Genomic DNA, 72089 nt, shown 5'->3' on the forward strand with positions numbered 1-72089 from the left:
GTCACAGGGCAGTACAACCTTGACTTTATACAGCACTCTTACTGCTGTATTTCTGAATTTTCTACAGTGGAAAGACAACAGTATCATGGAGGACGAGGTCATATATTCTCACAAGAGCAGGAGACTGCAATTGTGAATATGGTGTTGGCAAATAATGCCATTAGAATCCATGAGATTCAAAATCACATTTTGGAAGACGTCACCATATTCAACAACATTGATGCTGTTAGTCTATCTACGATTCACTGGGTCCTCCAGAGGAATCAGTTACGGATGAAGCAGCTGTACAGGGTCCCATTTGAAAGGAATTGTGACAGAGTCAAGAACCTGCGGCGTGACTATGTGGAGGTATGTACATGGCACTGCCAGGACATCAGAATTTCACCTGCTGAGACAGACTACTTGCTTTGTTTTTTCTTGTATGCTGTACAATACTGCATTCACAACAGCAGCCAATTTATTCAGAAAATAAAGTATTTATGGTTCCAATATTGCTTATGTTGACTTATAATATATATATATATATATATATATATATATATATATATATATATATATATATATATATATATATATATATATATATATATATATATATAAAAGCCCCAAAACAAAAGACCTTTAGATTTAGAGCTATAGTGTGTAAATGATATACACAAGTATGTGATACTATGGTAAATGTGTTTATGATGTGAGACAAATGCTTGCTTTTGAGGTGTGTTTAGAATATTTTGAATACTGTGTTTTATTTCACTGGAGATAGGGTGCTTTTTGCATTTCATGTGAGCTATAGTTGGACTTGTGTGTAAAGTTTTGAGAAAACGACACAGAGCTTTGAAAATGTGTGTAAGCAGCTGAAAAAAAAACTTTAAATAAGGTGCTGTCTCAGTGCCAAAATTTGATGTAACAATTTGCATATATTTTTTCTTTCGTTATTTCAATTTATTTATTTCATAACGCCACAAGACTTCTCTAGTTACGTAAGATGAAATCATAGTCAAGTGACAGTAAAATAACTTTTTAGAAAATCTATGCAAATTGTTACATCACTTTTTCTCATTGAGACGGCGTTTAATTTTTTAGAGTGTGGACAAAGGGTCAACTCAAACCTCAGCCACCACACATAGTACTGTCAGATGCAATATCGTTCTGATGTTACCGTACACAGTAAATTTTGCTAAGCAAACTATACTCTGCCGGGATAGCATTTGATCCCAGTCTAAATAAAGCAAAATACACTCTATTATAGAGTGAAATCAGCTCTACCATCTTGTCAAATCAACTGTATCTACTCCAATAAGAGTTGATTTTACATGGTGATAGAGTTGATTTAGCACTGTGATAGAGTATATTTAACTCTATTTGGACTGGGGCCAAATGTTATCCCAGCAGAGTAAATTTTACTCTCTGCTTTCAGCTCTCGTTTGAGAAAATGTAAATGAAAATATATTGACTTCAGTGTTTTGTGTAAAACACATCGGTGTGATGCTGTTGATTTGAAATTGTTTCAAAGTGGTGCATGTGTGTATCATTTTGTTGCTAGAATGACATTTTTAGAAGGGATTGTTAGGTTTTCATTGTAGGGTTTCATTTTGACAGAGCTGTGAGGTGTTTTACAAGTGTTGTGTCTTATCTTGCTTGTGTATAGAGTTTTGACACAGTGAGCCAAATTTTACAAAATGTGTGTTAGCAATCAGCAAAAACTGTAATTCATATTTTTAGCAATGGCACAGGGGCCTCATGTACAAAGCATACTTACACACACACAAAAAGTGGCATACGTTGTCTCCACGCCAAGTGCTCAGATGTATCAAAAGTGAAATGACAATTGAAATGTGCTTTATGTCACACAAAAATCCTGGCTGGTGTACGCACATTTCTGCAGCTATTGTTCCATTGCTGACATGTAGAGGTGATGCTGGAAACCATTAACAGTGTAAAAACTAAAGTCTTCAGAGTGACATGCACATCAGTGACACAGTGATGAGCAATTAGCACACCTATGTGTTTGCAATTATATGGATGGATATAAAACCATGTGCAAAGTGATGCATAAAATGGCACTAACAGTGGCTATGTTAGCATCAGAGGACCTTGCAAATGGTGTAATCTGATGTGAGTGTGTACTCGGGGAATACAAGGATTTTCTTGTAAATGACAAAATTTGGCTCATAAATCAATTTTGATTACCAAGGGGGTCTGTTAGTGAAGCACAGGGCTAGCTTCTGGCAACCACCTTATCAATCTCTTTGCTTCCCTGTTAATTTTCTGCTGGTGAATTAATGCCCCAGGTGCAGTTATTTCCAGCTGACTGATTTTCCTCTTTTTCTCTCTGTCTAAGGCACTAACAACACCAATGACAGATCCTGGCTGTTTGAATGTTCCATGACGCATGTTCAAATGTCCTCAGACCCTTTAATGTTACACACTGGATTTGACCTGACTGCTTTACATACAGCCATGGCACATGCCCAAATGTCATAATTTCTGTGCAGTCTAAACTGATAAAACCAAGGGCTTCATGTCATCACAAAGTTTTGATATGACACATACTGCTTGAACAAAACAACGTGATCATGTCACCCGCTTACCACGTCAAGACACCCCTATTTGCAGCCAATCACATAGCTCCACTGTTCCTCACGGCAGGGCAAGACCCTTCCACCTGGGGTTGGGCTGAGTGCAGGCTTAAGAACAACCTAACCTTAATGTCGAGCCTCTTGTTTGCAACCATGCATGAGATGTTTGATTCAACACCGCAGCACTGTCGTAGTTGACTCTGTTCATCAGTGTCTGCATCTTTTTAATATAACGTCTTTTTTAAAGTCCATCACCTGTCAGTCTTTGAGTTTGGTCACCACATAAAACTACCAGGTGCGGCTGAGCAAACAGAAAACCCCAACAAATATGGTGCCGTGACCTGGGTGTGGTTTTGAGCAAAATTCTGAGAAATCCATGGCATTTTTACCAAATCTGACAGTTGACTCTCTGAAGCTGGACTCCACGGCCATAACCTAAGGTATGCAGAAAACCTTTTCTTAAATTTCTGCCAGGCTTAGGCTCATGAAACTGAAGTCCAGTGCTAGATGAATGCACAGTTATGATTCTGGTATAAAACTGATGGATTGATGTTGGGGATTGATGAGATCCTTCCAGAAATGCTGAAGGCTATGGGTGTGGAGGAACTGCCTTGGATGAGATAGCTCTTCAACACTGCGTTGAGGTGTAGGACAGTACATAAGGAGTGGCAAACGGGACTGGTGGTCCCCATATTTAAAATAGGGCCCAGAGAGTGTGTGCCAGTTACAGGGGCATCATACTACTCTGCCTCCCTGGTAAAGGCTACTCCAGGGTGCTGGAAAGGAGGGTTTGGGTTCAATGCGGATTCCATTGTGGCCATGGAAAAAGCACCCAGCCTCACTCTCACAAGGATCCTGGAGGGGGCCTGGGAGTATGCCCACCCAGTCTACATGTGCTTTACGGGCTTGGAGAAGGCGTATGATCTGGCACTCCGGGAGATACTGTGGGAGGTGCTGGAGTGAGGGGGTCCCTTACCAGGGCCATCCAATCTCTGTACTCACAAATCAGAAGCTGTGTTCAGGTTCGTGGCAGTAAGTCGGACTCATTTCCGGTGGGGGTTGGCCTCCGCCAGGGCTGCGCCTTGTCACTAATTCTGTTTGTGATATTCATGGACAGAATATTGAGGCATAGTTGGGGGAGGAGGGTCTTCAGTTTGGTGGGCTCACAGTCTCATCACTGCTTTTTGCAGATGATGTGGTCCTGTTGGCTTCATCCGCCTGTGACCCGCAGCATTCACTGAGTCAGTGTGAAGCCGAGTGTGAAGTGGCTGGGATGAGGACCATCTGAAGCTATGGTTCTCAGCAGGAAACTGGTGGATTGCCTACTCTGGGTAGGGAGTGATTTCTTGCCCCATGTGAAGGCATTCAAGCACCTCTGGGTCTGGTTCACAAGTGAAGGGACAGTGGAGTGTGAGATTGTCCGGAAAATCAGCACAGCAGGGACAGTGTTGCATTCGTTCTGCCGTACTCTGTTGTGATGAAAAGGGAGCTCGGAGTAGAGCCGCTGCTCCTTCACATTGAAAGAAGCCAGCTGAGGTGGTTTGGGCATCTGGTAAGAATGCCCCCCTGGGTGCCTCCCTAGGGAGGTGTTCCAGGCACATCCATCTGGGAGGAGACCCTGGAGAAGACCCAGGACTAGGTGGAGAGATTATATCTCCACATTGTGCTGGGAACGCATCGGGATCCCCCACTCAGAGGTGGTTAATGTGACCCGGGAAAGGGAAGTTTGGGGTTCCCTGCAGGAGCTGTTGCACCCATGACCCGATCCCGGATAAGTGGTTGAAGATGAGTGATGAGAAATACTGTAAAAGGGTAACATGACTGGATGAAGTTCATAAAAGTTGTTCTGGATAGAGCACCTCACTACAACCACACTATCACATTAGAGCCTTATATGACTTGAAGATCATACAGATTGATGCAACCCAGTCTCACGGCAAGTCGTGATACAGCAGCACAAAATATACGTTAATTTATTGGTCTGTGATATTGTGATGAAAAGCGCCTCATTTTCGTCACGGCAGCACAAATTCATTCTAATTAATTCTGTGATGGCTGCACAAAATTAAAAGTGAAGCGGGGCGGTTGGGTGGTTATGGTTAGGGTTGGGGGAAGGAGTAGGATTAGGTTATGGTTAAGGTTAGGGTTGGGGGTAGGACTAGGGTTAGTAACAGTGAGTTAAAAAAAAACCCCGTCACGAAATTAGTCAAATTTTTGTGACGCACAAAAAAAAAAAAAAAATGAGACTGGGCTGGACTGACAGTATCACACAGCAATTGGCAAAAATAAGTTTTGAGCTAAGTTATAAATAAACTAAAACTTTTTAAAATGAATAAAAAGTATTACTAAATTCTAATGCTGTTTTGGACGCCATCAGTTTTTAACTTCCGAAAGCCTTTCTTGGAGGAAAAAAACAATCCTCAAATTCTGCTTCATCTTCTGGGCTGTGTTGAGCTCATTATTCTGTAACCTTTTTACTGATCTCTTCTTGCTTACTACCCATATACTTGCTGACTCATGAAAGGGGTGAAACATTGTTTGAGGTTCACATTCTAACCCTATTTTATGCCATTTTTTTCTCTTCACAGTACCACCTGCAGCCCATAAATTCTTGAATGTAAGGCTGTCTACAGGTTTGAACTTTTTTCTTTTTTTATTTTATAACTGGCATGGATTTCCTGAGGAATTGCTGGTAGTGTAGTTCCCCAGCATGCATCTTGGTGGAGGTTTAATCCTGGGATACAAAAGGGATTGGATGTGCTCTGCTAATGCTATTAGTAATGCAACTGATTACTGTCTCAAAAGGAAAGGGGCAAAGAGCGTGAAAAGTGAAAGATCATTATGTCATGATATGAGTGTGATGCAGATTTACATGTTTGTACATGTATTTATGAGAAAGCCAAAAGCTTCTTGATTTTTTAAAGGATTTTTCTTCTAACGACTGCACCACACAGAGAATCAGTAATGCACAGTGTTGTGTGGGCTGTCTTTTTTTTTTTTTTTTTAATTTGGCCATTACAGTCCTCATGAGTCTTTAGTTAATTAGACTATTATGCTGGGCAGCACCTCTTAGAAAAAAAGGAGTCCATTTAGAGTGATGTCATGATTACTCTTTCACCAAAAATTTAACTGTGACACAAAAGCAGATGTAAGATGCTTTTTTTCTCATATCAGAATGGCCCTAAAAGAAAAGTTATGTCATGTCATACAACCCCAATTCCAATGAAGTTGGGACATTGTGTGAAATGTAAATAAAAACAGAATACAATTATTTGCAAATCCTCTTCAACCTATATTCAATTGAATACACCACAAAGACAAGATATTTAATGTTCAAACTGATAGATTTTTTTTTTTTTTTTTTTTGTGCAAATTTTTACTCATTTTGAAATGGAGGCACCCATTTCTAAAAAGCTGGGACAGGGGCAACAGAAGACTGGGAAAGTTGATGAATGCTCAAAGAACAGATGTTTGGAACAATCCACAGGTGAACAGGTTAATTGGAAACAGGTGAATGTCATGGTTGGGTATAAAAGGAGTATCCCCAAAAGGCTCAGCTGTTCACAAGCAAAGATGGGGTGAGGATCACTACTTTGTGAACAACTGCGTAAAAAAAAAAAAAATAGTCCAGCAGTTCAAGAACAATATTTCTCAACATTCAATTGTAAGGAATTTAGGGATTCCATCATCTACAGTCCATAATATAATCAGAAGATTCAGAGAATCTGGAGAACTTTCTATACGTAAGCAGCAAGGCCAAAAACCAACATTGCATGCCCATGGCCGTCGATCCCTCAGGCAGCACTGCATTGAAAACCGACACTATTGTGTAAAGGATCTTACCATGTGGGCTCAGGAACACTTCAGAAAACCATTGTCAGTTAACACAGTTTGTTGCTACATCTACAAGTGCAAGTTAAAATTCTACCATGCAAAGTGACAGCCATACATCAACAACATCCAGAAATGCTGCCACGTTCTCTGTGCCTAAACTCATTTGAAATGGACAGATGCAAAGTGGAAATGTTTGCTGTGGTCTGATGAGTCCACATTTCAAATTGTTTTTGGAAATCATAGACATCGTGTCCTCCAGACAAAAGAGGAGAAAGATCATCCAGATTGTTAACAGCGCAAAGTTAAAAAGTCAGCATCTGTGATGGTATGGGGGTGTGTTAGTGCCCATGGCATGGGCAACTTACACATCTGAAAGGTACATCCGGGTTTTGTAGCAACACATGCTGCCATCCAAGCAATGTCTTTTTCAGGGATGTCCCTGCTTATTTCAACAAGACAATGCCAAACCACATTCTGCACATGTTACAACAGCATGGCTTTGTAGTAAAAGAGTGCGGGTACTAGACTCGCCTGCCTGCAGTCCAGGCCTGTCGGCCATTGAAAATGTGTGGCGCAGTATGAAGCGCAAAATACGATAATGGAGACCCCGGACTGTTGAACAACTGAAGTCGTACATCAAGCAAGAATGGGAAAGAATTCCACCTACAAAGCTTCAACAATTAGTGTCCTCAGTTCCCAAATGCTTATTGAGTGTTGTTGGAAGTAAAAGTGATGTAACACAGTGGTAAACATACCACTGTCCCAGGTTTCTGAAACGTGTTGCAGGCATCCATCTCAAAATGAGCAAATATTTGCACAAAAACAATGAAGTTTATCAGTTTGAGCATTAAATATCTTGTCTTTGTGGTGTATTCAATTGAATGAAGGTTGAAGAGGTTTTGCAAATCATTGTATTCTGTTTTATTTACATTTTATCAGAGGTGGGACGACGTCACCATCAAGTTACTCTCAAGTCATGAATCAGCAAGTCTTAAGTCTTAAGTCATAATGACACCAATTGTTTGCAAGCGGATTTGAGACTTGATTTGGGACTTGCAGATTGATGACTTGAGAATGACTTGACAGTGACTTCTTCCCACCTCTGCATTTTACACAATGACCCCATTTCATTGGGGTTGTATGACAAGACTTTGCTCCAGTTCCGGAAATGAAAGCAATGGGCCTCATTCATGAACTGTTCTTGAGAGCAAATTTGTTCCTAAGTCCTGCTTACGAAATTTTACAAAGATTGTGACATTCACAAATGTTTTCCTATCCAGCACTCAGGAGTACTCTTACGCACATTTCAGTGCTGACATGTTGTCATATTGGTTGCGTTGTCTGCTTATGTGAAGGCCATTAAAATATGATATTGCAGTGATATGTCCATAATATTGCTATTCATTATTATATGTTACATTATTCATTATTTTATGTTACATTTTGGTAATTTACAAAGTATTTTTTATATTAAAATTTTCCAAATATACACTGTAAAAAATGATAGCCCCCATTAAGTTAAGTGAACTTGTGTCTTCTCATTTACTACACTTGTAATGGCAAGTTTAGAATATTGGACAAAAGTTTATGTTTTCAAAATCTGAACTTATAGCTATTCATTGTCCTCACTAATTGTGAGTTGAAATGAAGTTTATATTTAAGGAGAGTTAACTGATATTCAGTTGTATTAACGCACATGTTCAAGGCAACTGGTGAACTTCAGTTTTAACAGTGTACCAACACTTTAACATTAATCAACTGGAGTAGCAGCTGCACAGGGAGGGGATGGAAGCATTGCCTCAAGGCCCAGGTCTGTATCCAGTCACTCATTTGATGGTACTCCTAAAAAGCAGGTTGGGGAAAAATTAAATATAAAATTATTTACATTTTTCCCATAGCCTACCTGAGAGTGCTGTCTCCCTGATTATCGCCCCAGTGCATGGTCCAACTCGGACAGCTTTTGGGTGTCTGCTGTTCCCCCTCCAGTCCCTTGAATCTCCGGTTGGGATTTTGAGATGGGGTTATTAGTGTCAGATTTTAAATTGAACAATTTCTTTTTCACTGATTTCCTTTAGCAGTACATCCACCTCTGAACTGCCACAGTTCTTTTTTCTCTTTGCCTGCTGTGCTGAAATTTACTTTACTTTTGCTTTTGGCATTTTGTTTCCTCTTTATGAAATCTCCATGTGCTCATGGCCATGCAGCCTCATGCCCTTTTAGGGGCATCGATGGGGTGTTACTTGTGCTAATCATATGTTAATTAGGCTCACCAGGCACGCACTTTCACTTTACGAGGGGATGGGATTCACTGGCTTAAGAACACAGCTGGGAACAATTCTGCGGTTTAAGAAAATGTTGATGAATCTGATGTAAAGTATTCTTAATAACCTTCTTAGCAACAGCTGAAGAAGGAACATAATAAGATTCTTAAGAAGATATTGGTGAATGAGGCCCAATATCCTTAGGAATAAAAATGCAACCAGGAACTTTCTTGAAGAATAAAAAAAGCTTTTTCCACGTCTTTGTTTTTTACCATAAAATTACACTGAACAAGGATTTAGACGTTTCGTTACCCATCTGAGAATTTGAATTTACTGCCTCCGAGTTGACCTACTTTTTCGCTACGACGGATGTGACGTCATGCGAGTACATGTGGCAGCGCGGCTCTGTTTACCAATACAGCAGACACAGACAGCGAAGGCATAGTGAGCGATTATAGCGAAGATTTAAGTGATATATAGATTGTTTTTGAAGAAGATGAGGAAGTTTCTGGGACACCTGCTCCAAACCTTGTATGTTCCAGCCGAACACGACAGAAAGAGGATGTGAAGCGCAGCTGTCAGCTGACAACAATAACAACGCTGTGGATGAGGATATAAGCTGCTTACAAAACACAGAATAGTTTGTTCACTCACCACCTTTTCTTATAAATGATCATTTATTCCTGGCACAGTGTGTTTGTATATGAAAAAATTATTTCAGCAGCACAGCATGCTTAAATTCAGGAGTTTGTTCTAAAATCACTGAAAATAAAGTTTCTGTACATTCTATATATATTTAATCATTTATAAGTCAGTTTCTTGTGATTGCTAATTGCTACATTGGTTATTTGTGAATCTGAAATGCAGTTTTGTGCTCAGAATGTCTCAATATTACGTAAGTGAGCAAAGTGATGAATGCATGTGATCAGTGATCCACAAATGCTGAATCACACTTCACAAACAGAATTTTCAGTTTTGCAAATGCCTTTTTTTTTTTTTACAAACGAAAAAATAACATATTTACAAATACACATTTTTTGTAAAAACACACAACACACAACTTGTATGTTCATGCTCACTCACTCACTCACTCATGTGCAACACATTGTGGGGACAGTACATATTGTGGAGACAGTCTAATTACTGTCACCACTGAACAGGTGAAAATGTCATTGCACATATCTGGTAGCATGGTGAGGGTCCCTGCAATGGTCTACATGCATGTTTACCTTACTAAATACAAAGAAAGTTTTTAAAACAACCAAATATACAGTTAGCTATTTACCTTAGCCTAGCCATCCCACCTGTCACTGCTCTCCACTGAGCAATTACAGGTCAACTGCCAATGAGGGTGTTCTGTAAGACACATTACCTCATTACTTTTTTATTTGAACTGAAGTGATGGCCCCCAAACCGCCCCACTGCTACAACTGCTAGAATCAATAACTTGCACTTATTAAGAACTTAAGACTCTTTTTAACCTGCATTTGACAGCTGCCATTTTCTTTATCACTGGGTTTCAATAAGACACTAATTTGCTGGTGCATTAGTCTGGAAATTCTGACGCCATGTTGTTAGCATTAGCATCTTCTCATTTGTGACGACATTCTCTACCTGAATCTACCTGCACTCATTGGTTGTAGATACAGTATAAACAACAGTATTGCTATTGCTAAGCCTGAGCCTGTCAATTCTCAGAAGCTAAGCAGTGCGGGGCCTGGTTAGTACTTGGATGGGAGTCCCCTTCGGAACACCAGTGGCTATGTGTTTCTCCAGGTTACACTGGAGTTGCGACAGGAAGGGCATCCGGCGTAAAACTTGTGCCAAATTCCAATGCGGATCTAGTTGTATCCGCTGTGGCGACCCCAAACAAAAAATGGGAGGAGCCGAATGGACAACAACGTAAACTGAAAGTACACTTGCTTATTTAAAGGGAGGCTTATTTATTATTTTAAAAGAGGGATAATGCTAGTAAACGTGGAAAAACTACTTTTTGGCAAGAGCAGGGAAATATGCTAACACAGCTCGACTGTGTGTTCTGAAGGGAAGGGTGTGAAACTGCACCTTATTTACATTTCCAACACAATCAGTCACTAGCTGACATTCTAAGTGATATTATTGAGCTCAGTCAAGTCTTTTGGAATGAAAACAGCAATACTGTACACTTTGTACATTTTATTGTGATCAATACACAACCCAACAGGAAATCATTCTCTGACAGCAGATTTTCAGAAGGTCAGCATCTTATTTTGTAACTGTAAAATGAGGTCTTCTGTTCTTTTTTTCTACCTGACTTGAAAGTCCTATTGAATAAAAGCATCTGCCAAGTGTTTATACAGTGCGTCCGGAAAGTATTCACAGCACTTCACTTTTTCCACATTTTGTAGTGTTATTCCAAAATGGACTAAATGTATTTTTTTCCCTCCACATTCTACTCACAACACCACATAATGACAACATGATTTTTTTTTTTTTTTTTTTTTGCAAATTTATTAAAATAAAAACTAAGAAATCACATGTAATGGGGTTAAAGAGGCAGTCAGCTGATGCTAACAATTCAAGTTGGATTTTCAGTTTGTTATTTTTCTGAGAGGAAAGACAACTCTGTTTATGAATGAATAAATGTATCACACCAAATCGCATTACATCAAATTGAATCACTGCATAATAAAAAGTACGTTTCCTGAATCATATGTAGCCCATGTATCTAGATGCGTATCATATAACTGAGAGAGCAACATCAAGTTTTCTAATGCATTTGATGCCACAATGCACAGTAACAGTGCATGCTTCCAGACTGGTAACCTAATTCAAGAGCAACCAACTGCACCTTGCTCACTCATCATAGCCAACATTTTGTAGATTATCTTGACCAAATAATAAAAGAGGAGACTGGGACTAAAATGTAATGGACATTGTGGACATAATTTTCCATGCCAAGTGTCATCAGCTGTGGTTAGAGTGTGTTTCCTGTTTTGCATGTGATAACACGCCGAGATGTGTGATGCGCATATCAAAGGGTCGCAACCCCTTTGATGTTTTCCCATCAGTACCCCTGCATGGGTAACGGGCGATGTTTGTTCCTGTTTCCATTCTGGACCCCTGTGTGGGTAATGGGCAATGTTTGTTCCTTTTTCCATTCGGGACCCCTGTGTGGGTAATGGGCAATGTTTGTTCCTTTTTCCATTCAGGACCCCAGTGTGGGTAACGGGCGATGTTTGTTCCTGTTTCCATTCGGGACCCCTGTGTGGGTAATGGGCGATGTTTGTTCCTGTTATGCATGTGACAAAACTCTGACATGTGTGACGGGCTTACCAAAGTGTCTTGGCCCAGTTGATGTTTTCCTGTCAGGACCTCTGTGTGATTAATGGGCGGGGCAGAGCTGTTCAATAAAGTCCGTGTGTTGTGTGTACCAAAGGAGAAATAAATGACATGCCATTGCGTTGTCAAAATGGGAAAATGTTGCGCCTTCTTTCATCCATTGCAATTTCCACACTCCTCCACTTTCCACTCACTCACTCATCTTCAACCGCTTACTCCAATTAAGGTTCGTGGGGGGTTGGAGACTATCCCAGCAGTCATAGGGCGTGAGGCGGAGTACAACTTGGGCAGGACGCCAGTCTGTCGCAGGGCCACATATAGACAAACAAACACATTCACACCCACACGCAAACCTACTATGGACAATTTAATGTTTCCAATCCACCTAACCTGCATGTCTTCTGATGTGGAAGGAAGCTGGAACACCCGGAGAGAACCCACGCAAACACAGGAAAAACATGCAAACTCCACACAGAAAGGCCACAGGTGGAAATCAATCCCATGACCTTCTTGCTGTGAGGCAACAGTGTTAACCGCCAAGCCAATATGTACTGCCAGTCAGTGCAAGATATGGTGTGACCGCAGGATTTGTCAGCAGTAGACAGCAATATTGTTCTTAATATAATGCTGAGTGGATCCTTGTCATTTGATTGGTGCTTGTATGTCACATGACATGGATTAATTCATCCCATTTGTGTTGCATTGCATTTAGAGTGCAGTTTGGTTCCATTTAGAGTGCAAATTTCGTTCCATACATTTGGTACCATTGCACAGCAGCTGATCTGCTGTGTCAGCCTGATCCTGTCAGATCTCAGAAGCTAAGCAGTGCGGGACCTGGTTAGTACTTCGATGGGAGACATCTGTGGAACACCAGCGGCTGCGTGTGTTTCCCCAGCTAACACTGGAGTTGCGTCAGGAAGGGCATCCGGCGTAAAAGCTGTGCCAAATATCAATGCAGATCTGGTTGTATCCGCTGTGGCGACCCTGAACACACACACAAACAAAAAAAATGGGAACAGCCGAATGGACAACCAACCACATTCGGTACCATTGCACTCTGCACGTGTGCACACACACACGCACACATGAAATATTCATACCATTGAACTCATAAGCTTTCATTATTTGTATAATGTGTAGATATAGATTAAACATTATGGTCAAGGTACTGACTATGGAACCAAGTCCTGTATCTGCCAGGGTGACAGGCCCAGGCTGCACTAGTTTTGTTCTAAGACTATGTTAGTCACCATAAGACTACATATGTGTGGTGGCAAGAAAAATAAACTGTGGAAAACCTATTGAAGAACACATATCCCATGCTGGTATGCTTTAGAAGCAGCGTGAACACTTTGAGATTGTATTTTAGTTTGAAAATCACTGTAGCATCGTGCTGTATTTGGAGGCTGCTGCATGGTTTCTGAATTATTAATTTCAACACAGACCAGCATTTGTTTGTCAGCTCGTGTCTTTTTGCTCGAGTACCGACAGTATATGTACAGAGAGGTACGATGACAAACTAAAGAGGTGTTGTCAATGGTCCATTAGCCCCTCAGTGCAAACACAACCTTCTAAGGCAGAGTTAAGACAGAGCCCACTACGAGCACACGACTCTTCCTTCCTCACAGCCGTTAACCTGCCTGTCTGCCACTCCGCTTCTTAGCTCTAGCTCCATTTCCCAGCCGTTACCTGTTGCTCACTGCGACTCGCCAACTTGAAAACAAGCTGCAGCGTGGGACGTCAACAGCTCATAAGTAATTATTCTGCTGTGCGGAGTGAGAATTGTGTGTTTTGGGGCGGAAAGGTTATGTCAGCAAATGGGAGAGAAGGATAAAAGAAAGAAGAAAAAGACAGAAGAGTCCTAAGAATGAGCTGTAATCTAATAAGTGGGGATGAAAGCTGACTGTCTGAGCTAACTCAGTTCTTTGCTCTGCTAGTCACGCTTCTTAGCATAATGATGTTTGCTCCAGACTACTGATTCCACAGCCAATATATGGGGTTGCCTTTTTTGGGTCATCTGCTTCCTGTCTGTGTCGAACCTCCGCTACACTTGGCAGTACACAAGATGACATCACCACCACCACTGTGCAGCAGACATCCGATAAAGAGATGTTTACAGTTCTTAAACCACAGGCATGCCCCCCCATAAACAGAGGCTGCGGTCGGCCATGTGCACGCTGTATGTGTGTCTGCTGTTTATACAGAAAAGATAAAAGGAAAAAAACGAGGCAGAGCAGGAGGTGCGGCAGGCATCAGTGGAGTTGTGGTTAAATGGAAAACAGAGGAAAGCAACACGGAGGTGAAGATGTTCGAGGGAGGTCTTTGTAAAGAGCTTTTGAGGTGCACGTTGTGTGGTGCACAGAGGTGAGGAGGAGGAGGTGTGATTCGGGCTCAGGAATGCTGTAAAACTGTTTGTGGAGTCAGCAGGTCAGTGAAAAACTGTAGCGTTAGAGCACTGCGAAAGACAAGAAGGAAAAAAGGAAATCATGGGGTACATCAGGACACATTTCAGACATGTTGTCTATTCAAGAGTTTTGAATGCAGTCTCAGGTAGTAAAATGTGTGAACATCTCTGTGGAATTAGACAAAAGCCCATCCTGCTGTACTGCAGCATGTCTTGCTTTTGTGTCTGTGCTGCAGATTGTATTTAACATCTCTTTCACAGTGACGATCAGCAGCACATCTGATCCTCATCAGAATTCTGTATTCATGTCTGTGAAACAGGTGTGTGAGCAACTTAGTCCAAACTCATTCCGAAAAAGATGTTTTGTCAGAGCCCCTTAGTTTAGTTTCATGATGTGCTGGCAAAATGTACAGGTGAGTGACATAAGAGAAAAGGCAAAGGAATACAGCCCTGTGCACTTTGCATACCAAGATGTAAATATACGAGGTCTATTAGATAAGAAACCAACACTTTTATTTATTTTTTTAACTATATGGATTTGAATGATGTGCGATTACTCCAATCATGCTTGAACCCTCGTGCGCATGCATGAGTTTTTTCACGCGTCGGTGACGTCATTTCCCTGTGGGCAGGCCTTGAGTGAGATGTGGTCCCGCCCTCTCGGCTGAATTCCTTTGTTTCACACGCTGCTCGAGACGGCGCGCGTAGCTTTATCAAAATTTTTTCTGGACCTGTGAGGAATATCCGAGTGGACACTATTCGAGAAATTAAGCTGGTTTTCGGTGAAAAGTTTAACAGCTGATGAGAGATTATGGAGTGTTTCTGTCGGTGTAAGGACTTCCCATGGAGCGGGACGTCGCGCAGCGCTTCCAGGCGCCGTCGTCGGCCTGTTTTGACCTGAAAACATCCTAATTTAAGGCTTAATTCACCCAGGACGTTGTGAGAGAACAGAGAAGATTCAGAAGAGGCCGGCATGAGGACTTTATGCGGACATTCCACTGTTTAAGGACATTTTTTAATGAAAGACGTGCGCGCAAATTCGCTGAGTCGTTTCCGTGACGACTAAGGTTTCCCGACATGCGACTCTGTCCGCACGTTCTTTCATTGCAACATGTCCGTTAACAATGGAATGTCCGAATAAACTCCTCATGCCGACTTCTTCTGAAAGTTCTCTGTTCTCTGACGACTTCCTGGGTCAACAGAGCCTGAAATGCGGAGGTTTTCAACTTGAAACGGCGAGATGCTGCCGCCTTGAAGCGCAGATTGCCGTCAGGCGCCGTGGACCGTCCTTACGGCGACACTACAAGACCAAAATCTCTCATCAGCTGTTAAAATTTTTACCAAAAACCAGCTGAATTTATCGAATGGTGTCCACTCAGTTGTGCCTTACAGTTTTGAAAAAATTTTGATCAAACAAAGCAGCAGTCTCTGAGCCATTCCTACCTGCCCACGAGGGTTCAAGCATGTCTGATGTAATCACACGTGATTCAAATCCATATGGTTTTTGAAAAAAATAATAAGGTCAGATACTTTTCTAATAGACCTCGTATATATATGGTTGTAATGGTATTTGACTGTGTATGACTTTCTCATGTATGACTTCTGTGTGACTTCATCTGGAAGTCATTCATACCAGTCAATTAGGGAATAACTGTTGTGTTTGATGAATCGTGGACGATCATGCTGGTTATACGATCGCAAATTGAGGTTTGTCGGCAACGGAGCTAGTAAAACGGATATTTGTGACTGTAATCCAGCATGACTGTTTACAAATCAACAGGCACAAGGGGGTTATTTCTATTCTAATCCAATTCCATGGTTTGCATGGCTTATTTTTCTGAAGCTAATTCAGTCGGTGAGGCTTACCGTGAGGCATGGTGGGCACACTTCCGATAATCCGATAACAGATAATTATCGAAGATAATGTTTTCATTGTCAGATTATCTTTTTAGATAAATTTAAAAACCATCAGTTATCTTCCGATGAATTACCATCCGATAACTTTTAGACCGATAAAAACATTTTTAAAACTATTAAGACCTATCTGTTAAAAGTTTCCTAATAAGCATGTTGTTCTACCCTCTGCAATCAGAAACCACTCTATCGTCTGTAAGCAAAGGAGAACTGGTGACCAAAAAAAAAGTCATTTCCTTTAATACCATACTAATGTAATCACAATGTCACCAAGTCATCCAAAGGCATACATGTTTAACTTATGGTTCAAATTTTAACCACTCATTTTAGACAAGTTATTTAAAATTATTGTCATGTCTGAAGTTTACAAAGTGAAAATATCAGATATATGTTTTAGTTTTAAAGTAATGTGCTAATTTTTAAGGTTTTGTGAGCACATGCTGTGCCAGGCAGCAATGCATTATGGGTAGCAGAAGGTAATCTCAGAAGTTCACGACAGGGCAAATGCATTTCAGACACTCTGTTCAGGGTCCACAGATAACAGCATTAAACTCTAGTGCCTAAATCTCTCGTGAATATATTCTCTGGGTTTATAGACGTTAGTGTATTTGCATTTGTTAAATTCCACGCATCTTAAATGTAGCAGACACGGATTATCTGGAATTCTGACATTTTTTCAAGGCCGCTACTGCCATCTACTGGCCAGGAGTGTCCATGGCAGTATTAAACATCTGGGTACATGGCTGCTCTCAAAGTGTTGGTATTGTCCATTGTCCAGGCGCTTTTTGTGTGCATATATTTGTTAACTTTGTATTCTAAAACTACGGTTAGAAGTAATTCTGACTCCTTATCGGTCCACACGAACGAGGTTGGTGCCATGTTTTTAGTTTTTGTGGAAGTGACGACAAGAGAATAAGGCTCCTGATTGGATAGAATTTTAATCAGTACTGCCATCCAAAGGTTTGGCAAACTAATTACAACACATTTATACGGTTCGATGTGGATGGATTTTTATCTTTTTTTTTTATTTATTTATTTATTTTTATTTTTATGGCTGCTCTTGGTGTGCCTCTATGGTGGGAGTGCTGTTGTAAATAAGAGCTTCCAGCAGGGGCAGAATGTTGAAAGTAAAATGATTATGATTAGTAAAGTTGACTTTTTGGTGCTTTCAGGATTTGTCTGTCCTGCTTTCTGCAGAGAGCGGCATGGTCAAACATTCTTGCTTATTCTTTAGATCTTCTACCGCTTTTGATGCTTTCAAAAGCGATCATGTTAAAAATCAATTTCAGCTCTTTAGTAACTGCAAATGTCCCATAGACAACACTGGAAGTTATCGATTATCTGTAACTTCCGATACATTTTTGGGTGGTTTATCATTTTATCTTTATCAAAGATAACTTTTCAGTTATCTTATCTGTTATCAAAGTTAATTTTTTGGTTATCTGTGCCCACCATTGCCTTGAGGCAGCGTCGCCCTAACAGCAGTCAGGGTGCTGAGTAATCCATCAAAGGTGAAAATCCATCAAATGTGAAACAGTAATTCTGTATCAGAATCCACATCAATGCTTACGTATGGTAGCATTTGGCATCATCGTCGGTACGCGACTTTCTTTTGTTGTCACCTAACAGCACCATTATTGGCATCTGCGTAGCAGTGCGTGAGGCTGCTCAAGGCATGGAGTAATAAATTAAATGTGAAACGGTCAAATATTTTGTGACCCGACACCAATATTATACGGTCTGAAATCTCACACGATTAACCGATCAAATCTGCGGGAAAAAAATGTAATTGGATTACAATCACAAATATTTTGCCTGTCAATGTATGCTTTAGATCATCCATCTGGGCATCTTGGTTGCTGAGATGCACACACACAAAAATATGTTTTTTTCAGACAAGTTTTATCTGACCTTAACCTTTGATCACTGACCAAACTACTCCAAAATCTGTTTAGCACTAGATATCTATCCATTTAATATTCCCACCAAGTTTGATCCATCTAGCTTTTTTAGTTGATAAGATATTTTTTAAAAGTTGTTTTTCCAACCACATTTTCCTTGATCTTGACCTTTGTCTGTCCAATCATCTCGAGATATCCATCCAAGTAATATTCCCACCAAGTTTGAAGGAAATCTATCCAACCATTTTTTTTTTTTTTTATTCTCTTGTCCACAGACACACTGAGACACAGACTCTCATGTAAACAATACCCTGCTCGCCACTTGCTGGTGACTAGTGTAACAAGTGGAGAAACACAGCATGTCCCCATCAATAAGGGGTCACTGAATGATTTGATGAGTGTGAAAATTATGTGAATGCCTGTTGATTAAATACATCCTAGGCTGCTTCTCCTTCAGTCATTATATAACAACTGGAACCTTTATCCAGGAGGTTGTGTCATCAGATGGTTACCAACGATTATAAAGTGTTTCGACTCTTAACCTTAACACTCTCCTGTTGGTAGGTCAGTAATGGTGGCCAGCCACTACTCACTCCCTCCTGACTGCCAGCTCAACTCCTCTCTCCTGCTCCATAACCAACAAGAGGCTCTCTCTGCTGCCTCCCATAGCCTTTGCACTGCCTTCTTACTCCCACACCCCATCAGACCCACAGCTCTCAAGAACTTCCAAGCCAACTGGGCTGGAAACCTCTCCACCCTACCTTGTCCAGGTACAACCATGCTTGCCAGTCTTTGTCCCTGCAGTCTTGCACCAGGTCTTTGTCATGCTCAGATTTCCTGTGTACTGCCTCCTCGCACCCTTCTTCCCATGGCACAGTAAGCTCCACCAGGATGATCTTCTTCCCTTCCATGGAGAACAGGACTGTCAGGTCTTAAAGTGATGTGGACGACACCTGGGAACTAGTGGTTCCTCTTCAGGTCTACCCTAAGCGTCCATGCTGGAGCTGACTGCAGGAGGCTTGCCTTGGTTTTAATGGGTGCTGGTTGCTTTGCTCCCTCCTTGATGAATGTTGCAGGTGGCAGCTTGTTCTGGCATTGATGTTTCCTGACTCTCCCCTGCTCTAGGATGTCATCGAGCATGGCCAGTACTTTGTCATGGCGCCATTTGTATCTGCCGTAGGTCTCTGCCGTTGGTAGGGTGTCATAGACAGCCCTGAACAGGAAGGAAATCCAGAATGGCTTGAGCTTCCAAAGGTCAGCCCATCACAGCTTCCTCTTGGAGACAACCCACTTTGTCCAGGCTCCCTGGAAACCTCGCTCCACAGCTCTTGCCTTCCTCCACTCTTCCTCGCCATACTTTTTTCAAATTACAATCATATGCTTTGGCCTTAACAGTCATCAGATTGCAGTCAGATTATCGCAGTCTGCCTCGTCTGTGTGCACGTGTTTTATGTGAGCAAGTTTTAATGTTGTTAATTTTAATTCTACTGATTATTATTTTTAATGTAACCATGCTGCTGCCCTCTTGGCCAGGTCTCCCCTGTAAATGAGATCTTGATATCAATGGGCCTAACAGTTAAATAAAGATAAAAATAAAATGCAACCAAACTGAACACTTATAGAAGATTTTGGACTGAGACGTTAAGGGGTATAGGAATATATTTTCAGCCTACAGGACCAGTAGCACCAATTTTGTTTATGGTCCTCCTTGTCCAAGGTAGTGGCCCCAGCTATGTGGAAGTTGAGAACCTCTGACAGTAAGCTGGCGAGCCTAATCATCACATCATGTGCATTTATTCGATCAATATTGTATTTGTAAATCTATAGCATGATAGAACGTTTTCATTTTGTGCTGCAAGTATGTAAAGTAGCAAACATTTGCTTACTTGATCCTCAGCTTTTATGTGAATGTACATATGAATGTGTAAGCTTTATCAAGCTGGGCCCGGAATGTGCGGCTTGTTGTCTCTGGCAATCACACAGTCAGTTGCTCTGTCTCACTCACACACAAAACACGTTTATCACGCTATTAGCGTGCAGTACACTGACTGTATTCAACATGGAAACAAGATTTATTTTAAACATATCTGATATTTTCAGTTCCTCTCTTGGTGTGCAGGTGCTGTATGTGAGGTTTTTCAGGATTGAAATGACATTTGGACCTGTTTCTAAGAAGAAAAAAAAAACAATCAGCCCACCCTCACCACTTTTTTCTCATGTCAAGGATGATAAACTAATGTTTTTGTTGTTGTTGTTGTTTTTTATGGGGTCCATTGTTCAAATAGCTTAATTCATGAAGTCAGTGGTGTGACTGAGTGGCACAGGATGGGTCATACACAGTTTTTTTTTGGTAGTACACGCATGCACAAGTATCTTCCCGCGCACACGCTCACACAACCAGGGGGGCGCTTAGCATAAAACAAACATGACGGAGTTTGTTTTGCTGATGGAGGACGATTTGATGCATGATTCATCATCAGAATTATTTTTGGACTCCTGTTTAATGTTTGTGTTGGATTATTGATATTAGAGCTGGAACATACCATTCAACTAGGGTTGCCAACCGTCCCTTGAAAAACGGAATCGTCCCTTATTTGGAAATAAAAGTGTGCGTTCCGTATTGACCTGAAACGGGATGCAGTTTGTCCCGTATTTCTGTGAGAATCAAAAAGTCTGTAAAATGTCAATGGAATCGACTGGCGCTTTATATGGAAACTTACGGTAAATTTGATCCCAGCCTCTCTCCTGCTCTTCACCAATGAGCTGACAGACACGAGTTGACAATACAGAATCACTCTTATCTCATTGGTCGAGGGACATCTGCTCGCAAGAAGATACAGACGTCATGAGCCGACGACGGTCGCTGGACGACAATAACAAAGCAGCATGGCTGATATCGAATCGATACAGACACCGACACTGGCACTGCAGATATGCCTACGGACAGCAATGTCTGTAACGTCGTTACTCCTCCTAAAAAAACAAACAAAAAAAAACAAAACAAAACAAAAAAGAATGCAAAAATACAGGGGTGAATGAGAAAAGGAAAATGGCTGGGTGGAAAAGGTGCGCGACAACAGCTAAGTATTGTAAGTATTGTTTACTTTTCAAACTTTATTTTTTGCACTTTTTATTACACTAAATATGTAAATGTGCACTGTTACATTGTTTTGGATGATGCAAATTTTCTGTTGTTTTGTTGTTAAGCACTACAGAGAGATTTTTATTTTATGCTTTGAAGCAGGACAGAATGCTCATATTGAAATTGTGAGTGAAAATTTATTTTGCACTAAAAATAAATTGCTAAATAATAATTTCCACGTGTTCGTATCAGAACAAATGCATGTATGCATCTACTTAAATTCAGGGTCAAGTCAACAGTCAAATGGTTAAAAATCATTTCACACAGACGCTGGGAAGGGTGAAGGCAATGGTCAGTCGGCCCTGGCGGTGAGGTGTCCCTTATTTATTTTTCAGAGTTGGCAACCCTACATTCAACTCAGCTTCGCCTCGTTGAATGGTATGTTCCAGCTTTCACATCATGAAATATTCGTACCATTGATCTCATAAACATTCATTATTTGTCTAATATCATCTCAAACTTCTACAGGTGCACAATCAAGAGCTTGCTGATGAGTTACAATATACACTGTGGTTCTCCTCTGTCTAGAGCTGGAAATCATGACAGGGAGTCACGGTGGCAGCACAGCATATCACTGGCAAGAATCTCCCTGCCATACAGGACATCTACCTCCAGTGGTGACTGTGGAAGACACACAGCATCATCAAGTACCACAGCCATCTAACACGGCAGCTGTTCTCCTTGTTAGCATCTGGCAGATAATACAGAAACATGGCTGCACAGGCAACCAGACTCAAGGACAGTTTGCAATACCTTGCCATCAGACTCCTTGATTCTGACACCTAAACATTACATTGCACTGTTTATCAATATATAGTAAACTATTTTTAGTCTCTCTCTGTACTTAAACTTGTCGCTTTCACCAATGTGCAATTATTGGAACTTACATATGTCAACTTCCCAGTGTGTGATACTAAAGCCTGCATTACAGCCCCCCCCCCACTCCAAAAAACACAAAACACACAAACACCACCATGCATGTACGGTGCGTTCTGAAAGTATTCACAGCACTTCACATTGTCCACATTTTGTTATGTTACAGCCTTATTCTGAAATGGAAATTAATTAGTAAATTCCTTTTTTTCTCCTAAAAATTCTACTCACAACACCCCATAATGACAAAAATTTTAAAAAGTTGTCTTTTTTATTTTTGCAAATGTATTATTATTATTATTATTATTATTATTATTATTATTATTATTATTATTAATAATAATAATAATAATAATAATAATAATAATAATAATAATAATAATAAATCACATGTGTCAGTATTCACACCCTTTGCTCAATACTTTGTCGATGCACCTTTGGCAACAATTACAGCCTCAAGTCTTCTTAAATATGATGCCACAAGCTTGGTGCACCTATCTTTGGACAGTTTTGCTCAATCCTCATTGCAGCACCTCTCAAGCTCCATTGGGTTTGATGGGGAGAGTCAGTGCACAGCCATTTTCAGATCTCTCCCGAGATGCAGGTCTGGGCTGTGGCTGGGCCACTCAAGGACATTGTGAGAGTTGTCCTGAAGCCACTCCTTTGATATCTTGGCTGTGTGCTTATGGTCATTGTCCTGCTGAAAGATGAACATTTGCATCATTACATCAAGCCTGACTAGTCTCCCAGTTCCTGCTGCTGAAAAACATCCCCACAGCATGATGCGGCCACATGCTTCACTGTAGGAATGGTGCCTGGTTTTCCTCCAAACATGACATTTGGCATTCACACCAAAGACGTTAATCTTTGTCTCATCAGACCACAGAATATCATTTCTCATAGTCTGAGAGTCCTTTAGGTGCCTTTTGGCAATCTCCAGGCAGGCTGCCATGTGTCTTTTACTAAGGAGTAGCTTTTGTTTTGTCACCATCTGAATGGTGGATTACTGCAGAGATGGTTGTCCTTCTGGAATATTATCCTATTTACACAGAAGAATGCTAATGCTCTGACAGAGTGACCATCAGATTCTTGGTCACCTCCCTGGCTAAGGCCCTTCTCCCCTGATCGCTCAGTTTAGACAGGCAGCCAGCTCTAGGAAGAGTCCTGTTGGATCCAAACTTCTCCAGAATTTTGCCTTGGGACAATCCTGTCTCAGAGTTCTACAGACAATTCCTTTGGCTTCATGCTTGGTTTGTGCTCTGAGATGCACTGTCAACTGGGGGGCCTTATATGTAGACAGGTGTGTGCCTTTACAAATCATGTCCAATAAACTGAATTTACCCCAGGTGGATTCCAGTTAAGCTGTAGAAACATCTCAAGGATGATCAGTGGAAACAGGATACACCTGAGCTCAATTTTGCACTTCATGACAAAGGCCGTGAATACTTAGGTACATGTGATTTCTTAGTTAGTTTTTATTATTATTATTATTATTATTATTATTATTATTATTATTATTATTATTATTATTATTACTACTACTACTAAATTTGCAAAAATCTAAAAAAAAAAAAAAAAAAAACATTTTTCACATTGCCATTATGGGGTATTGTGTGTAGAATTTTGAGGTTAAAAAAATGAATTTCATCCATTGTGGAATAAGGTTGTAATATAAAAGTGGAAAAAGTGAAGTTCTATGAATGCTTTCCAGGTGCACTGTCCATACTTTTTCCATCTGTGACTTTATTTTATTTATTTATTTTAACTTATTTTCTCACTTTATACTTATTTTCTCACTTTAGATTCTCCTCCAGTGCACTTCATTGTCAGGATGATGCTGCTTCAACATATATATAACAAATACAACGGAATTGATTTGAATACAACATTTTCTCTGGCTTGACCTTGTGCTCCTCCATCTCCTCCAGGTGATGCTTGCTGCCTTTGCACAGTGTGTCAGTTTTGTTTACTGGATTATTGTATAAACTCTAGCAGGAATAAAACTGTATGATTTAAGGGTTTACAAACATCCTTGACTGTTAACCTCATTCAAAAAATGTTCACAGTGCAGTACTTGGCAGTACATCCAAATACTATAACCTCGTAAATACAGACCATGTGTATCCATGGCAGCCCTGTACCATCACGTCCGGCTTCTTCATTTGAGAGATCATCTGAGACCAGCCACCTACAGGGTCGGACTGGGAACAAATTTCGGCCCTGGCATTTTTCCTCTGGACCAGCCCACTACTGGCCCGTTGAATCCACCCCCAAGCATGCACACCCACCCATCCATACCGAACCCCCAATGAACAAATACTATACACCTAAACACCATGAACACACACCGAAACACACACTTTGACTGTCATTTCACTTTGATCATAGTACAAAACGGAAGCAAAAGCACACAAGCGAGAAAAAGCTTTTGTGTCTCCAAAGTGTGTGTGTGTGTGTGTGTGTGTGTGTGTGTGTGTGTGTGTGTGTGTGTGTGTGTGTGTGTGTGTGTGTGTGTGAGAGTGAGAGAGAGATAATGTGTGTGTGTGTGAGAGAGAGAGAGAGAGAGAGAGAGAGAGAGAGAGAGAGAGAGAGAGAGAGAGAAATGTAATGTGTGTGTGTGTGTGTGTGTGTGTGTGTGTGTGTGTGTGTGTGTGTGTGTGTGTGTGTGTGTGTGTGTGTGTGTGTGTGTGTGTGTGTGTGTGTGTGTGTGTGTGTGTGTGTTTAGTTTAGTTTATCTTACCTTACAGCAGACAGTTTCGTGTTCGGTGTTGGGTGTTTTTCAAAAAATAAAGACAGCTCGTTTCGGTTAGAGCGGCTGAAATAATCCATAGCAGGCTCGGCCTCAGACGTAGCTGAAGGGACGTTGACAGTTGAAGCACTAGCATGATGAACTTCAGGTTCTGTCATCTCCTGTGCGTCCTTTCCCACAACCTGCTCACTGGACACGGAATCCTCCGATTCCCGACCCAACATAGACATCAATTGGCTTTGAGCCTGGACTAACCTCTCCGGTAAAGTTGTCCTCATTTTCGCCCGTTGAAGTTGCAGTAGTTGTAGTAGGGACGCCGGGAGCACTAGCAGCAACGCTAGAAGTAGTATTGGCCACAGCAAACAAATTAACTATTTTAAAACACCTGGAAGCCTCAGCTTCTAGAGCTTTCTGCTTTTTGTCCTGAATCTTCTCCGCTCCCCCCTTCCTCTTTTTTGCCACCTCTTTCCATGATTTATCTAGTGAAAATATATGCGCGACATGCGTCCGTGTTCCCATGGACCTGCGCCACTCATCACATCAGCAGGGTTACCAGATGTGACTGACTGATGATTTCCAGCCCAAAAAAATGCTCAAAAACTGCCTGGATGCACTAAATGTCACCCAATTTGAACAAAAGTCTATTGATCTCTATGGCCATAAATCTACAGAAAAACATTTTTTACCCACAGACGGCGATCCTAAACAGCCCAATTGGGAAACTGCCCAATCTGGCAACACTGCACATCAGATGGAAAACGACAGCCTTTAGATGCATACCCCCATGCACGGCAACACATTTTTTGCAAAATCTTCGGACATAAATCCGCCAAATACAAGAGGAACATCGTAGTTTTGCTTAAACAAAGTAATATTTATTATAATTTAGTTTGTTGCAAGGATTACAGTTTAAAAAAGAAAAAAAAAATTACACCATATTCCAACCATCACAAAGATGTTTACTACAAGTAAAGGGTATATAAACTGCACGTACCTCCCTATCAATTAATAGTAAAAGTTAAACCTCAATAACGTTTTTTTGAGTCGTCACTACCTACTCGCAGTTACAAAGTAGAGAACGGGGCTGGTGTGAACTTGGGAGGGCCGGCTCACGCACGTCTAAACGTGCAGCGGCCCACCGGGCAAATGCCCAAAATCACAAATTACCTGTCTGAGTGTGGCCACCTAGTCAGCACACTCACCGTTATTAGGGAATCTATTCAATTCAAGTTATTTCAATTTATTTAGTTTATATGGAGCCAAATCACAACAATGTAAATGGTAAATGGTCTGCATTTATATAGCGCTTTTCCATCTGCATCAGATGCTCAAAGCGCTTTACAAATAATGCCTCACATTCACCTTGATGTGAGCATGCTGCCATACAAGGTACTCACTACACACTGGGAGCAACTAGGGGATTAAGGACCTTGCCCAAGGGCCCTTAGTGATTTTCCAGACAGGCTGGGATTTGAACTGAGGATCCTCAGGTCTCAAGCCCAATGCTTAACCATTAGACCATCACCTCCCCAGCAAAGCTGCATCAAGGTGCTTCACACAAGTAAGGCCTAACCTTACCAACCCCTAGAGCAAGCAAACAGGCGACAGTGGTAAAGAAAAACTTCTGATGATAATGAGGAAGAAATCTCAAGCAGACCAGACTCAAAGGAATGACCCACTATTTTGGCCATTCTACCAAAAAGGTTTACAATATAGAACACAACTCAACAACAACTGACAAGAGTCCATGCAGGCATCCAGTCCGCCGTCAGGAGGTAAGGGGAGTCATCGAGCCACTCATTGGATTCTGCAAATTATCAGAAGTGCAGTCTGGTCAACCATACCAAACACTGAGTACTCATCGAAAGCCAGCGTGAATATCAGTGGGGCTTATTTGCAGCCTATGTTGATTTTTACAAAACGCTACGATGCGATTGATGGTATAAAATGCTACAATGCGGTTAATGGTTGACTTCTTGGATGTAAAGACACACTGCTCTAGTTGCTGAGCAGCAAGTAAATGGGACTGCAAACATTTTTTCAGGCACAGAAAGCAGTGTTATCCCTCTGTAGTTGTTGCAATCCGGGCAATCACTGTTTCCTTTCTAGAGTGGGACAACAAGCCTTTACTTCAGGCTGTATGGAAGATATACCATCTCCCAAATTCAAGCAAATATTGTCTGCAATGCCGAGAAAACTACTACTCCACCCGGCCAGAGGAGTTCAGCTGCAACTCTGCAGATCCGTGGAGCTTTCTCCATCCTCAACTGCTTCATGGCCTTTGCATTCTCACCAACATTTGGCTATTCCCTGTTGACAGGACAATAAGCCCTGAGATCCCTGGCACTGAAGAGGTCTAACATCTACACATATGGCACAAATATACATTTAGTCACCTTTTAATGTGGACTAATCATGCTGTTTAATTATGATCTTGATATGCTACACCCATTAGGTTGATGTACTGGCTTGACAAAGCTGAAGTGCTCATTAACAGGGATTTAACCAAATGTGTTAACATTTCAGAGAAATAAGCCTTTTATGTGCATAAAGATATCTTCGATGTTCTACTTCCATTTATGAATAAAGGAAGCAATAACAAAGTGTATTGTTGAGCGTAATTGACCATAAACCAGCAAGTTGCAGTCATGAACACAACACAAAGCCCATCAGACACTGCCCACAAACTGCCAAGATACAGTCAAGATAATGTAATAGACATTCTTCGTCTTCAGCTGCAGCAGCATACATAATTCATAAACATTGTCCATATTTTATACTTATGAAAATACAAAAATATGCCAGCACTGAAGCTGGTCTGGCAGCACATAGTGATCCAACACCCTACTAAGACACTTTTTATTTCTTTTAATCTATCACCCATGTCTGTATCCTTCACCATCTCTTTGGCAACATCGAGGGAAATGTGGTTTCAGTGTCCACAAAAATATTTTTGTCAATGCCACAAAAGTTGGCCTTAACCAAAGCAGTAATACAACTAGAAAGGTAAGAGACTAAATAGCTCATACCTCCACCAATGTCTACGTTCATGGCCTGTTGACATATTGTCCTACATAATAATTACAGATTCATAATTGCATGTGAAAATGTGTGTTGGGTCTGCGATAGATTCGTGGCCTGTCCATGGTGTATATAGTATTGCCTTTTTCCCAATGATTGTTTGGATAGGCTCCTCCCGACCTTTAACGGGTCTAAGCGGTTTCAAAAAATGAATGAATGAATGATCCAAATTACCTATATTTTGATCTTACCAATGATATTTGTTTGTTTGGCTTTTATCTGGATTAATGGAAGATTAACTCTATCCTGATTGTTGAACTAATCAGTATTTCTGCTTTCAGGATCAAAGGAATCAGAGTCAGAAATGAAAGATTTTAAGAAGAGTTCTGCGAGATTTATCAGGATCAAAAAGCAAAGGCATGATTAACTATATGACGTAAACATAAAAATGTAATCACCTTTTCTGACATCCAAAGCTTACTTTTCCACCAGACCTTTTTGAAATTTGTTCATGACCTTTGGGAAAATCCTCCTGATATACAAACTCATAGACAAACAGCAATAAATAAAAAAAAAAACTATCTGGTGGAGGTGATAAGAAATGAATTATTACTACTGATCATCACCAACCTTTTGACAGTTCCAGGACATACAGTTGGAGGATCAAACCTATGACACTATAAATTGCCTGCGGTGTTATGGGTTTGATCCTCCAACAAGACAGATCACTAAGGTGTTGTGAAAAAGGATCTTAATCCCAAAGTTGCTCATTGTGTAGAGGAAGGCGCTTCCATTTTATGGCAGTTTCAGACATCATTCCGAAGTTGAATGCAAGTCATCATTGTAAACCACTTTTAGTATCTGCCAAAGATGGAAAAGTATAGAAATGCATTCTATTTATTTTCATTACTTCATGTTTGAAGTTGATTTTAAGGCATCACGTGTGATACAACTATGATCTCAAGCATGTCATATATTAATTTTCTCATTGTTCACAGTTATGATCAGACATTTACATATACTCAATATAGACATGAATGTCATGCCAAAACTGTATAAAATTTGTTCTTTGACTTGTTCTTTTGCTGTATCAGAATGATTGTACAACATATATCTTCAGTAGAAAAAAATGTTGCACAAGTTTCAATTTGTTTCGGGGTTTCTGAAATTAACAAAAAGGTTCAAAATATATGCACCTATTTAGATTATCAATTCAGTGTTGCTGAAAGTTCCAAAATGTATTTTAAGTTGACATCTTAATTTCATATTAGTAATCATGATTAACTACAGCTGGTAGCTTCTCTGTTCCAAGATAAAGAGTTTGTTGGATGGTTCCCACTGAACTGACCAACAACTAGGACAGTGGGAAAGTCCAAGGAGCTCAATGCAGATCTGAGAAAGATGTGGCAGAGTTACACAAGTCAGTAATGTTTGTAGGAGTTCATTTCTAAACAACTCTAGCTTCCAAGAACATCAGTTCATACAGTTGTACATTAGTGGGACGTGTAGTTATGCTGTCAAGCTCTGGAAGAAAACCACATGTATCACCCTGAGGTGAGAGGAAACTGCTTTGGATTGTGCACTGGCCAACTGCTGGAAGTCCAATGTCACTGTTTACAGTCAAGGCAATTTCCATCACCATGGACACCGAGGCTGCCATCCAAAAAAGAAGCCCCTGCTCCAAAGTCAACACCTTAAAGCTGAACTAAAGTTTGAAAATGACCTCATGGATTAAGAAAAAGGAAGGTTTAGTGGTCCAAAACACACCTCAACCTCTGGTGCGAAATGAATAAAATAGGCTTGTATTAAACATTTGGAATGGCTTTCCCAAAGTCCTTACCTCATGCAAGACAAGTGGTCAAATAATCAACCAGAACTCTGCCAAAAGCTTGTTGTTGGCTGCCATATTTACCTGGTCAAGGGAAAACTTATTAAATGGGAACTCTCTGATTTTTCAATCGAGGCTCTATATTCAGATGATTTGGGGCTGTCTTTTTACTCGGGACTAACGTGAAATTAACTGATGCAACTGATATAGGATGCAACCTGTCACAGGCTAACCAGCTACATATGTTATTATGTTACACATGGTAATGTTTTATATATATATAATTATATATAATATATATATATATATATATATATATATATATGTTATGTTTCGTAGTTGTGAATCTCGCACCATCTCATGCTCCATGACTCCCCGCGAGAGGTCCGTGCTACACCTCCTCTAGATAACCGTCTTGGGAGAACATGTCATTATCATAATCGCCTGTGAACTTGCTGGATCAATGCCATCCACATCCTCGCTAGCCATTGTTTACATGCACCGTGAGACATGATAACTGCTGGCGCCATGGTGCATTCTGGGAAGTGCAGGGGGCCGCCAGGGGGATTATGGGAAAAGTTAAAGTCCGGAATATACTGTTTTTTTTTTTCAGTAAAACTACTTTAAATAAAAACATTTCTAATGTAAGAAACTGTTTTTTTGTTTGTTTGTTTGTTTGTTTGTTTTTTAACTTCAAAGTGTACAGTAATCTAATTACCGTAATCTTGAGGTTAAAAAACATAGTAAGGATTTTGTTCAGAAAAGTGCTGTGTATACACATTTCTGCACTCTGTTGTGTTTTGGCCTCTCTGTGTTTTGGCCTAATGCCACGTTTCTATTGGATGTGCAAGGCTACATCACAATGTGCAGCATTGAAAAGTTGGACTGGGGTTGAACTTTGACCGCGGTACCTTGACACAAGCGGCAATGTGCGATACTGGTGGAGTGTCTCTCTCATTGAAAATAATGGATTTTACAGCGATGCGTGACACATTTAATGCCCTGGAGGTCTTCAGTGTGAAATGTCCTTAACGCCACCTGGTAGATTATCATTCATGCTGACATGAAAAGTGAGATTTGAAAGTTATGTGTTTGCTTTTTATTTATATGTACATTTTTTTTATGTACAACGGCTGCTGAAATTTGCCTTCTACATGGATATACTAACACCAAAATGCTCTGAATAATTTTAATTTGACAAATCTGTATCCAAACATTAAAATACTCCATCTTGTAATGAAAAAAAAAAAAACATTAAAATTCATAGTAGAAAGGTTGTGAAAACTGAATCATTGGTTTTATTTTAATAATCCTGCAAACATCCCAGAACACCACCAAACAAACATAACTTCCATGGCAAGAGTAATAAACAGCTCCCTCAACACATTCTTGCGTACAATTCCATGTGCAGCCCATTAAATCATAAGTATGTTATATGCATTACATCTCAGTTTCTCAGAAAATATCACTTCTTAGTAATTCTGTACATGTCCCAGGATGATGGATGATCAACAGATAAATTCTGTTGTCAAAGCTAGTTTTTTCCCAACTTCGCCTTTTGGCTAAAATAAAGCCTTTCTCAGTAGACGTGATCTTAGACAGCCATTCATGCTTTCATCAGCTCCAGACTTGATTATTGTAATGCACTTTATTTGGCAAGGGGTGGTGGCCAAGTGATTAATGCGCTGGTTTCAGTGCAGAAGGTTCCGGTTCAAATCCACCCCTGCCACATTTCTCCATGTAAGGTGGAGTTGCGTCAGGAAGGGCATCCGGCGTAAAACCTGTGCCAAATCAACTTGCAGATCCACCTTGGATTTGCTGTGGCGACCCCGAGTGCAAACAGGGGAGCAGCCGAAGGGACTTACTTACTTTATTCGACCATTAATCAGTCGTTCTCCTGCACGTCTCCAGGTTGGTGCAGAATGCTGCTTGCTCGTCTTTTAACAAACATTTTTAGATGTGAGCATGTTACAACCCATCCTGTACTCACTCCACTGGCTTCCAGTTCGTTTTTAGAATTGATTTTAAAATTTTAATGTTTGTTTTTAAAGCTATTTATGGCCTTGCACCTCCCTACTTGTCTGAAATTTTAACTTGCGCACCTACAGTAGGACATTAGGGCGTCTGGCCAGCTTTACTTAGATGTTCCAAGGTCAAGATATAAACGCTGGGGTGATCATGCTTTTCGCGGTAGCTGGCCCCAGACTGGAATGAGCTACCTCTTGAGTTACATACTATTCCTGACCTAGCACTTTTTAAATCTAAGTTAAAGACTTATTTATTTAAACTGGCTTTTAACACTTAGTGGGGAGGTGACATGTTCTGTTATTTTTATGTTCTTTTTTTATGTTGTTTTAAAATTTTATTTTATATGTGTTTTATTTTTGTAAATTTGTGTTTTTAATGTTAAGCACTTTGGACACCAGTCAGTGCTGTAAAGCACTTTATAAATAAATGTTGATTGATTGATTGATTGATTGATTGATGGCTGCTCCCAACCGAGATGGATATACAACCTCAATTCCAATGAAGTTGGGATGGTGTGTAAAATGTAAATAAAAACATAATACAATGATTTGCAAATCCTCTTCAACCTATATTCAATTGAATACACCACAAAGACAAGATATTTAATGTTCAAACTGATAAACTTTATTGTTTTTGTGCAAATATTTGTTTAACACATTTCAAAAAAGCTGGGACAGTGGTATGTTTACCATTGTGTTACATCACCTGAGGCGGGGTACCCGGCACAGGATGCCAGTCTGTCGAAGGGCCAAAATGACTGCCACTGCTGAGATAAGTGAATGTCTCCATACACCAATGATGTGCGAGTCCAGGAAGTCATTGAACGTATGGATCTTAGTCTTTACCAAGGACAACTGCAAACCCAGAAACAGTTTAGCTTTATAAGGGCTGTAATCAGGGTATCCATTGATTCTGGAAAGACCACAGCATTGTCCACAAAGCCAAGGTCAGTCAGCCTTTATTTTAACAAATCCTAAGGTGCCTTTGTTGGTTAGAAGGTTATGCTGTATTCAGTGGAAAATGGAAGCTTGAGATTTCCAACTTAGATCTAGAAAAATACATATATAGGGTTGAAAAAAGCTATCATAAAATCATGTGCTGCCCTGCCTGATTTTGCCAAACCAAGTACACAATAGACCTGTGTGTGCTGTCTTACCCGTCCAGCAAAAAGCCAACCAAACTTTCACATGAAATATGTCCAGATTTTGTCCTGAGTTCTTTCCACCAGAATCTCTGGTCACCTACATTTATTAGGGTCCTATCTCACTGGGCTGTGACAGCCTGTGAATGGCAATTGCAAAGGAAATTACTTGATTCATTCAATGCAACTTTCACTGGGTGACACGCTAATTCTCATCTTCAGCTGCCCTCCAACATTCGTGCCCTGTGGGATAGGACCCTTAGCTGTGGCTTTGTTTCTCCTTTGATTCTTCAATTTTTTGATACATGCTTTCAGAAGGGTCAATTGCATTTCTTTGGTTTCATGTTGCTGACACTGGCAGACTATGCTGTTCAAGGATCAACCCCCCCAAATCAATACAGAAAGTGTCAGGATAGGTTGTCTTCAGTGGTGGGCACAGATAACCAAAAAATTAACTTCAATAACAGATAATCAAATAACTGAAAAGTTATATTTGATAAAGATAAAATGATAAACCACACAAAAATGTATCAGAAGTTACAGATAACCGATACATTCCAGTATTGTCTCTGGTACATTTGCAACTACTAACAAGTTGACTTTGAGTTTTAACACCATGATCACTTGGGGTAGCATCAAAGTGACAGCAGACCCAAACAATGAGCCTGCAGTTCTGTCTTTGAAAATCTTGCCCCCTGCTGGAAACTCTTGTTTACTACATGGCTTCCAGCAATGCTGAGTTATGGTTTGGTGTATAAATAAAATGAACACTGACAGAATAACTCCAGTTTTTACAGATCATGGAAGTGTCATCGCAAAATGTTTTGCATGTGGAGAGAATGTGCACACGTTTTATGATGTTGTGTGCACGTTTTATTATATTGTGCACACGTTTTATTATATTGTGCGCTCATTTTAAGCATCTTTTGAGTAAAACAAGAGCACGATCTACTTAACGTGGCCACAATTTGTAAAACATGCATTCAATATTGTCTTGACACATAAATGTTGGCTATTAGCCAACAAACCAGGAGACAGTGTAATACATTTCCCCATTAGAAATGGATGTGGTCAGAGGCTGTCTCTCCATTATTTTCAATGGGAGCTGCTGTGAGCTACGCTCGCTTCCTGATCATGTCGTTCTGGGGGAAAGTGAAGTTTGCTCTTCAACGTCTTGATTATTGTTCTTTACAACACTGTTGGTCTTCTTTGTTCTAGACTAATATATATAATATGTCTGAAATTCGGTTTGCATTTATTAAATTCAATGCAGATTAAACGTAGCAAACACGGATTATTTGTTAGAATTGTTTTAGCAAGTTTTCAGGGTATCATTCATGCAGTCTCTTATTAATGTGATGAAAAGCATAAAAAATGCATTTTTGTAGTATAATATTCATTTACAATTGTCATCATGTGGATTGTCTATGTTGTTTTGACTGCAGCGACTCTCTGGCGCGCAAGGGATTATGGGATACATCAATAGGGCGAATAGAGAACTCCAGCTGCCCAGCATGGCATCATCTGGAGTTTAAGCACATTGCAAAATGTTTTGCATGTGCAGAGAATGTGCGCTTATTTTATTATATTGTGCGCACGTTTTATTATATTGTGCGCTCGTTTTAAGCATCGTTTGAGTAAAACAAGAGCATGATCTACTTAAACGTGGCAACAATTTGTAAAACATGGACTCAATATTGTCTTGACACATAAATGTTGGCTATTAGCTATTAGCCAACAAACCAGGAGACACTGTGCATTTCTGTCGTACAGTTTGAGCTGTCACCCAGCACAAAAATAAAATTTATTAAATGCAGACACAATAACCACGTCTATAAACTCAAAAATATATTTGTGAGAGTTTTAGGCACTAGAGTTTAATGCTGTTGTCCGTAGAGCCTGATCAGAGTGTTTCAAATGCATTTCTCATGTCATGAACGTACTGAGATTACCCTATCCTACCCATAATGCACTGCTGGGCACAGCATATATCCACACTAAAACCTTAAAAATTAGCGCATTACTTTAAAACTAAAACATATATCTGATATTTTCACTTTATAACTGCTCCCCTCCACAGCATGTCTTTTTCCTGGTTCTCTCCCTCAGCCCCAACCAGTCCCAGCAGAAGACTGCCCCTCCCTGAGCCTGGTTCTGCTGGAGGTTTCTTCCTGTTAAAAGGGAGTTTTTCCTTCCCACTGTTGCCAAGTGCTTGCTCACCGGGGGTCGTTTTGACCGTTGGGGTTTTTCCGTAATTATTGTATGGCTTTGCCTTACAATATAAAGCGCCTTGGGGCAACTGTTTGTTGTGATTTGGCGCTATATAAATAAAATTGATTTGATTTGATAAAACTTCAGACATGACATTAATTCAAATAATTAGTTTGGTTAAAATTTGAACCATGTTAAAAATGTATGCCGCTGGATGGCTTGGGTGATATTGCCAGCGTATCAGTATGGGGTTAAAATAATTTTTTCTTGGGGGGGGGGGACTAGGTCTCCTTTGTTTGCAGAGGATAGAGCAGTTTCTTCTAGAAGCAGCTCTCTTCTGTTTTGCAGAGGGTAGAACTGCATATCTGCTACGAAACATTTAACAGGTAGGTGCTCAACTTATTTAAAATTTTATAAATGTTTGTAGCTGTTCAGCTTTATTTACCATGTTATCTGTCTAAAAATTATCAGACAACAATTTATCACAAGATAACTAGTCTGATAATGGTTTTTAAAGTTATCCATTTTGATGGATAACTTGGATGGATGGATGGATGAAAACATTATATTCGATAATTATCGGTTATCGGATTATCGGAACTGTGCCCACCAGTGGTTGTCATGGTATCTTAACCTGCATGGTGAATTTTGATTATATGTATGACAGATTTTTTTATTTGAATACTAACAATACAAAGGATATGGTGCAGAAAATCCTTCTCATGACTTAAGTGGTGACAACTGAAAAGGTCTACACACCTTAACGCATATTAAAATAAACAAGACAATTCAAACTGAAGGTGTTGAATCTGAAAAGACGAAGCAGTGCTTCAAATTACAATGCAAATACAGAACTGTAGCAAAGATAAAAGAAAGAAGTAGAATCCTTTTAAATTTATTTCCATCTGAGCACAATCCATATTTAGCTGTACCCCCTTTGACAACAAGCATGCCTGCAGATTCCCTTCATGTTGGAACATAACTCAAGGACAGTGACTCAGACAAGCAATATGAGCTTAATATAATCAGTGGGACTGAAATGGGAGCCGCTACGAGACATCAGGGAGCTGTGATGTCACAGGGCAGGGCTCTGCCCTGTCTACCTGCTGAGAAGGCTACTTGAGTGAGGGAGAGCAGGAACAGACAGCTCTTCTCATTGTACCACTGACATTTTTCCCTCGTCTGTGTGCAGCGGAGCACAAAGTTGAGACATTAGTATCATGCCACTTATAATCACCACCTGGGGAGAAGAGAAGTAGAAAAAAGACAGATCCTGACCAATGACAGAAGAAAGGGTGCTGCAAAGGAACCTGATTTTTCTTCTCTAGAATCGAAACATCAGGCGGTTGGATGGAGGAGGAACACGTGCCTACGTGCGCACACACACACACACACACACACACACACACATATATATATAATTGATTTCTCACAGTATATTTATTGTAAGCATCTCCAAAACTGAAAATAAATACAGTTTGGCATGGTTCCAATTATGGGGTTACTAGGTCGACAGGAGGTCTGCCCCCCCCCCCCTCCACACACACACACACACACACACACACACTTATAACTTGGACACCCAAGAAGAGGAAAGACAATAGTGGTTGTGTGTGGTGATGATGCCACTATGTTCTGACAGGTGATGTTGTCATAGGTATGCTACTTCCCAGATGATCTTATTTATCTTACTAGCTACTCTGGATGGGAAGCAAAATTATTTTATTGTGTGGACCTTCAAAGTTCCTGAATTCATTCTTTGGAACACCAGAGGCTGTGTGTGTTTCTCCAGGTAAAACTTGTGCTAAATACCAATCTCCTGGCGCACATATGGCAGTCGGATACTGTGCAAACTTTTAAATCATGTTTAAAGACTCATTTGTTTTCCTTGTTTTATCATTATTAGTGTTATGTGTTTTTATTCTTGTATTCTTTTACGGTTTTGTCTTTTTATTGTGTTTTTAAATTTGTAATTCATTTTTTTTTCTGTTTTTATTATGTTGTGTGAAGCGCCTTGAGACGATCTCATTGTGAATTGGCGCTATATAAATTAATAAATTTGAAATGGAATTTGAATTTCAATGCGGATCTGGCTGTATCAGCTGTGGTGAACCCAAACACTGTCGGAAGCAGCTGAAATGACAACAACAACAAATGTGTACAGACCCAGGTTCAAGACCAGTTCATTTAGAAATACTATTTTAGTTGTACAGAGTCATCACAGAAAGACTGTGCATGCACAAATGCAGAAATGTTCACTCTCATTCCTTTTTCCCCAGGGTTATAAAGCCTTGTTTTCATATGGCTCACCTTCATGAATCTCAGTTATTAAATTACACGCTCATGCAGGAGCCCGTGGTCCACTACCATCTTCAGCCATGAAAAGAAGAAAGAACACCTTCACGCAATCATTTGCACATAAAACCTCATTGTAGTGCACAAAGGTCATTTCCTCTGGAGAACAACATGGTGCGTGCGGTGCTGATGCTATGGATGCCCCCCCACTCATGGTGTGGCTGACATGGAAAGATGGCTGATGATCGCAGCTGCCCCCCTTCCTGCCTTTTCTTTTTTAAGGTTTTTGTATTTAATGGAGGCAGATACAGTAAACACAAACACAATGAAAACAGTTGATTGATGCATCATATTGTTCACACCTGATGCTAAGTTGCAACACTCATCCTTTAAAACAAAAAAAAAAAAGATTAAAAGTGTATTTGTTGGGAGTGGGGGAGCATGGTAGCTTGGTGGTTAGCATGGTTGCCTCACAGCAAGAAGGTCATGGGATCGATTCCCACCTGCGGCCTTTCTGTGTGGAGTTTGCATATTTTCCCTGTGTTTGTGTGGGCTCCCTCTGGGTGCTTCCTTCCACATCCAAAGACATGCAGGTCAGGTGGACTGGAAACTTTAAATTTTCCATAGGTGTGTGTGCGTGTGTGTGAATGTGTTGGTCTATGTGTGGCCCTCGTCAGACTGGCATCCTGTTAATTGGAGTAAGAGGTTGAAGATGATGAGTGAGTTCTTGGGGGTGGGGTGGAGGGGGGAGGTAAATTCAGTATAACAAGACAATATAATGGGCGTGGGGTGTGCTATAAACAGGGTTGGGTAGAATTACTTTGAAATGTAATCCATAAGTAATCAAATTACAAGTAATCCAAATGTATGTACATACATACATGTAATCCACATGTATTCTTTCAAAGTAATCCTACCCAAACTTGGCTATAAATGTCGCAAGCAGATGCACAAAATGGGCGTAGTTTGTCTTTCTGAACAAGCCTGAGAGTCACCATGTTTATGAAGATGTGTGTTCCTGAAAAAAATAAATAAAAGGCAAAGCACTCAATCTGTGAGTCAAAACCACAAGATTAACAGCAGCAAACAGAAGCAGTGATGGAGCTCACCCTGTTGGGAGGAACTGTCTTGAGCGACCATCTGTCAATAAGCCGAGTGAATTTTCAAAGGCAGAACCAAAGCAAGCAACCTGATTGAGCGGGCACACTCTGACTTATTCTCCACATCTGAACATATTACTCAGATGCAGTTTGTCCAGTGGTGCATCTGTAAATTTGTCTAAGGTGTGTGAGTAATCTGAAAGTAAAACGCAATGTTAGTGCACCACTGAACACTGATGTTTCACCGGCTAATGTTTGCTTAGCCTTTAGCAGCAGGCTGCATTTATGCTAGATAAATCACTCAGCCGAGCTCACTGAATGTTTTTTTATTTGTAAATTGTTTGATCTATTTTGACCAAATAATTTTATGCCATAGTATTTTTAATTAGTGGTTAAGCATTGGGCTTGACACCAGAGGATCCTCGGTTCAACTCCCAGCCTGACCGGAAAATCACTAAGGGCCCTTGGGCAAGGTCCTTAATCCCCTAGTTGCTCCTGGTGTGTAATGAGCGCCTTATATGGCAGCAGCCTCACATCGGAGTGAATGTGAGGCATTATTGTAAAGCACTTTGAGCGTCTGTTGCAGATGGAAAAGCACTATATGAATGCAGTCCATTTACCATTTAATTGTTACTGCTCTGATTACAAGAACAGTCTCAATTTTAAATTCATTGTCCATTCGGCTGCTCCCGTTTGTTGCTTGGGGTTGCCACAGCAGATACAGCCAGATCCGCATTGGTATTTGGCACGTTTTACACCAGATTCCCTTCCTGACGCTACTCCAGTTTTACCTGTAGAAACACACAGACGCGGGTGTCCTGAAGAGGTCTCCCATCCAAGTACTAACCAGATGCTGTGCTGCTTAGTCTCTGTGATCTGACGGGATCAGACTGACACACAGCAGACCGGCTGAACAGTCTCAATTTTAAATAAATTTGAGAATTTTTTCATCTGTTTTCACAAGTAATTAGACCATAATGAAAAGAGAATTGCAATTTTTTTGTATATTTTTATATTGTACGACATATATTTCTTCACTTGTCCCACATCAGGAAAATTTTTAAACAAAATTCAGAATTTTTTAATGCTCTGAAATTCATAAGTTTTAATGTTCCTCATTTTTTTTTTTAACTTATTCTTCTTTCTTTTCATTTTTGTCTCATTTTACAACAACAAAGAATGTTTTGAGGCCTGATCCTGAAGAGGGGATCTTAAATCACTGCCTGTCACAAACCAGGAAAGTGTTTTGGAATGCCTTCAGTATTCTTGCTGTGCAGAAAACCCTGCAAATACAGATTCACTTCAAAACATCCAGTGATGGAGCTGAACACCAAAAACCTCCCATCTGGATGGAAGAAAGTGTGGCTCCAAAGGCTCTTCCCAAGAGGCCTTCATCTGACTAAATGTTGTGAGAGTCCGGCTCACCCGCAGTCTCTGCAAACTCACACCTGCTGCTTCTCTTCAACATAAAACAAAGGCTCTTTGAAGAGAAACTATTTTTTTTTTTTTTTGAAAGACCTGTCTTCAGTTATATTTTAACATTAAATGAATAAATCATTAGTACAAGAAGTCAAAGTTCAGTCAATAAGACACTTTGCTTGCACAGATAGAAGTCCTGTCCCTATTGTGCATAATTTCAATGCATTCACAATCGCATGAATGTCAAATTTATATTTTTGTAATTACTCTGTGGTGATCACAACATTAGTGCAATGACATAGTCAATAAGCACATAATTAAATGTTGAAATTGCAAAATAAATTAAAAAAAAAACTTAATCATGGGCTTTATGTTATGCTGACAAATAAACATCAAGAGTAAAGGAAATGTGACTGCACCAAATATGCTTTAATCTTTAAAAGACACACATATGATATAATAAGTATTTCTGTTTATTGATGATGTTTTTTTTTCCTGATAGAAATGTAGATATGAATGAATGAATCTACCAGCTTTAAAACATGTACACATTACTTCATTCATCCATTCATTCATCTTCTACCACTTAGTCCAACTAAGGGTCGCGGGGGGCTGGAGCCTATCCCAGCAGTCATAGGGCGCAAGGCGGGGTACACCCAGGACAGGAAGCCAGTCTGTCGTAGGGCCACAAACAGACAAACACCCACACACACACCCACAGACAATTTTAAAGAATCCAATCCACCTAACCCACACGTCTTTGGATGTGGGAGGAAACCGGAGCACCCGGAGGAAACCCACGCAAACACGGGGAGAACATGCAAACTCCACACAGAAACGCCACGGGAATTGAACCCACGACCTTCTCGCTGTGAGGCAACAGTGCTAACCACTAAGCCACCGTGCTGCTCCCACATTACTTTTCATGCTATTTTATTTGTCTAAATATAAATGTCCAAGGTACATTATTATGTTAATCAAGAAATCATCTCATCTGAACCAACAACACACAAAGATATGGTGTTTAGAGAGGAACATCAAAGATTGTAAAAGAAATGTATTTTTAACCTCAAATTGTATTTATGCAAGTTTTCTAATATAAGAAACTTTTTTTTCTTTACTTCAAACCTGACCATATCAGAAATTAATCTTGAGGTAAAATAAATAAATAAATAAACATTTGTAAGGATTTTTCTTTAGAAAACTGCTGTTTGTAAATTAGCAGGAGCTGTCTGACCTTTCCTCTGACACATTTCTGTATTCTGCTGTCTTCCATGTTTTGGGCTGATACCTTATTTTGTCACACCACACCGTAGTGAAAGTTGGACTGGGTTGAACTTTGACCATGGTGAGCTTGAAGTCCAGCGGGGGGCATCATGCAGCTACGGTTTCTGTCGCATTGATCCATGACGAGACATTTGCACAAAGTTTCTCATTGACAATAATTGGTTTTAGAGTGACACGTGACACATGTGCACACACGGTATGAGAGACCCATAATTGTGATCCCATCTTCAGATGGTGCAGTGTTACTAATTAGCATTGTTTGCCTTTGCCTCAGTGGACAGTTCTCAGATTGGAAATTGTTGGGCGTAGGACCATGTCGCTTGTCAGTAGCTGGAGGTCTGTGTGTTACTTTTAGCACTCACACAGCTGGTCTCCTCCTACACGCAAGGAGGCTGGGTGTGCTTCTCTATGATGTGGCTGTGTCCAAGTTATCCGGCGGTTCTCCTTGCCTTCTGGCAGTGTGGAGTATCAGCTCCAGTAGCGTTTTTTTGGTTTTTGAACCAGGAAGGCGTCATTTTTTCATGACACATGGGGGGGCAAAACAAGCACTTATTGATTTTTTTTTATAATAATCTGCACCACAAAGTGGTTTTCTATCATATCACTGTGTGGCGAATTGGCAAATTGGTGGGAAGGTGCACAGAAGCAGTGTGTGAGAAATGGCAAGGGGAGGGGCGCGCGGGGACAGTTCACCTTTGGATTCCTCTAATGGAACGGACAATGGAGGGTGGGGGGGAGTGGATTAGTGGGCTAAAGTCAGTTACACCTCGACTTTCTTCCAAATAATGCGCATCTCATTCATAACATTATAAATACAGGCCTATAGTTCCTGCATGTTTTTTTCTGAATTATGTGAAATGGCTAATAAAAATAGGTGACACAAAATTATTATGTGGTCACTCAGGTGAAATGGTTTTGTCTTGACTTCTAGTTGTGTGTGTGGGGGGGGGGGTCTGTTGACTGTTGAGTGCCATATAAACAGAGATGGACAGAAAAAGGTCAAAGCCATCAGGTGCCCAATTTAGGAAAAAGGAAAAGAAGAAGAGAAACGAGCAAAGGATAAAAGGTATGCAACTCTCTTCTCTGTATGATTACAGTATCCATGCCATGAATGAGGGGCTAATGTTAATTGGTGGTACAACATGTTTGTTAGCCTTCTTGATATGATGCTTGCTATGCTTATACAACAATAATTTGGTCTTAAGTCAACAAACATGAGATCTAATTTTACCATAAAATTGTACCTTGCAACAAAACGGTTCCAAGTTCAGTTATTATTTATATCCATCATTTGGGTTAATGTTGGGCCCTGTGATTAGCCAACGGAATTTTCATATCTGTATGTAGTTTCAAAGGTGAAATTTGCCATTTGCTACAGCTTGATTTTGTGACAAAGCACAGTTTAACCAGTCATAAATAAAAGTGTACCAAACATAGAATTTGAAGCAGTAACCAAGGAGGTAACTGTTCATCCCTGAAAGACAAATTAATATCCTGTCTAATGACAGACATGTAGCATGTAAGGGCATGTTTATTCAAATTTGCAATTCATAGATGGTCTAGTGATGATGGTTAATCATTGGACTTGAGACCAGAGGATCTTCCGTTCAAACCCCAGCCTGACCGGAAAATCACTAAGGGCCCTTGGGCAAGATTCTTAATCCCCAAGTTGTTCCCGGTGTATAGTGAGTACCTTGCATGGCAGCACCCTGACATCGGTGTGTCTGTTTGTGTAAAATGCTTTGAGCATCTGATACAGATGGAAACATGCTATATAAATGCAGTCCATTTTAGATGTTTTGTAAAAGAGTTATATTCTAGCCTGCAGCACTTCTAAAATATTTTGGAGCATCCCCTGTCACTGTTCACGATGAGCCACCCACCTTCCCGTTAGACAAGACTCTGCTGGAATCGTCTCAGTCCTTCAGGATGAGGAGCAGCCATCTACCTCATCAGCTACACAGGCCTCTTCTAGAATGGTCTCAACCCTTCAGGATGAGCTACCTATGTCATCAGCTACTCATGTCTCCCCAAATATGTACCTGATATTTGGATGAAGACATCTTTGCATCTACTTCTCCCCAGCATGAGGCTTCAGGTGGGTTTTTGCATGTGTGTGTGTGTGTGTGTGTGTGTGTGTGTGTGTGTGTGTGTGTGTGTGTGTGTGTAGACCGGGTATGCCTAGGCTACAAGACAACTGGACAACTGCAATTGAATTTAATTTTAATATTTCTCATAATTTCTGTATTGTGTGCTTTGAGTAACGTGCCAATATGCTATCTGATAGAAATGCCTGGAGCTGAACCCCTACTCAGCCCCACTGCTGAGGATGAGCTTCTGTCAACCAACCCTACTAACTCTGACTAACAGGACTCGGACTGAGCTGGTTCACGGAGGACTCAGTACGTTATGGCGTCAGATCAGTGCCATAAGCACTCACATGATAAAACATGCATTTGGGCGTAATATATTATTTCACATGCATAGATATTAAATGTGAGGGACAAATTATCTCTGCGTGTGCACATGGTCAGAGGTAACTGCTCCTCAAGCGAGAAAGAAGCGAGGAGGAATATGTGACCAGTGTGCCCCGCCCTCTCTAAGCAAATTTCTGCTCATGCACAGTGGATTTCTGCTGTCTCACTCAAAATGTATGGCACTATGAGGGAGGGAAACAGGGTCAGTACTGGCTCTGCTATGACTGGTTGTTTCTGAAGAGTGAGATTTGACTGACATCCCTCCTCTCAGACATGGAGTCTGCTGAAACAAAGAAGTCAACCTGAAGGAACCTCTGCCCAGATGTCAAAGAAGAAGAAGAGGTTCTTATTTAACGTGGGTCACCAACAAAAGCCCTAAGGTTATTCCCAGAAGGGCCCATGGCACGTGTCTCTCACTCCTTCCCAGCACTCCTATTTAAAGTGCGTCATTTTGGATTGCCTTGTTTCTGTTTAAAACTGCACTCCAGTCATCATCTATCTCAGTGACAGATCTGTGAATTTTTGTACAACAATCATTTCCACATAAATTCAGCATTATTACCTCCGCCAAGGAGGTTATGTTTTCGGTTGCGTCCGTTTGTTTGTTTGTTGGTTGGTTGGTTTGTTAGCAGGATTACTCAAAAAAATCCTCAACGGATTTCAATGAAATTTTTACCAGGGGTGTATCTTGGCCTAACTTAGAAGTCATTAAATTTTGGTAATGATCTGGAACACGATCTGGATACAGTAATTTTTTTTAAGGATTCTTTATCATTGCAGGATAGGGCCAATTTGAACATTTTTGCATCAAACTTTATGACGATGGGTCACAAAGACTGAACAAAAATTACGTTACAACACATCAATAGTTTAGCATTTGTGTCTCCTCATTGATTAAACTTAATAGAAAATAAAAAAAAACTTGTGTAGTTCATGCAGTTTCTCTTTATAAATACATTTGCTGAAGATCTAAGGGTTTAACCCTCTGGCGTCGATTGCCGTCGGCTGAGACCAAGCTTTACTAAATTCTAAATAACTTTTTAATGATATGAGATGGAAACTTACTTTTTTTTTTTGCTGAAAAGTTAACTCCACGGACATTCGAGCCAAAGTCCACCATCTTTGTACTCCTCATAGAAGCTGTGTGATGACGTGAGCAATGTGAGTGTCCAATCAGAATTGGTTCACCGTCACATGGTTTTCCAAAATCCAATTGTAGGGCAGACTCACCTCACATGACACACCAAAGATTGTTTTTAGGAGTGTTGTGTTACTCCTTTATTATAGTTTGGTGTGTGTTTTGAATAAATGTGTGTGGAAAATTATTTCTGCTTTACTTGTTCCTTTCTTATTTCTGATTGTAAACCTTTATTACACTTATGAAACACAACTATCAGCTTGGGACTCCGGCGAGGGCGAACGCATCTCCTCCTCTCTCCACATCGTCCCTACCCCCCCTGCTGAACCCATCCACCACCCCATCCCGGCCCCCGCTCACACCACTCCATTCCCCCTCTGGGGGCTGTGCAGTTTTAACTGCAGTAGGCCCCTGTTCCCCCCAAGCTGGCAGCAGCGCAACGACATGTTGCTGCGGCTACCACACACTCACATCGCCTCAATGTGGAAAACGGACTGTTTCAAGTTTAGTGCACATAAACAATGTCAAATGTGTTGTCTTAATTCTGATGTGTCCCATTATTATGGTAAACAAGTAATAATTGTGGATTAATTGCTGTATTTTGTCTGTGGCAATTTGAGTGTGGACGTAATCTCGTTGTTGTTGCACTTGTAATGACAATGACAATAAATCTCATCCATCCTATAGCATGTATATTTTGAAAGTACAAGTTGTCCTGAAAAAAAAGAGACATAAAATTTGATTGTGGGATGCAGGGAGAGCTGTTAACAGCAATAATAAAACATTTATGCTAGGTGAGTGAATTGTCCAAAAAATGCCCTCAGACCCCAGAGGGTTAACCACTAAATCTGAAACATGATGGTAGATGTGTGAAATGACGTGGAATAAGTCTCTTTGCCAAAGGGTATTCCATGTGATGTCAGTGACCCTATGGCCTTGGCAGAGGTTTGCGCTCTCCGAGTGCTTCTAGTTTGACAATAAATTACAGAAAGTCCTAAAAAATCACCTGAAATGAATGAAAACCTGGCACGTCTGAGACTCTCTACACCCAAACCAATCAAAGGGAATAATGGGATTATTAACCATCAGATGACAAACCTCTTAAATCACGTGCAAACCATTACACCATCATCTCCCTGGAGAAGACAACGGTGTCTGGGCAGAGGTTTCTTACCTGAAGGAACCTCTGCCCAGACGCCGTTGTCTTCATTTCAACAGACTCCATGTCTGAGAGGAGGGCTGTCAATCAAATCTTGCTCTTCAAAAATGACCAGTCACAACAGAGCCAGTACTGACCGTGGTTCCCTCCCCCACAGTGCCAAAACCTCCCCCATAGTGCCATAAGTTTTGAGTGAAAGAGCAGAAATCTACTTTGCGCAAGCAGAAATCAACTTTGAGAGGGCGGGGGTGTGCTGGTTACATATTCTTCCTCGCTCCCAGCACTATTTTCCTTCCTTGAGTTAGCAGTTTCCTCTGAGTGTGCACATGCGCGGAGAAAAAAGCCCGTTTGCAGTTAAAATCTATGCAAGTGAAATCACATAATACGCCCAAATGCATGTTTTATCGCTCAAGTGCTTATGGTACTAATCTGATGGCATAGTAAGTTGCCACCTGACTTTTTTCCGTAGGAATGAGAGTGATAGCAGAAGTTGCGACCACCAATATTTTAAAAAAGACATTAGTTAGTGGTGAAAAGATGGCAAGAACTTGGCTTGTGTATTCCATGGAGTACAATAGCCTCTTTTGGTTCTGCTGCAAATTGTTTTCCAAGAGGAACATTCATTTAACAAGTTCAGAATGGCAAATTGGAAACATGCAAGTGCTTACCTCACATCACATGAAAACAGTCCAGAACACCTCAGTTGCATGAAGGCATGGAAGGAACTGGCAGGGAGGTTAAGAAGTGGGGAAACTATTGATAAGCAGGAGGTGGCACTTCTGGAGGCTGAGCGGCTGAGATGGAGAGCAGTGCTGACACTGTGCAGTCACTGGCAGTTCAAAATTTGTCTCTAAGAGGACACAAAAACACTGTTCACACCATCAAATAGGAGTTTTCGCAAAGAAGTTGAACTTGTGGCCAGGTTTGATCCCATTATGAAAGATCACCCTAACCATGTCGAAAGAGGAAATGAACTGATGGATTTGTTGAGCAGCAAAATCATATCTGCTGTACTGGATGACATCAAGCAGACAGTTTTTTTTTTGTTTTTTTTATAATTCTGGACTCACAGATACTACGTAGCCACACAGACAAGCTTTCAGTGGTCATTAGAGTGGTGTCACTGATTGAGAAGTCCCATATCAGGGAACATTTTATAGGATTTTTGCAGGAAGAGGAGTCCCCAGGCCAGCACTTGGCATCCACAATCCTGATGAGACCTGAGGAGTTGGGAATTACTTTTGAAGAGTGCAAAGGACAGTCATATGACAACAGGGAAAACATGACAGGCGAAAATAAGGCTGGTCAAGCCAGGCTCTTAGAAAAGAATCCCCGAGCTTCGCTTGTGCCATGTGGGGCACCTACATTGAATTTAGTTGTGTGTGATGATGCTGAGGGATCTGTTGATGCTATAAACTACTTTGGTGTCCTGCAAAAAGCTTTACACATTGTTTTCAGCCTCGACCCAAAGATGGGCCATGCTGAAGGACCATGTGAGCATCACCCTAAAGCTGTGGGCAGAAACAAGCCCATGAGGTAACAAGAAGCTGCTGTGAGTGAGGATTTAAAATGAGAGACAACACCATGGACCCTGCTATTGCTAGTGCTGTCGGAGAAGTGTACAAAAAAATGCTGAAAATACCACACCATTTGTTCACTGCTGATGTAAATTAGCACAAATTAAAGATAAAAAGACTGACTGTTGAGCTCAAATTCATCATATGCCATGAAATCCAGTTTGCTAAAACTAGAAGGGCACTTGGTAGAGCGCATACCTCCACCATGCCACATATCAATATCGAAGGATGTGGATTCACAAAAGGGCAAACTAATACATTATGCTATATGCCAGAGTTTAATCCAGATCATCACCAAATTTTAATCGATTGATCTTGGACATATTTCCCATCATTCTACTAAATTTGGTTCAAATGCATTCAAAACGTTTTGAGTTATCCTGTAACAGTCAAACAGACAGACAAACGCTGGTGAACTTTGTCAGTGTCAGCATGTTTGTGGAGCTGACTGCATACCAACCACAACAAAAACAACATTTATACTGTCCTGACTCTCAGAGCTGCATAGCAGCACCAAACATCACGTGTTATTTACCTTTTCATTTTTTTTTCTTTTTTTTTTTGTTAGAACCATAAAGACTTAAAGTGATTCCTTTTTTGACACTGGGGTACAAATGCAGTTATGTAGTGTGGAGCCAAATTGTTATTACCAACCCTGGCCCTGTAGCCCATTGGTGCTGGTGCTCCTCTATAGATACTGTAGTGCAGGGGTGGCCAAGTTCGGTCCTCGAGACATATATATATATATGTATATATATATATATATATATATATATATATATACATATATACACGAGGTCTATTAGAAAAGTATCCGACCTTATTATTTTTTTCAAAAACCATATGGATTTGAATCACGTGTGATTACATCAGACATGCTTGAACCCTCGTGGGCATGCGAGAGTTTTTTCACGCCTGTCGGTTACATCATTCGCCTGTGGGCAGTCTTTGAGTGAGGAGTCGCCCACCCTCTCGTCGATTTTTTCATTGTTTAGGAATGGCTCAGAGACTGCTGCTTTGTTTGATAAAAATTTTTTCAAAACTGTAAGGCACAACTGAGTGGACACCATTCGATAAATTCAGCTGGTTTTCGGTAAATATTTTAACGGCTAATGAGAGATTTTGGTCTGGTAGTGTCGCCGTAAGGACGGCCCACGGCGCCTGATGGCGATTTGCGCTTCGAGGCGGCAGCATCTCGCCGTTTCAAGTTGAAAACTTCCACATTTCAGGCTCTGTTGACCCAGTAAGTCGTCAGAGAATAGAGAACTTTCAGAAGAAGTCAGCATGAGGAGTTTATTCGGACATTCCATTGTTAACGGACATTTTGTAATGAAAGAACGTGCGGGCAGAGTCGCATGTTGGGCCGGACCCGACCGCGGGGGGTCGCGACAGGAAAAACACCTCCGTTGGAAACCTTAACGGGCGAGTTGGAACATGCCCAAGCTGTTAAACAATTTCTCAGTTACTCACTTGTTGAAAGCCATCAAAAGCCGCCTGAATTTTACAAATGGTTTTCAACACGGAGGTGTTTTTCCTGTCGCAGCTCACACAGATTCGCTGAGTCGTCACGGAAACGACTCGGCGAATTTGCGCGCACGTCTTTCATCAAAAAATGTCCTTAAACAGTGGAATGTCCGCATAAAGTCCTCATGCCGGCCTCTTCTGAATCTTCTCTGTTCTCTCACGATGTCCTGGGTGAATTAAGCCTTAAATTAGGATGCTTTCAGCTCGAAACAGGCCGACGACGGCGCCTGGAAGCGCTGCGCGACGTCCCGCTCCATGGGAAGTCCTTACACCGACAGAAACACCCCATAATCTCTCATCAGCTGTTAAACTTTTCACCGAAAACCAGCTTAATTTCTCGAATAGTGTCCACTCAGATATTCCTCACAGGTCCAGAAAAAATTTTGATAAAGCAACGCGCGCCGTCTCGAGCAGCGTGTGAAACAAAGGAATTCAGCCGAGAGGGTGGGACCACATCTCACTCAAGGCCTGCCCACAGGGTAATGACGTCACGACACGCGTGAAAAAACTCACGCATGCGCACGAGGGTTCAAGCATGATTGGTGTAATTGCACGTCATTCAAATCCATATAGTTAAAAAAAAATAAAAGTGTTGTTTTTTTATCTAATAGACCTTGTATATATATATATATATATATATATATATATATATATATATATATATATATATATATATATGTAAACACATCAAGAGACCTGCCTCAATATGAGCATACCTATAAATAAACTTAGGCAGAGGAAATGGAGCATGTACTATAGGACTGTAATTTTCTATTACAGTCCTATACAGTGGTCCTTCGCTATAACGTGGGTCACCTTCCGCAGCCTCGCAGTTTCGCAGATATTTTTAGTCCAATTTTGCTTTTTTTTTTTTTTTTTTTTTTTTTTTTTTACAGCGCATTGTGTTCTGCGTCCTCATCAAGCAGGCTGGTCGCGGCACTGCGTAGGGAGAGCATGCGCATTGTGTTCTGCGTGTCTGTTTATAAGAATCTTCTCACCCAGAAGAAAAAAGAGCACCAACAACTACCCATAACTGTGTTCTTCACTCGGAAAAAGACACCTGCACTGAGGTGTCACTCAGTGGAAAAAGACGCGACAGCAGAGCAGCGCCAGGATGAAGAGGCGCAATCAGAGGATCTGTGAAATACTGGTCAGTCACTATTAATAATTTCTTATGTGTCCAAAATAAATGCATTAGTTCTAAAAGCCATCATAATTATTTATAGGAAAATGTTCTATTTTTATTTCTCAAACAAATGTTTGGGCCTGAAAACAGGTTGGTCTTATTTTTCTACTAAGGTTTGATTGAACTTTGAGAGTGTTTACACAGGAGAGAAAACTGAGAAAATGTAATGCCTGTTTGAGAAAAGTGTATAAAGTGTGTAGTGAGGGGTTTTACAGCCTTAAAATGTCTATAATAATTGTAAAAAATAATGCTGACTACTTTGCGGATTTCGCCTATTGCGGGTTATTTTTAGTACGTAACTCGATAAACGAGGGACCACTGTAGTTCAGCAGCCTATGTGCCCTCTCTTACGCACCTGTTGCCAAGGGATGTGCGAAGTGATTTCCTTCTTCAAGTTACCTCTCTGACAAATGGCTGCAACACCAAGTGCAAATGATAGTATATCACTGACAGATGGCAGCAGCTCACACAATTGTTCAACAAATTTAAAATGGTGAGGAAGACGTCCTACGACACTTCCTGTTTCTGTTCTCATTCTTGACAAACGTCTGAGCGGAAAGATTCAAATAAAAAACTGGCTTTAACTGTTTTTTTCTGACTGTATGAACTAATGTTGCTTAATCACTGGCATTCTGATGCACACATCCAGCAGAAATTTCACCAAAAACGATGGTTAATCAGCTGTGTGTGTAAGTGTTAGCGAAAGCTAGGCTAAAGCTGCATTGGGTAACCGTTGTCGTACGAAATGTGACTGCTTAACGTATTCTAATGTTGAAAATCATCAAGCAGACACTCTGCTTCTATCCGAGAGGCTACCCGCTTGATCGATATGAATTTATATCATCGGAAGTAAAACCTCGTTAGTTTTTTAATACGTTAGCCGATTAGCTGCTATCGCTTAACGGATAATGGTGACCCATTCTGAACCCACATTTAGCAATCAGTTAGCAACTAATGGTGGCGCAATTACTCGCAAATCAACACCACCGCCTAAATGAACACTTTAACATTTCGCGACGAATGAACCCGCACTCCTTGTCTAATACCGCTGTACCAATTCCTCAAAACAAAATATATGATAATAAGTATTTATGAATGGATATGTAAAAGTAAATTGGCCAACTGTTGTGATTGCTGTGATTCTGCATAACACATATAAATAACATCTACAAATGAGTTATAATGCAAATTTAACATTCACTTTAGTTAAGCTCACACAAAATACTTTAGGCTTTATAAGGCTTTATAATAGTATTTTTAAGTTTACTAATACGTTGATAAGCATTTATAAATGGACATATAAAAGTGAATTGGTCAACTGAGATTGTGATTAAAATATATATTAAGCATATAACAAATGAGTTATAAAACAAATTTAACCTTTACTTTACTTAAGCTCACACCAAATACTTTACTAACAGCTTGTAAAGGCTTTATAATAGTATTTCTAAGTTTACTAATGTGTTGATAAGTATTTAAAAATGGACATATAAAAGTGAAGTGGTCAACTGTTTGATATTGTGATTAAAATATATATTAAGCATATACAAATGAGTTATAAAACAAATTCATACATAGATAGTCTTTAAAACTACATACTTATAGTGATGGGGAAAGAGACTTGAGCTTTGTACATTATTAACAAATGATACATAAAGTACTGAGGATTAAGGATAGGTAGTTAATGCATTCTTTACAAATAACATACATTGAGCATCAACTAATGGTTTATTAATGCTTAGTAAAGGCTTAATAATTTGTGAGGAAAAAATGTAAAGACAATAAAAATATGATTTGTAAAGTATTTTTATTACTAATGAATAGTGTCTGATTTTACATTTGTAAATGATGAACTATTAATGATCAGCTTTTCTTAAATGGTTTATAGAGAATTAAAAATTCATTTGTAAATGTTTTATAAAGACATTACATATTTTGTTATTAATAATTATTAAGCCATCTATTTGTATTCTTAGCAATGAGTAGCTAATAAAAAAGAAAGCTTTGTAAATGTTCTACAAGTAGTTACTTAAGCATTTACTTAGACTTTATAAATGCTTTATAGCATGCAGTTAATATAAAGTGTTACCAAGATGACTTTATATACAAACAAAAACAAATAAAAATTGGTGCACAAACCAAAATGTTAGTGAGTAAATACTGTTTTCTGAAATTGGAATTATTTATTAATTAAATGTCCTCCTTACTGTGAGTGCAAATGAACATGACATTTCAACTTTTTTTTTTTCTTTTTAAAGTTATTTAGTGGAAGTTTATTGGCGCACTCATGGTTTTCAAAGTTATCTAAATAGCTAATCCACAAACAAAAACAAATGAACAAACAAACAAAAAAATAGCTTTACTTATTAGCAGATTAACTGAACTATGCCCACCATTGGAAGAATGAAGCGGATGATAGTCTATGACAACCCCCGGACAGGACAGGTATTGTTATTTTTTCCTCCTGCCATCTGATTCAACTTTTGTGTTAAATCTTACATTTCATCAAACCATATTTACAGTGAAATACAACTATGTTCTGTCAACACACAACTGCTTCCTACCAAGCACCTACTGCAAACTCTTTTGTTAAATGTGCAGCTAAACGTCATGGGCATCCTCGTCTGTGTGATGAGACTTCCCAGCTCTTTGACAGTGGGTGACACCAATTAGGAAGCTACAAATATGACAAACCATTGGTCCAAGCACTGTAACTGACAAAAATTACTCCCAAGCTGTGTTTCTTGGTGTTTAATACTGCAGAGGACATAAGGGAGCAAAACAGAGACGTCAAGAGAATTGCGATGACTGGATGGCGGTGATGAGTAGGAATGGTGACAGGATGGGGAAAAGGAGAACTGAGGTGAAGTTGAAAGGCTCCTCGCGTGGCTGATGTCAAGGTTGTAAAGACAAGTATAGTATCATCTGCCCACATTTGTACGTTAGCTGGCACAGCTGCCAGTTCAGGCCTCATGAAGTGACAAATGTGGTGAGAACATTTGGAAATGTCAGATATAAACAACAATTGCCCCTGGTGTTTAGAGCAAAATACAGGATTTTACAGTCACCACAAAGGTTCACTTTGTACTTGACACACTAAGCCAGTACAAAGCCTGTTTTATACACTATAACATGTTTCACAGCTGCCAAGCTTCCCAATGGCAGCAGCATGAAGTCATCAGGCCAAGACACAGAACAGGAGCACCATTATTCTGCATGCAGGACTTTCGTGGTCACATCTGTAAAACCAATACTGAAACAGGAGAACACTTTGAAAGGGTTCTGAGGTGTGTGTGTGTGTGTGTGTGTGTGTGTGTGTGTGTGTGTGTGTGTGTGTGTGTGTGTGTGTGTGTGTGTGTGTGTGTGTGTGCATGCTTGCTCATGTATTTGAAAAACATTTACTATTCAGAAAATGTACAACTTGACCTGTCAAATGGACAAACGTGGCTTATGCAAAAACTGACACCCCTATTCAACAGGGTGCCATTCTATTGCAATTGCCCATGAACCAAAAAAATGTACAAAAATAGGATGAAAGGGCTTACTCTGGCTTACCTCCTAAGAGGCTGGTTTATAAAGTGCAGACCCGGCAACCAAGAGAGGTGGTGGCGTAATGGTTTGCACATTAGACTAGGATGCCTGTGATTCGGGTACACTTCGGATCAAAAATGAAAGTAAGCAGCTGCGCCTGGCTGCACCCTCATACAGAACCACAACCAACACTGTTTCTGCTTCAAGTTTTTATCCCAGTCTTGCACGCCTGTCCAACCATGTGTTCCTCCCGACAGCAGGTGGAATGTTTTGCGGTTCCCCATTTTGTTTTTTGTTTGCGTTTTATCGGCCGGTTTTTGCTTCTTTCGCTTAATTTCATGTTATGTGTGAAGGGGCCCCTCACTGAGGTGTTTTTTGACTCCGCTAGGGAGATGGAAACCAGATCCAGTCGAGTCTTTGAGGAGGTGACACCATGTGTTTTTGGGCTGAGCCAGAATGAGCTCTATTGATGTAATGGCCACCAGGGACTCATCCCCCCCCACAGCTTGTCTCTAGTAGGATGCCCTGGTTTGCCTCTTCTAGGTGATGTAATTCTCTCCTTAATAGTGTCCATCATAAAGGGTCGTCTTGAGTTGCTCTTTGTTTCCTCACATCGGACCAATTTGTCAGGGGGTGGTCCTATCAGATGTTCATGCTCTGAAAAGCACAACTCATCACACAAACACCTCCATCATGACAAGGTGGTGACCCAGGGAGGGAAAATACTACTACTATTACTACTAATACCTGCAAATCTAGACACCTCACAATTGTAGAGGAGCTTGAATCTTCGACTGGACTGGGTTGCTTGATGCGAGGACGTTTCGCTTCAAATCGCAGAAGCTTCCTCAGCTAAAATTCTTGTTCTGGTAGTCTGACTTCTGTCTTGACTCTTGTAGAGAAGAAAATACAGAAGCCAACAAAAGCTGGAGTTTTTTAAACCTAACCAGACCCCTCCTACCGAGAGGCTGACTGCTATAGGCTAGTGACTAAACAATAGCTCTAATTAGCACCTATTGTGCTCTAGTTAGCACCCTCCTAATGACAGGGCAGCTGTCCCTCCTAATGATGGGACGGAAGCCTCTCCTGATGGCTCCCTTGACGACTCTCCTGATGACGTGAATGATTCATTAACATGAACAAAAGACTGAAACTGCTTTGACCTGAGTACCCCATTGTAAACAGGGGACAAAGCGTGTCTCAGACCCCCTCCCTGGTTAAGGCTGGGTTTCAAACTGTTTCACAAATAATGCTTCCTTGACACCTCTCTCAAACCATTTCTTCTCTCTGGCTAAGATTTTAACTTCTTTGTCCTCAAACGTGTGGTTAGTGTCTTTCAGGTGGAGATGAACTGCAGACTGAGGTCCATTTACGCCGTCTCTGCGGTGCTGGTATAGCCTTTTGTGTAAAGGTTGCTTAGTCTCACCTATGTAGTGTTCATTACAGTTTTCCTGGCATCTGATAGAATACACTACATTGCTCTGTTTGTAACTAGGGATCCTGTCCTTAGGGTAAACTAATTTCTGTCTCAAGGTGTTAACCGGTTTAAAGTAAAGTCAAGGCTGTCTTCTCCACTCGCTCCATGTACAGATTGGCCACAATGGGGGATACCGGAGACCCCATCGCACAACCATGGATCTGCCTGTAGTCATTCCCCCTAAACAGGAAATACATGGTGTTAAGACAGATCTCCAAGAGTTGGCAGATGTGGTCTGGTGTGAGTTTGGTCCTTTCAAGTAGAGACACATCCTCCAGCAGTCTCTGCCTCACAGCTGAGATGGCCTCAGTGGTGGGGATGCAGGTGAACAACGATGTCACATCAAATGACACCATAGTTTCATCTGCCTCCAGCTGCAGGTCCTTGGTCTTGTTCACAAAATCTTGTGTGTTCTCCACATGGTGGTCTGAGTTACCCACTAGAGGAGCCAAAATCCACTTGAGGTGCTTGGCCAAATTGTATGTGATGGAATCTGTGCTACATACAATAGGCCTGAGTGGCACGTCCTGTTTGTGGATTTTGGGCAGTCCATAGATGCATGGAGTGGCGTCCCCAGGGTACAGTCTGCAGTATGTCTGCCTGTCGATGAGTCCCTCTTTCTCCAGGTTTTGGAGGTAGCTAATGATTTTCTTCTTATAGCCGCTCGTGGGGTCTCTCTTCAGAGGTTCGTCCAGTTGAAGATTCAAGCTTCTCTACTATGGAAACCACCTGGACAACTGAGAGCCTACACAGAAACACCTCATAATTGTTACTCCTTGACATCCTACAGCAGGGGTAATCAATGAAAATTTAAAAAGAGTTCCAGGTAAAGACAATTTCCTCAAGTAAAGGTCTGGAACATCATAATCATCATCACATCTTGCGTTATGATTCAGTGCCATATTTATATTTATTTATTTTTAGTAGCCTAGCAGTTGTGTCAGCATCTGTATGTCATCAGTAACAAACAAAATACAGTATACAGTATAATTCAGTAGTATTTCAACAATGATTATATTAATGTTCACACTGAACTGGCAACTAACCTTTTAATAAAATAATGATAAATGTTCATTTCTCATTGTAAATAAAATAAGGTTTGCATTTAAAAATAAAAACACTTTACAAAAAGGCATCTTAAAAATGTGCTTAATTCGAGAAATTAAAAAAAAGTGTGGTTTGGGTGGATCAATCATCTTGCACTCTTCGAACATGTATTTTCGATTATGTATTTGATATAAGATTTGTGTTTTGTCTCATCATGATGTTTCATATTTCTGCTTTTAATTACAGCCATGGAGTGCATAAGGCAAACTGGTTTTGACCTCTCCTGTGGGAAGTTTGAACACATTTGTTCATTTTTATATTAAAAGCTTTATTTTTCTCATTTTAAAGTGTTCATTTCTTCTTCAAGTTTCTGTGTCTTTGTCTCCTCAGAGGTCATGGTTAGCTCTGTTTGTGTGTGTGCAATTTTGCTGCATAAGAGTGCTCTTAATAAATGATTTGATTGTTTCAGATGTGTCACGTGGGATGAGTTATAATGCATGTTTGTGTGCTTTCTGTGTACATGCTTCACAAAGATGAAAGCTGCATGTCAGGCGTGGCACAAACCGAGCAGGACACAAATGCAAAACTCTCTCAAGTAGGCTGGTGTAAGAAAAAGGTTTAATTACCAAGCTGGGATTTGGTACACGGGAGGTCCAGCAGCGAAGCAAAAGTACAGACAGACTTGAGGCTGAGGCTTGGTCAAGGAAACAGGCTGATATCAAAATACACGGCGTGGTGGCAATCAAAGGCAGAAACAAAATCGTGGTCATGGACAAAGTGAGGTCAAATACCGGCAGGCTAAATGCTGGGCTAAACAAGGCAAGGATGTGAGAGCTGGAAAGTGAAAACAATCAACAATCAAGCAAGGGACTGTGAGACTGTGAGGGCTTAAATAACTGGTGGTGTGATTAGTGAAATGAGATGCAGGTGTCCTGAAGGTTCTGGAAGGGGGCGTGACTAGTGAACAGAGATATGCATGAGACAAGATATAGTAAAGGCAGGAAAACAGAGTGGGGTGATGAAACAGACAAAGATGCGTGAGCAGGTGCAAGAGCGGGAGTGAGTGAAAATGCAAAGCAGACTGAATCAAAGTGTGGGAGACAAAGACACAAGAGCTGAAGCAGGGGCAGTCAAAGAACAAGAGGCAATAACAGAAACCATGGACAGAATGCAGAACAACTATGACTGGTAACAAACTAAGCCTGAACATAAGAACTGAATACACAAATGAGAAGAGCAAAACAAACAACTGAAAAACAGCGAATAAACAAACACGGTGACTAGAGAATAATGCAATTAATAAAACAAGGTAACAGATGAAGAGAAAATGCAATACATAATTAAAGGAACACAACTGGATGAAAACTCTGAAGATAACCAATACCATTGATTAAAGCATGATAAAGCAACACAAAATAAATGATAAACAGAGTGCAATAAATAACTAAAGGAACATAACCAAAACCTGTGACCAAGGCATAATATACACTTGATGGACAGAACTAAACTACAGCAACTTAACAAACCAAGAGTGAACAGATACAAGGATAACAGAAACCAAACTAATGATAATCTGAACATGACAAGACATGGATAAAAACACAGAATACACACGCAGATACGAGGCAATACTAATAACAGATGGCCCTAAAGGGCTGGATCATGACACTGCACAGTTATAATAAGACTACCATGAATGCGGAACAGTTGCACAGCTTAAAATAGAAAATGATCTGTCAAAATCTAGTAATAGCTCTGGGTCCCAATGGCGAAACCAGTGGATCTATGGTTCAACCCCCACCACCTGAAAAGTTGAATAAGGCCCCTTGGTCAAGTTCCTTCATCCCCCAGCTGCTCCCAGTGTGCAGTTGAGCACCTTGCAAGGCAGCACCCTAACATTAGTGTGTGTGAATGACAGAATGTGAGGCATCATTGTAAAGCACTTGAGTTTCCGATTCAGATGGGAAAGCACTATACAAATGCAGTCCATTTACCATACTGAATGTCATCTGGGTCTGGACCTGGACCACGGTCCACTTATTGGTGACAGCAGTCCAACAGCGGGCATGACTGGATATACAAATCCTCACTCACATAAAGTGAGTCTGATACTGACGCAACAGACAAATCTCACTCAGATGTTGCTGCTAGAACTGCACCCCTCTGTGTCACACAGCTGCCAAATTAATAAGACAAAAAAAAAAAAAAAAAAAAAAAACAACTTTCATAGCTTGTGGAAAGCTCACTCAAGCTCCTCCTTAGGAAAATTAACAGCAGTCAGCTGCTCACTGACATTCTGACTGTTCACGTCTTCTTCCCCGCAAAGACATTTGTATTCTACGCTAATGCAGCATAGTTGTTCAAAGGGCTTTGTGCCAAAAAGATTGCAGATTTCAGAGCATCTTCACACTTGAATGCAAAGGACCTGGATGCAACCATGGCATTAGATGTGTTCAGCTGAGGCTGAGAGTTGGCTATCAGAGGCAAGTGAAAACATGACAAGGTTAGGTATTAGCCTGTGGCAAGACCCGGCGGTTTGAGCATCATGATTAGCTGAAGGTTAGCTGACCTGAACATGGTTTAGAATTTATACATCCCAGCAGACAGCGAAGGAAATCATATCAGTAATGATGAAAAAGCGTGACGCAGCATTCACCACTTGCTTGTGTAAAATGAGATCCTGGAGCTGCCATAACTGAAAATGAAATAGAGACACAGCAGGGGAAAGAATAGAAAAAGGTATGCAGGAACTTCAGTGTGTTGGAGCAGGGAGACAACTAAGAGTGTCAGGAAGGTGGCTCTCGAGGACCGAACTTGGCCACCCCTGCATAGCATTTAAGTCTGACAGTCAAATATGTGAACATGGGGTATCTTAACTGAATGATTCTGTCAAAATCAATTCCCTCATTGTTTTGTCAGCTTGTCCCACTTTCTTTCAGTGCTCCAAACCAGAGATTGTTTTAAACACACTAAATGTCAAAACAGCCACATTTTGATATAAAATGTCCTCTCACTTCGATCATGTTGAGTTGTATTACCTCAGTCAAGAAGTAATTTATTCAACTCTGTTTGTTTGCATATTTTTCAGCAGGTTATCTCAAAAAGGTAAACAGGTTTCAGTGAAATTTGATTTAAAGTTGGAGTTTATTCATTTACTGATCAGATGTGGAGCCAGAGAAGTAGAAGAAGAAGTATGTCCTATGTTAGTGCTGGTGCTTAGCTCCAGATTCCATACCATGAAGAAAGTGAGAGTCTTTGATACTCCAGGATCTGAAAATAGTCCTATCCAGGTTATTTCCCCAGCCAAGGCTGATACCCATTTACAACTGAGTTGACTGGGCCAATGCAGATGAACAGTCCTGTCCAAGATCACAGACAGGTATCGTGACAAGAGTGGAACCAGGTCTACATACTGGTAGCCTTGTTTCTTACCCACAGCTACCTGTTCTGTGAAGCTGCTACCTGCATTAATATTTCTATTTTTATTATTTGAAAAGGAATAGATTGCATCAATAGATAGATTGCTTAGTTATCCTGTTATGGGGTACTGTATGCCAAAGAATCCAGTGGATGGATGTAGACCTTGTTTGCCCATGACTTTGGAGACCAAACATTCAAGCCAATCAAAAATAATCTATATTATAATAGCTAAGTGGCCTCTGTGTGCATGTGTGTGTATGGCTTTGATCATGAAGAAACTGGGGAGAGCTGTCATTTGCCATTTGTTATGCTTATATACTTTGGGTTAAGGATGAATGCTGTGAAAACGGGAAGTTGATAGGACAAATATATTTGGAGAAATTCGCAATTTTAGCTAACCAGTAAACAATGGACGTCGTGCTGCAATCCAGCCTTGGGAGTTCAGGGTTTTAAATGTTGTGGTTCATGTTAGTTTAACAGTGTTGTTAGTGTTATGATTTATTGAGTTTTTGTAGTTCATTGGTTTAGTCAGTTTAGTTAAGTCTCATGTTTCCATTAGCATGAGTGAGTTAAGTTTCATGTTGCCAGTGCCATGACTGAAAAGTGTAATGAGTTTGATGTCCTCCACCACCATCTCTGTTTCTGCCTGTCTAAAAATAGAAGCACCCACTTGCAGTAGAATGCAGCGAAAAAGCTCTCTCTGTGTGTATGTGTGTAACTTCAATCCTTTGGGTCAAGGATGAACACTGCCAAAATGGAACACTGATATGCCTAATATTTGTAGAGAAGCTACAGATATTGGCTAACACCACTGAACAATGGACATTGCCAACTATATTCTAGACTCACACGTCATTCCAGCAGTGGGTGGTAAGTCTTCTTTATATTAAAAGCGTGAGTGCGTGATTTTATTTAGTAAATTCAATGTAAGTGCATTGTTGTGAAAGTGTCGTGACACGGACCCACAACAGGGGGCGTTAATGAACGGACAATGGATAAGCCAAAAAGTAACAATTTAATGTTGTGAATCACACAACGATGTACAGACAATAACAATACAGTGACTGTCAATCATACACCAGGTGACGTGTGGGCAGGCTCGACGAAAGAAGACGCCTGGCGAGAGAAAAGCCAGATCCACACAGCTTCCACCACCAACGGAGCTGAAGAACACCGGAGCCGCCAAGCCCTGCGCCCCAGGTGGCCGCTGTCTTCAGCAGTCAGACCCGGTACTGCTGGCAGAGAACAGAGACAGTCCAGATGAGTGTGAGGTCGCACACTCAGTAATCCCACAGTCTGTATTCAGTAAAGGAGGGAGAACCTCCACCTCCAATCACACACTCGTGCAGCTCCTGAGATAACCACTTATCTGGGTGGGGTGTGAGGCGAAGCCGTCGCAGTCCACACCAAACGCCAACTCCACAGACAGGGTATCCATCCCAGGAAAACGGCTGCAAAAAGAGATCAGACTAATACTCGAATTTGAGGTTTAGCAGAGAATTACCTGATTGGTAGTTGATTTCTCGGCGAGGAGGTGGAGTTGCAGTCCGGCCTTTATGGTGATGGTGATGAAATGAATGAGTGACAGCTGGTGCTGAAGATGAGTGACAGCTGTCACTCCCAGTGCCTCCGGCGCCCTCTCGTGCTTGAAGCCCGCACTCCAAGCAGGGCGCCATCTGGTGGTGGTGGGCCAGCAGTACCTCCTCTTCAGCGGCCCACACAACATGCATAATATAATTGTAAATACTTTAAAAATACATGGATGACACAAGAAAGTGAAAACACTTATTTCTATTGTGGTCCATTTAAAAATCAAATGACAAAATAGAAGTAATAATAAAAATAACATATTAATAATAATAAAACTAGAACCTTAAAATTTATGAATACATTAAGACAGTAAATCAACGTTAAAAAGTACATAATTAACAGGAAAAAAAAAAAAAACATGGTTGAGTTCCTCTTCTACAAATTGCTGAGGTCTAACATTCTAAAAACATTCTGGACTCCCACACCATTCCAACACATTATACAAGCTTTGCTTAATTTATTAACACCCTTGAAAAATATCAGCTAATTATTTTATAAACACTACCTAATCTGGAGCCCACATAAAGTGGATTACAGCAATCAAGTCTGGAGCTGATGAAAGCATGAATGGCTGTCTCAAAGTTTACTGAGAAAGGGCTTTACTTTTTAGCCAGAAGACGAGGCTGGAAAAACTTGCTTTGACAACAGAGTTTATCTGTTGATTGAACCTCAAACAGCTGTCAGATGTCACTCCCAAATTCTTAACAGCTGGTTTTTAATAATTAGCCAGAAAACCAAAGCTTGATAGTATAACATTCGGCATGCCAGAAACACAATGCCTTACCATCATTCAGGTGAATGAAATTTTGGGACCACTACAAATTTACATTACAAATACAATAAAAAAAAATTGACAACAAAGCATTGCTTCCATTAGTCATCATTACCAGATAGATCTGCATATCATCTGCATAACAATGAAAGGACAGGTTGTGCACCGCTGTAATTGATTTCAACGGCAACATGTTCAATGAAAAGAGTGCCAACAATAGAACCCTGTGGCACTCCACAACAAAGAGAACCAATTGATGAATGGAGGTCACCAATCATAATGGAAAAACTCCTTTGAGCCCAGTTCAATTTAAGCCATTTAAGTACAGTACCATGAATGCCAACAAGGTGTTCTAACCGGGAAACAAGTACTGTGTCACTGTGTGTTCACAGTGTCATTATGTCAACCTTCACTTAGATGTATCAAGCTTTACTTAGATGTTCTGAGGCAAAAATACAAACTCTGGGGTGATTGTGCTGTTACAGTAGCTGTGCCCAGACTGTGGAACAATTTACCTCCTGATGTTTGCACTATTACTGACCCAGCACTTTTTAAGTCAAAGCTCAAGACTTATTTATATAAACTGGCTTTTAATACCTCATGGTGATGTGATGTTTTATTTTGTGCCATTTAAACTTTTTTTTGTGAATTCTGCTGTAAAGCACTTTTAACACTATATCACTGCTTTAACGGACTATAGAAATAAATGTGGATTGTTTGCTTGACTTATGTACAGTATATGTGATTTCTTAGTTGTGTTTATATATATATATATATATATATATATATATATATATATATATATATATATATATATATATATATATATTTTTTTTTTTTTTATAAATTTACAAAAATTTCAAAAGCTTTTTTTCCCCTTTCTTATATGGGGTATTGTGTGTAGAATTTTGAGGGGGAAAAAGAATTTAATCCATTTTGGAATAATGCTTTAACATAAAATGTTGAAAAAGTGAAGCGTTGTAAATACTTTCTGGGTGCACTGTAGACTTGGGTCTGATCCCATCAAATGTGTAAGAGGAGGTGAAGCCCTCAATTAAACCTCTCTGTTAGCATGTGAGGCTGACTGCTGCTCAACCAAACACTGCATGAATTATCCAAAGACCCTCTGACTCAAGCATGATCTACCACACTTTGATGTTTGACAGAAAATGAAAGCAGTAGGGAAAAAGAGTGAAAGTTTTAACAAAATGATAAAGGATGAGTGAGAATGATGACATGAAGGGCTGCAAGGTGCAAAAGGGATCTCAATGAAATGCAATGGAGGATCGATGCATACCCTGTGAATGCATATAATGCTGTGCTTTATGTATACTGTTTCAAGATATAGCTGGAGTGGTTGTGATGGGATCAATAAGCCAGGCATTGGTATTTCAGCCCTATAGATTCCAGGAAACGTCTTTTACAGCATCATGATGCCATTCCTGTTGCATGTAGTTATAGTGATGAACTTGAAGTTGCAGACAGAGAAAACAGTGAGGTGTCAAAAACCCGAGTGGTTTATTGGCTGAGCCAGGTGCAAACAGTTTTTGAAGTCAAATAACGACACACAAAAGTACGAGGTCTGTCCATAAAGTATCGTACCTTTTTATTTTTTTCAAAATCTATATGGATTTCATTCATATGTTTTTACATCAGACATGCTTGAACCCTCGTGCGCATGCGTGAGTTTTTCCACGCCTGTCGGTGACGTCATTCACCTGTGAGCACGCCTTGTGGAAGGAGTGGTCCCGCCCCCTCGTCGGATTTTCATTGTCTGGAAATGGCGGAATGAAAAGGACTTTTTTTCCATCAGAATTTTTTCAGAAGCTGTTAGAGACTGGCACCTGGAAACCATTCGAAAAATTTATCTGGCTTTCAGTGAAAATTTTACGGGCTTCACAGAGAATAAGGACTTTAACTACAGGTTTAAGGACCCCTTTAAAGGACGGTCGGTGCGCCGCGCTGCGAGCTGCAACGATGCGGCACAAACCACTGGATCATTTCTAAGCTGATGGCTCTGTGGATACGAGACCGTCGTGTGCTCTTTCTCTGGTTATCACAAGACCTGGACATCAGCCATTTTCCGGCAGATTTCACTTTTAACAAGAGATTTTGTCATGGAAAGCCGCGCGGAGGCTTCGCGCGTCACGACCGATTCGCTGATGAAGCGAGACAAAGGAACACCTCCGTTTCGGAGTGTTAGAGGACAAGTTGGGACATGTCTATCTTGGCTTTCAGTACTTACCAGTCGAGTGAGTATAAAAGAACTTGTGGAGAGCTGGACATGTCCTCCACAGACAGCGTGTAAAGGCACATGACCTGCCATCTCCTCCACGAGTCCATCACATAACCCATCACATGCGTCCCGGCAGGACAGGTCAGGTCCTCCGCCCCCAAATGTCTTGTAGAAAAAATAGTGTCAATTGGGTTCAGAGACCACTTTAACAGATCCATTTTTGTCATTTTCCAGAAGAGCAAAGCTGCAGCCTCACAGACAACACGCCACAGAAGCAGGAAAGATAAGGAGAGGGAGAAGAGAAAAAATGCGTCCGTCTCGGCCGAGTGCAAGCTGGCAAAAAAAAAAAAAAAGACTAGTGGTAACACATAAAGGTAAATATAATATTCCCAGGGAGCGCAGGGAACAGACAAAGGTGAATGAAAATGAATGAAAATGAAAAAGATAGCCCATATATATATATATATATATATATATATATATATATATATATATATATATATATATATGGGCTATCTTTTTCATTTTTTACATCCTTTATATGTCGGGATTTTTAAAAACCTGTAAAACAGCTACTTATTATGACAAAATATTTGACAAATAGACAAGTATAACTGACTAATCAGAAAATAATCAGATGAGAAATAATCGAATTAATCAATTAATCTAAAAAATGATTGACAGACTAATCATTACAAAATATTTGTTAAATGTTAAAGCCCTAATGAACACTATTAATAAATGACAACTAAATGCATTATTTAAGAGTTAACTATGGAATTTTGTTACCTGAATTAAAGTGAGCAGCCAGCTGACATCACACTGCCTTTCTTTTCTCAGAATGGCTGTTGCAACGTGATTCCCAGCATCCCTCATGTAAGTCATTGGAAGCCACCACATAATCTAACATTACTACCAAATATAGGTCATAGCCATCTGATGCTTGAAATTCTTCCCTTTAGGGGCAGAAATTATTAATTTTTTATAGCTAGCGCAAAATTTGATCATATTGGCAATATCATATTATGAATCCCTTATTTAAATGCTACGGAATAAAATCACAGTGGTGCCAAAGAAGATTCTTTTTATGACTTCAATCTTAAAAAGCCCAGAGGCGGCACAGCTTTAATGTAAAATCCAGGTATGCTGGAAGATGGCCCATTGTAATTTAAATGGAAGATGCAAGTGAGATGTTTTCTGTTGAGGAAAGGGTTCTGCACACAAGGAATCAAATGCATGAATGCAGAGCAGCCACCAAAACCTTCTGAGGTGAAATAAGTTTTATATTTTTTCATTAATGTTGACTTTTATTATGTTTTGTTTTTTTCTCAATTCTGTTTCTGCCATTTTGATATGCTAGAGTGCATCACTGTGAGTACAAGCAGAATGTGTGTGCATTTATTTACAGGAAACCATCTCTAAGGGCCCCTTCATACACAGTGTGAATTTGGTCGAATTACGGGGAAACAGTTCGAATTAGCGCACCACATAACATCACGCCGATGAGCAGGCATGCACGATCCCAGTGCAATGGTTCGTGCATGCAATGGTGTCTTTCAAGCAGGAACACAGTGCAAGCTGTTGCAGCTGCTCGCACTGTGGGACGAACTGCACCACATCGCGCTGCTGATGTGGAGGAAAATAAAATAAAAATGAACTGTATAATTAGTGAATATTACTGGGTTGATATAAATAATATATAAAAGGCGACGCAATACAGAACCCCGCAGTTAAATAACCCTGGTTAAATAATTAAACAAAATGCCACTCATAGGATTTGAACCCACATGCTCTGATTACCAGATGGAAACTTTACCACTGCACCACAATCACTGTCTCATAACAGGAGTGTGAAATGGTTAAAATCAACAAGCAGATAAATGTATTTTCTAAAGATTACTTTTAAGATTAGGCTTAAAACTTTCCTTTTTGCTAAAGCTTATACTTAGGGCTGGATCGGGTGACCCTGAACCATCCCTTAGTTATGCTGCTATAGACTTAGACTGCTGGGGGGTTCCCATGATGCACTGAGTGTTTCTTTCTCTTTTTGCTCTGTATGCACCACTCTGCATTAATCATTAGTGATTGATCTCTGCTCCCCTCCTGGTTCTCTCCCTCAGCCCCAATCAGTCCCAGCAGAAGACTGCCCCTCCCTGAGCCTGGTTCTGCTGGAGGTTTCTTCCTGTTAAAGGGAGTTTTTCCTTCCCACTGTCGCCAAGTGCTTGCTCACAGGGGGTCGTTTTGACCGTTGGGGTTTTTCCGTAATTATTGTATGGCTTTGCCTTACAATATAAAGCGCCTTGGGGCAACTGTTTGTTGTGATTTGACGCTATATAAATAAAATTGATTTGATTTGATTAAAAAAAAAAGCGCTGTGGTAACTGAACAAACGGTGTTTGGTACATCATATTTCTGCTGATAGGCGACTGAAAGTGGTGTATTTGTCGTACTGTTGGCCTGTCATATGGTGGTGTGCCGCTCGCTGTCTTGTCAGACAGACGTGACTTTCAGATCGCCTGCTGCATGTCCACATGAACTGGCGGAACAGCTGGAACAGCCTGTCAATGTGCACGCTCTCCAGCCTGTCGCAAAGGCGATATGAGTTTTTATGTATTTCGATGTGAGGACAGCAAGCATACACATGCCCGTGTCTGTCAAAACACGGTGCGTGTTCTGCAGCTCTGATGTCCAGAACAGAGTTATCAACAGCTGCCACTCCCCCATGCATTCAGTGTGCACAGACCAAGGTGTCACTCTGTGATCAGATTAAAGGCACCTCAACTGCGGGGGGGAGTGCACGACACATGCACATGTGGGTGTAGCCAACACTGTGGCGCATCACGTGCAATCGGCAACTCCACAGTCGTGGGGCACTTAGACAGATTTCACATCAAGCCCAACAGTGATTGTCTGCTGACTGTTTTTGTGATGATAGTACGAATGGCCACACATTTTGTAAGTGCCAAATGAATGGTGTTAGATGTTCGTATGTGTCAGCTGGAATTTGGCCGACACCTGCCGCAAGAGGGTTCAGTGGACTCACACAGTGCACACTGTCTTTCAGCTGCTGGTGTGCACAAATAATTGTAGCAACAGGTGTACGAGGCATTCGAGGCAGCGACGAATTTACATGTTTTACATACCATTCACGCTTCATGCGCACTTTGACCAAATTCACACTATGTGTGAAGTGGCCCTAAATATTGCACCATTTAAATAGCAGGTAAAACTCTGTGCTAGAGTTTAAACAAGGGATTTATTTGTCTATAGTGTAATCATGTTCTGATGTTTCACAACCATTTCCCCTGACTACACCTAATTTTAAGACCAACACACCAGTGGGCAAACATGAGCATGAGCACACTTACAACACTCAGCAATGGACTTGACCTAACAACTGCATCAGTTGGAAACTAAAGTTTACGTCAGGTGCGTGATGGGGTATAAGACAACTACAAAAACAGAGGACACATGGTCTCAAAAGACATAACTTGTTTATCTAACATGATACAGGAGACAAGAAAGCAAAAACACAGTGGAACCTGAAAACCATGAATTCAAACAGAAAACAGCACGCAGTCCAGAGCAAAACCTGTGAGGAAAATGAAAAAGTAGATTCAGATGCAAAAACTGGAGTTCATTTTCAGCCCCCAACAATCCATCTACAAGTTGATATGAAGACAGGCTGATTACTGATGTGATGCAGGTGTTAATGACATGGTGAGTTTCAGAGAAGCTGAGAGAAGTGCCTGCAGTGGATCGGAACAAAGTCATGATTGAAATTTGCTGAAATCAGTCGAGAGAGAGAGAAAAAAAATGAGTCTCTCCATGCAGTTTTTTGGAGTTATTACCAACCATAACCAGAAACTGAGTAATAGTCAGGACAACAATGTCTGCGCTGTTTCACTTGGAAAAACGAGGAGCTGAAGGAACAGACAAAACCCTGCTGTGATCATTTCACAGCTGACTTCATCATATTTCCAGTGCTCACAAAAGCATTAGCTGGCTCTCGTCATTGGTAGTGATGTGGTTCACATCTTTCACTCACCCAGACACAAAATGGTTTCATGACTCCACAGACCTGTAAGCTTCGAGTTCATGAAGCATGACTGGACTTGTACAAATCCATTTCCCTCAGTTAGGTGTCATCTTATAGAACAAATTGTTGCTCTGAATCATTTCTGGCAAAAATTTATGTTTTCAACTTGGAAATTAATGTTGAAACAGACAAAAACCACATCACCCATTCCAAAACCAAATAAAAATGATTTTTTTTAAATACAGTGCATCTGAAAAGTATTCACGATGCTTAATTTCTTCCACATTTTGTTATTTTATTCCAAAATGGATGAAATTCATTTTTTTGTGGACAAAACCACATCACCCATTCCAAAAACAAATAAAAATTATTAGAAAATTATTATTATAGCGTGCATCTGAAAAGTATTCACAGTGCTTATTCCAAATGGATGAAATTTTTTTTTTTCCTCAAAAACTGTAGACCAATACCCCATAATGACAATGTGATAAAAGGTTTTTGGAGATTTTTGCAATTAATTCAAGAAAGACAAAAGAAATCACATGTACAGAAGTATTCATAGCCTTTGCCATGAAGCTTAAAATTGAGCAGGTTCATCCGTTTCCCGTAATCATCCTTGAGATGATTTTACAGCTTAATTAGAGTCCACCTGGGGTAAATGCAGTTGGTTGGACATGATTTGTAAAGGCACACACCTGTCTACATACAAGGTCTCACAGTTGACATTGAATGTCAGAGCAAAAACCAAGCATGAAGTCAAAGGAATTGTCTGTAGATCTTCAAGACAGGATTTTCTCGAAGCACAACTCTGGGGAATGGTACAGAAACATTTCTGCTGCGACGAAGGTCCCAATGAGCACAGTGGCCTCCATCATCAGTAAATGGAAGATGTTTGGATCCACCAGGACTCTTCGTACAGCTGGCCACCCATCTAAAATGAGCAATCAGGGGAGAAAGACTTTAGTCAAGGAGGTGACCAAAAACCTGATGGTCACTCTATCCGAGCTTCAGCATTCATCTAAGGAGAGTGGAGAACTTTCCAGAAGGACAACCATATCTGCAGCAAATCCACCAATTAGGCCTTTATGGTAGAGTGGCCAGATGGAAGCCACTCCTTAATCACCAGTGTTAAATTAACACTGACAGTGAACATATGGTCAAACTGTGGCCAGAGTAGGACCATATGTACACTGGCAGTGCTAATTTAACTCTGTCAGTGTTACAGTGTTTGTTTATACTGTGTACATGGCAGCCCACCTGGAATTTGCCAAATGGCACCTGAAGGACTCTCAGACCATGAGAAACAAAAGTCTCTGGTCTGATGAGATAAATATTGAACACTTTGGCGTGAATGCCAGGCGTCATGTTTAGAGGAAACCAAGCACCATCCCTACAGTGAAGCATGGTGGTGGCAGCATCATGCTGTGGGGATGTTTTTCAGTGGCAGGGAGATTAGTCAGGATTGAGGGAAAGATTGAATGCAGCACTGTACAGAAACATCCTGGATGAAATTGTCGCGGCTCGTCTTTTGGTCTTCTCAGGATGTCGTCTTTTAGATAACACAAACTAATTGCAAGTGATATGCTTAGAAAGAGGACACAACACTTTAGAATAATTCAGCCTTAAGCAAGATAAAATGCACAGAGTTTTTAAGTTTATTTAAGCCTTCGACAACACAGCTTAGACAAACTGAGTCCTCTAGAGAGACTGAATATGACAACCGCGCTCATCTATTATTGGAGACCGCGGGCATCGCTACCTCCTTCGACTTTTTTATTTATTTCATTCCCAAGACATGGTTTTCTATTGGAAGCGTCCTCTAGTGAACCCTAAGCAGGTGTTAGGCCATTATTTCAATGTGACAAACGCTCCCATTAAAACATGAAGGATTTACAACTGATTTTTTTAAAAGACCTTCAGCCACAGGTGCAGCTGGCCTGAGGCCCCCTCCGCACGTGGCCTCAGCCACACGTGCAGCTGGCCTGAGGCCCCTGCACGCGGCCTGCGGGAAAGCACCTAAAAGGCCTTGGAAAGCCCTGACAGACTAAATGACTAATAGAGCCCTTTTTTTGGGTTGAACACCTGCTAGTTCAACCAGAGGACATACAGTTCGGATCAGGACACTTGATAGTTCATCACAGTTCAAATATGGACCTAAAAATTCTTCTACAGTCCCTCCTCTGGGACTCGAAAGAGTCCCATTACATCAACTATACTTTTGGGTTGTTTACTGACATGACATCTTCATTTGTGCATTGCAATAATAAAAAAGAAAAACACATCACTCGACTTACTGATAACTCTGGTGCGGATATGAATATCAGTGATACTTCACACGGTAAATATATTGCAGTGCAGGTGAACCTACATACTAAGGTACAAGGTGAGCAATTAGCTGGATTATATCAACACAAGGTGACATTCAAACATTGAGTTTTGGTGTAATTCAAGGCACTTAAAATGGCCACATAAAACAAGTTACATCAACCTCTTAATCATGGCAAAGTAAAGGCTTTACATTGACATCAGTGCAACCAATCATCTTCTGGCATCTATTGACTCACTCAACCAGAGGCTCCAACCCATTATACTTGGTTCTACATATTATTTTGTTAAAGCGTCACACATTTATTATTTAAATGCATCAAATAACCCCTACGTTACCACTATTTAGTCAACCAATCAAGAAACTATTCTAAGGTTAGCGCAGCTATGTCTAGTTAAATGTTAAACACAATAAATGGTTCCCTCATGTCCGTCATTAAGTCATTTGCCTTAGTCACTCATATAATGGTTTTCATTATAGGCCATTTCTCAACATTCTCCACTTGTTTTTCTTCTTTTCAGCTTGTTTTCTAATGCCCTTTTTGGCCAGACGCCAAATTTAGGCGATGCATGTCTCTTGAGGCATGCTATATTAAGAAAAAGGGTGTCCCTATGGTGCACTTTTTACTACTAAATCTACAAACCACCCGTGTAAGGGTCCCCTTTTTATAACTTTGCAATGTGATATCTAGTGTATGCATTTAGCTTTATCTGTGTAGCAGATGATGGTAAGGACAGACATCTACCCAACTTTCGTTACTAACATATATCCTCTTTGTTTTTAGTACACTCAGATTTCTGAAACCAGTCCGCAATTCAACTCAAGAACAAGATCATAGTCGTGTTCAGTGCCATTACGTCAGTCGCGCTCCTCAGCATTACTCAGCATCTGAAGTTTTGGGAGAAGTTGGGGAACATGGGGAGGTTGGCCTTCAGGGGTAGTGGGGGGAGGATCAGGAATTCTGGCTTTCAGACAGTCGTGCAGTTCTCTGATGGATCTTTCCAGCTCCTTGTGCTGCTTGGCCAGGTTGTACAGGGCCCCCAGAGAATTCTTGCCCACATTCAGGGTGGTGGTGGCCAGCCCCTAGCTGTTCCCTTTCATATGCTCCATCATGCAGGCTAGCATGTCCATACTAGACTGAAGACCACACAGTTGAGTATGGAGGCCCTCCTGAGCACAAGAGATGTTGGCATTGTCACGGTGTATCCTGAACAGGTATGCAGCTGTCTGACTTAGTTGTGGCATGATTTCCTCAAATAGCTCATGGGGAATGTGATTTGTG

At 40.6% G+C, this 72089-nt stretch overlaps 1 long non-coding RNA gene across 1 annotated transcript; it reads right to left on the reverse strand.

Moving 5' to 3' along the window:
- Positions 1-23018: 23018 nt before the first annotated feature.
- Positions 23019-42657, reverse strand: LOC117509235. Its single transcript, XR_004560324.1, has 4 exons — positions 42553-42657; positions 37883-37889; positions 23277-23287; positions 23019-23029 (listed from the first exon to the last, which is right to left on the reverse strand). It is a non-coding gene; the product is annotated as an uncharacterized LOC117509235 (long non-coding RNA).
- Between the last annotated feature and the right edge of the window lie 29432 nt (positions 42658-72089).

This window comes from Thalassophryne amazonica, chromosome 4 (genome assembly GCF_902500255.1).
Source record: "Thalassophryne amazonica chromosome 4, fThaAma1.1, whole genome shotgun sequence".
NCBI classification, from domain to species: Eukaryota; Metazoa; Chordata; class Actinopteri; order Batrachoidiformes; family Batrachoididae; genus Thalassophryne; species Thalassophryne amazonica.